The sequence below is a fragment of the Sorex fumeus genome, unplaced genomic scaffold (genome assembly GCF_029834395.1).
Source record: "Sorex fumeus unplaced genomic scaffold, SorFum_2.1 ptg000008l, whole genome shotgun sequence".
NCBI classification, from domain to species: domain Eukaryota; kingdom Metazoa; phylum Chordata; class Mammalia; order Eulipotyphla; family Soricidae; genus Sorex; species Sorex fumeus.
In genome coordinates this window covers 71,466,413-71,538,501 of record NW_026606065.1, presented here as the reverse complement: position 1 = coordinate 71,538,501, position 72,089 = coordinate 71,466,413, and the positions used below count along the sequence as shown (strand labels likewise).

The 72,089-nt window shown below is 37.2% G+C and overlaps 1 protein-coding gene across 1 annotated transcript; it reads right to left on the bottom strand.

Moving 5' to 3' along the window:
* Window positions 1-30,563: 30,563 nt before the first annotated feature.
* On the bottom strand, window positions 30,564-61,661 carry LOC130018210 (proteasome assembly chaperone 3-like). The gene is made up of 2 exons (XM_056108979.1): window positions 61,320-61,661; window positions 30,564-30,659 (listed from the first exon to the last, which is right to left on the bottom strand). Exons 1-2 carry the CDS (start codon window positions 61,659-61,661, stop codon window positions 30,564-30,566), a joined length of 438 nt encoding a protein of 145 aa, XP_055964954.1.
* Window positions 61,662-72,089: the final 10,428 nt, after the last annotated feature.

The window sequence follows — 72,089 nt, the reverse complement described above, 5'->3', positions numbered from 1 at the left end:
CATGTCATTTTAACATCTTTCAGCATCTAGTCCTGGTCCATAGTGACCACTTCCCTCTATCATTGAAATAGTCCCTTCCCTGACCTACCACCCACCTCCCCTCAGTGGCAAGCTTCCTAATAAGGACCAGAACTTCTCCTCTTCTATCAGCCTTTGGGATTTAGCTATCCCACTACTATGATTTTTCACAACCCACATATGAGTGAGATCCTTCTGTGTCTGTCCCTCTCCCTCTGACTCATTTTATTCAGCAGAATCCTCTCCAAATATATCCATGTGTTAGCAAATTGCATGAATTCATCAATTCTTATGGCCAAGTAGTATTCCACTGTGTAATGTACTATCTGTTCTTTATATCTGTTGTGTTCTTATGAGAAACATATAAAAAAATAAAGAAAGGACTCCACAAGATGTGAGCACATAAATTCACATTGCATGCTACTATATCATTCGGATTATTTTATACTAAGATGAAAGAGGTCCTCCAGCCTTGGAAGAGAGTATTTTCATGGAGCTGGAGAAATAGTACAAGTAAGTAGGTAATCTAGCTTGCAACCAAGGAAAGTCTATTCCCAGTATCACATATTGTGCCCACAGATCCACCTAGAGCTATCCCTGAGCACTGAGCCAGAAGTAAACCAAGAACAGTGCTGATATGGCCTAAATGTGCATGCATGTGTGCATGCAAGAGAGAGTGAGAGAGACAGAGACAGAGACAGAGAAAGGGAGAGAGAGACAGACAGACAGACAGACAGAGACAGAGACATAGAAAGAGATAGAGAGAGTTTTTCCACTTCCTTAACTATCTTGAATAATGGAAACTGGGAGCTCAACAGAATTAGTTATTTCCTAAAATAATATTTCTATCTGAATAACCTGTATGACAAAGTAATTATTGAGCTTATGCTCTTTATCTTGTGAAATCACTGTCCCCATACAAAATTCTCCATCTCTGACATGTGGATACCCCTCTTTCCCTTCAAGTACCAGATTCTGTTCCACTCCTTAGTTTAAAAGAAAGACCTATTTGCCACATTGTCTTTGGATTAGTCAGATCAAAGTAAATTATCTGTACAAATTTAATTAAATTTGTGAATGTTTTCTCCTAAGATCTGTTGAATGTTAATTTGATTCTTCAAGCAACCTGAGAAAAACCCAGATGAGTTGGGGGTAAATTCCCCACTTCTCTCACAAATATATGTAAAAATTAACAAGAAACATAATATTGTAATTAGAGTAGAATGAAGTGCTAATATATGTGTCAAATTCAGGGTGTTAGTTTCATTATAATTTTATCTCAATCTAAGGGCAGAAGTCATTTTAAAATACAACGTGATTAAGTTTCAATTTAGGATATGATTGATTAGGGTACATAAAGTGTTGATTTTTCTATTATTTATAAATTATACTCTAGCAATATAAAATAAAATAATTTAACTTTACAGCTCTTATTGAAAAGACATATAGAAATTAAAGAGTAACACTCAGCTATTACAAATAACGATGTGAATGATTTATGTAAAATTCTCCATCCTTTCAATTATTTCCTTGAATAAACTAAGAAATAAAGTTTTTGATGAAAGAATGATTGGTGCTGAGGTTCTTATTTTATATTGTTAAACAATTCTCCAAAAATAATGAATCCGTGTATAATCTGCCAACCATGTATCGATTCACTGACATTTAAAATTCAGTGGAGTCTAAATGCAATTCATTCTTGATGCTTACTAGAGGGTGATATTGTGAATAGTGGGGATGGGGGTGCACTTCATTATAATCAATTTTGCTGCTCTTCCAAACCCATTTTCTGTTAATAATCATCTTTGAATTAACACATATTGAAATCACTGAGACTTTGGAGATAGGATTGGACTGCATGCTTGGTGTAGATGAGGTCTTAAATTTCATCCTTGACACTACATACCTTACACCCGCCCTCCGCAAAAAACAAAACAAAACAAAACAAAACAAAAAACCTGATGTACGATGACATAGTGGGTGGGTAGGGCATTTGCCTTGCATGCGGCTGGCCCAGGTGTGATTTCTCGCTCCCTCTAGGAGAGCCCAGCAAGCTACCGAGAGTATCACGCTAGCATGGCAGAGCCTGGCAAGCTCCCCGTGACCTATTCGATATGCCCAAAACAGTAACAACAAGTTTCACAATGGAGTCGTTACTGGTGTCTGCTCAAGCGAAACAATGAACACAATGAACAACGGGAGGACAGTACTACAGTATTGTTAGTGACTCCACAAGGGCAACTCTGCTAATCCCAACAATGCTGGGTCTAAGAAACAATATGACCAAGCTTCAGATTTAGATAGTCTGTTCTATACAGCCAGGCCAAGTATTGCTGGAAGGTGATTGGGTGTGCTGAACAATGATTGGGTGTGTGTTTTAAAAAATGGGGGGAGACTTTCAGCTTACCCTCAAATTTTCCTTCAGAAAATTGATAGGTCCTTGGCAAATATATCACCTTTGTTCATTTTTTTCACATCTCGGCTTCCAGAATCTAAATCAGAACCAGTGCTATAACACTGAAATATTTCAAATGCCTTAGAATATTCTTATTCTTGATTTCTTGGTGACAAATGAGTCTCTTGAATATGTCTCACAACTTGAATTTTGTTATATCACTTGTGGTCCAATGAATCTTATTCCCTCTTGTTTTGATAATGATGATAGGCATGTGTTTGTCAAACATTTAAAAAGCTGTAGTTCTTAAAATTAGCTTTTGTAACATGCATTTTGAACTCCACTTACAGACAGTAACAATTGTCTTTCCATTTAGAATATCAAGTGTACAACTACTTACATATAGGTCATTTTCAAATAGTATACATACAATGCTCATTGCATTGTACCAATATAGTTCTCAAATATATTTACTATAAAATCCAGATCCCGGACGAGAAAAGTGCAGTCTCTGCCCCCGCGCCTGGGTGTTCCTTCCCGGAATCCCTTGGAGGGGAGCGGGTTGAGCTTTCCTCCCCGCCCCGACCAGGGCTATGGCAGCCGAAGACCTCCGGGACCAGCCACCACCATGCTGAGACCACTCTCCGCACACATGAAGGTACTGGCAGAGGGACAATGCCACGCGGGTTCCGGGGCCGAGACCTCCAAGCCTACTCGAATTGGAGTCGAGCATCTTCCACCCAGATCCTCCAAATTCCAGTAGGCGGGGGTCACACCCACCACCTGGCCCCCTGGCGCCGTGTAATCCCATCAGCGGCCAAGACTCAGAGACTATAAAATCCAGATCCCGGACGAGAAAAGTGCAGTCTCTGCCCCCGCGCCTGGGTGTTCCTTCCCGGAGTCCCTTGGAGGGGAGCGGGTTGAGCTTTCCTCCCCGCCCCGACCAGGGCTATGGCAGCCGAAGACCTCCGGGACCAGCCACCACCATGCTGAGACCACTCTCCGCACACATGAAGGTACTGGCAGAGGGACAATGCCACGCGGGTTCCGGGGCCGAGACCTCCAAGCCTACTCGAATTGGAGTCGAGCATCTTCCACCCAGATCCTCCAAATTCCAGTAGGCGGGGGTCACACCCACCACCTGGCCCCCTGGCGCCGTGTAATCCCATCAGCGGCCAAGACTCAGAGACTATAAAATCCAGATCCCGGACGAGAAAAGTGCAGTCTCTGCCCCCGCGCCTGGGTGTTCCTTCCCGGAGTCCCTTGGAGGGGAGCGGGTTGAGCTTTCCTCCCCGCCCCGACCAGGGCTACGGCAGCCGAAGACCTCCGGGACCAGCCACCACCATGCTGAGACCACTCTCCGCACACATGAAGGTACTGGCAGAGGGACAATGCCACGTGGGTTCCGGGGCCGAGACCTCCAAGCACCCTTTCACTCCCAGGGAGGCATGGCGCCATAGTTTAACACATGGACAATTCACTTTTCTGCCTCAAGCTGCCAGGCTCTGGATTAAGTCCTTTTGCCTGTGGAGCCATGGCTGTGCCAGAGAGCCGCTCTTGGGGGGGAGGGGGGCAACTCATGACCTCGGTAGGGCATGAGGGCAAAACTCTATTTCTGTGGGAATAAAACTTTAATATACAAACACCCAATTTACTATTTTTTCCTCACAAACTAATTTGAAAGTTCAACCTGTACTGCAAGAAACTCATAGTTATTATCTAGTTAAATATGACCCAGGAAACCAATTTTTGCAAATATTGATTTAGAAGTAAGAAGATATTGTGTGTATGGAGATCCATATTCCAGTCTAGTATTTTTTTCTGTCTTTGTAATCTTTGGAATACATCCTAACTACTTCAAGCTAGTCTTTTATTATTATTATTATTTATTGAATCACAGTGGGATACAGTTAAAAAGCTTTCATGATTGAATTTCAGTCTTAAAATGATCAAACACCCATCCTTCCATCAGTGTACATAGTCTACAACCAATGTCCACAGTATCCCTCCCACCACCCAAGTTAGTCATTTTTGGCTAATAAATAGATAAAAAAGATTTCTAAGGAAAAATTTTGTTAACATTATGAAATAGATAAAATACAGGAAGTTCTCTTTTCTTCTCTTCATCAATTATGCAATGAAAAACATTTTAAAATAGAAACTGTAGGAACATTGAAAACATTAAAACATTTAATATAGAAACAATAGAAACATTTGTTTGTTCCTTCTCTTCTGCTGCAAGGAGTTTAGGTTTATTGGTTTACATTCATCACACCCATCACAGTGCTACTGAGGCACTCCCATTCCTCAGTGTTTATCTTTATCCTCTCCTCTGTGCTCTGTTTGCCCTATCTGTTAATCACCTATATTCCCAAATCAGACTCTGTGACTTGTAAGGTTAGATTCTTTGAAGGACTGTGAATTTTGTACTTGTAAGTGAAATATTGCTTTTCTCCTTTCCTTATGTCCTTTGAATGGTTTGTTTTGAAGCAATGTCCTTTTTGTATAATCACAGGAAGAAAGTTAATGCTATGCTTTTGTAACCTGGGAATCAATTGACTCTGAATAATATTTACTTCTGTCATATTTACTTAACGTAAGCCTCAGTTCCTCTTAGTACCCCTAAAGTAGGGTTCCAGCTAAGGGACTGGATGGATGCAGGGCAAGCTGTAAGCTACCCTGGCATGAAAACAGAACAGCCCAGGGGCCATAATACTTAACTATAAGGTCAAAAATTCTGGTCGCGGACAAATTCTGGCACGACCCAAAGAAACATGACTGGACGAAGACCCTATTAGGGTTTGGAAGGACTAATCTGGCCTGAGAACTGTAGTCTTGGATCTATAGTGAGATGTCTCCAGGAGAGCCACCCTGTACGATTGATTTATCTCTTATGTGTCCATACAAAATGACTAGAAATATTATTAAGAAGTAAATAAATATAAGATGACTATAGGAGAAGTATGTCCTTAAATAAAATTTTACCCTTGATCAGATCTCCTAGCAGAAGATCTTTTTCTTATAAGAACTTCTGGAAGGAAGAGAAGGGCTCTACATATGTTGATTGTACTATCTGACCTAGGTGTAGTTGCTACCCCCAGTGTTGGGCACCAGAATAAGGTGCCAGGACTGGGTGCAGGGAGAGTAGCATGAGGGACAGGAGAAGGGAATGAGTGGAATGTGAGACTGGAATGGGGAGTTTAGTGAAACTGGAACAGGAGAGCCAGTAGATTGGAATAACTGTGGGACTGAGATTGGAATAAATGACATCTGATCACCAACCAGCCTTCATATGTCTGTTAGCAGTGGTTGCACGCCGAGTTGGGAAAGTGGTTCACTCATACCACTTATGTATTGAATACACAAGAAACAACCATTAACAAGTTGGATAAGTAAATCAACTTGATAACACTTTTTAATTTTTTTCTTGCACCACACCCAGTGGTGCTCAGGGCTTACTCTGGCTATGTTCTTAGGAATCAGTCTCAGTGAGCTCAGGGGTCCATATAAAGTTCCTAGTGTTGAACCTGTGTGGGTCTCATGTAAGGTAAATGCCCTACTTCACTGTACTGTCACTCTAGCCCCTAATTTGACACTTATATTTACTTTTTTTTTTTTGGTTCTGAGAAACACCCAAGGGTTGCTCCTGGCTCTGGACTCAAGAATTCCTCCTGGCAGAGTGGGGTTACCATATGGGATGCCGGAATCCAATCCAATCCAACATGGTCACACGCAAGGCAAACGTGCAATCCTCTACTAGCACCCCCACTTCTGCTATATGTTCACTTTTTCTGATACTTCATTTTTATCATTCTATATATCTCAGTCTTTCTCCTTTTTTTTTGTAGGAGTACTGCTATTTATTCAGCCACTTGATTGATTTCTACTTAACTCTTATCTACATTGATTACATCCATTATCTCGACAAAAGATGCACCATTATTGTTTAGAATTTCCCCCCAAACAATCAGAATTGCTGAAAAGGCATTGTGAAATATTTTGTTTTCTATAGTTGGTTATGAGAATCATATAATGTCACATGGCCACGATTTTGGGTTTCTGCAAAGAGCCAGATAATTACGAGATTGGGTTCTATGTGTCTGGTGTTATGGCCGTGCTGGAGAGCCGCTCGTGGGGGGTAACTCGTGACCTTGGTAGGGCGTGAAGGACGTGCTGATACCGCCCCCCTTCCCATGAGACTGCAGTTGCCCTGTCACCACCAGCTCATACCTGGCTTTCCAATAAGCTCTGAGGTGGAGGCCACCTTGCTGCCGGGGGGGGTGGGGGGGGGGTGCAGTAGGGAGCAACACCCTTTCCCTCCTGGGGAGGCATGGCGCCGTAGTCTAATACATGGTCCATTCACTTTTCTACTGCAAGCTTCCGGTCTCTAGATTAAGTCCTTTTGCCTCTGGAGCCATAGCTGTGCCACAGAGTCACTCATGGGGGGCAACTCGTGACCTCGGTAGGACGTAAAGGACTAGCCTGTACCACCCCCCTTCCCATGATTCTGCAGTTGCCTCATCTCCGCTGGCCAACAACTGGCTTTCTAATAAGCTCTGAGCCGGCAGCCACCTTGTATGTGGTCCAGACGCATTTCTGCCAAAAGCCGCTGGGTTGTGAGATTTGTTTCTGAGTGTCTGGGATCATGGCCCTTAAGCAGCTTGATCAGGAACCAGAAAGGCCATTTGTAGGTGGCTACTTGGGGTCTCGTTGGGATGGGGATGAAAGGGCCAGTTCCACCCCCATTCCCTAAGACCCTGTGCATCTCGTCACTGCAAACCCAAACCTGACTGTCCAGTGGCCTCTGGAAGATGGCAATCACTGGGCCGCCAGGGGGAACAGGCCAAGGCACAAAACCTATTCCCACCGGGAGTTGCCCAGCACCAGTAACCTACTGCATGAACAGGACGCATTTCTGCCAAAAGCCTTTGGGTCCCAAGATTCCTTTCTGATTCTCTGGAATCATGGCCATTAAGTAGTTCGATCAGGAACCAGAGAGGCCATGCCTCCCTCCATTCTATAGCTGAGCCGGAGGTGGTTTGCGGGTGTGTCCCCCACATACCTAACTTTTGGCTGTTTACTTTCTTGCTAAACTTTGCCCCAAGTTTTTGGGGTCTGGCTAAAGGCACAACAGCAATGTTGGGGTATCTGAAAGTCTGATTTTGCCATCAGGTGCTGATGCACTCACCTCACAGGTACAGATTGACCTGCTGGCGGCACCATATCCCCTAGTCTTTCTCCTTCTTTAAAATGAATGTCTTTCATTAAAAAATTGAACAATATGTAATAACTTTCATCGTGCTTTAATTTTAAGGATGATGAGCATAATTTTTAAAATTAAACTTTAATTTACAAAACCTTCACTGTCTTATATGGAGTCTATTGGACTCAATGTAAGGAAGAAAATAATAATGTAAGGACACAGTTCAGGGTGATAGCTTGAAGAGGTTAAGTGTGTGTTTTGCATGTAATAGACACAAACTTGATTCCAAGCACTACAGGGTTACCTGAGCACTTCTAGGTGAACCTATGAGCACCAAATTGTGCAAAGCCACTGAAACCCAATGGGTGGGGCTCCCAAACAAACAAAATTAGAAAAAAGTGAAGAATTACAAGGATTAAATTCATAATGTAAGATGTCAGGAATTATGGAGAAGGCTCAGTGAACTAGAAGACATTCTTTGTATACTGGGTCCCTGGTTTCAATCCCGGAATCTCGTGTTTTCCCAAGAACTACAGGAAGAGATCCTTGACCACTGAACTACGTTGATCCTAAGAAGCACTGGATATGACCTCAGAATTAAAAAAGAAAGCAAAATAAAAGTTCTCTTTAGGTTAAAAACCTGGGTTTTAAGGTTTGTTTGTTTTTTAGGGGGGGGTTGTTGTTTTGGTCAGAGGGAATAAAAAAGTTCTGTTTATTTATAGCAGTCTTTGGGATAGATTACAGAGCAAGGAGCTCTGGTAATAGTACAAGGTACAAGACTTATATGTGGCTAGCTCTCAGCTATGATACTACATGCTCCCCTGTTCATTACTGATTATATCCCTTGAAGTCCCTAAACACAACAAGTATAACCCAAATCTTATTGAGCATTGCAGGTGAGAGTCACACCACGTTCTCAGTTCAGTGCACTGAACTCCAAAGGAAAATCTTAGCTGCATGGGGAGCCACCCTCAACTCTCCACAAAAAGAAATTTTATGGAGCACGTTGAAGCAAAAAGGGGGAAAAAACTATTATTATTCTGACATGTATACAGTGTTGACTCTTCTCTCCATTAATAGGCAGTTAGTTTCACAGTTTTATTAAACTACATTTTTTTGAGTTTTGAGTCACAATCAGCAGTGCTCAGGAGTTACTCCTAGCTTTCTGCTCAGAGATAACTCTGGAGGGGATGAGTACTTATTGATCATAGAAAAGTGGAAGGTAAAGGGGAAGTGTGTACTTTGGGGAATGAAGATACATATTAATTCAGTCACTGTCACTGTCACTGTCATCCCATTGTTCATCGATTTTCTCAAATGAGTGTCAGTAACATTTCCATTTGTCCCAATCACGTGCTAGTGTAGCCTGATGGCATATTGGGGGCTGTTTCGGGTCGGGGTCAGGAGAATGAGGACCATTATTGTTACTGTTTTTGGTGTATCAAGTACGCCACGGGTAGCTTGCAAGGCTCTGCCATGTGGAGGCATACTCTCAGTAACCTGTGTGGTCTTTCGGACACCTGACCTTAACATATACAACCCAGTAATACTGCTCCTGGTAATACAGCCTAGGAGCCTGCAAACCCAATGCAGAAAAGTCATCTGCATTCCTATATTCATTGAGAACTAGTCATAATAGCCAGAATCTGAACATAGTCCAAGTGCCTGAGAACAATTTAATGGATAAAGAAATGATGGTACTTTAATGGGTAAAAAACTATGCAATGGAATACTATGCAGTCATGAGGAAAAATTAATTCATGAAATTTGCTTATACAAGGATGGACATGCAGAGTATCATGCTGAGTGAAGTGAGTCAGAGAGGAAGAGACAGACATTGAATAATCACATTCATCTGCACACAAACAGACAAAAAAAATAAAACACCATCATATGAGGATAGTACTCAAAGACAACAGTAGAAATGAGGGACTAAAGGACTGTCTCATAGCAGGAAGCTTGCCAGAAATGGGGGTGGAGTACAATTAGGACAAAGAAGAGACCACTATTATAAGGACAATGGGGAATGATCATTCCGAACAACTGGGTGCTTAGAGAAGATAAAGTGATCTCCATGATACCATTTCAGTAACAGTATTGCAAACCTCAGTGCCTAAAAAGAAAAAAGAAAGAGAAAGAGAAAGTGAGAGAAAAAAGTATTTGCCATAGAAGCAGGCTGAGGAGGAGGGCACATGGGAAAACGGGGATATTGGTGGTAGGAAATATGTACTGCTGAAGAGATGAGTGCTTGGGACACTGGATGATTGAAACTCAGTCATGAAAACTTGGGTAACTGTGTATCTCAAAGTGATTTAATAAAAATGTATCTATATTGTTGAATCATTTCTATCATATGGTCATATCACATTTTCTGTTACCCTGTTAATATATGTTGGGTTGCATTTAAATAAAACTTTTACCGAATAAACTGAACTTATTTATGACTTCATATTAAAGTTTCATATAAAAGGGGGGGTTGCATAACAAATAATAATGCATTTTTACTATCTTAACGTAATATTTATTTACTCTATTCAATTATTCCTATATTATGTATTTTTTATTTTTGTATTTTCACATTTTAAAGATAATGTTTACAACTGTGCTGTATTATATTTGTGTTTGCTAAACTTTGGACTTGTATATATTTGCATTCTATCACAATCAGCCTGTGATATTATGTCATGGAATAAATGGAATTAGAACTATATGTCAATATACTTCATTCCCCTTCAATCATGATGCTCTATGTGTTATAAATTTTATTTCACGTGCTTTCCTCACTTCCACAAAGTATAATTTTTCCCAAGAAAGAATTTTATTTAAAGACTGTAGTAAAGGGCACGTATGGTTTCAATTAGCAAAATAAAAACACTAAAGAAGTTAATCCATATTATTTCATGTATAAAGAAACATCATATAATTGGCATAGAGGAAATAAGATTACACTAATAGTTGATAATTAAGAATAGTTAAGCAACAAAATCAGAAATTTAACAGCAAAGACTTAATACAAAAGAAAATAATAAGGTATAATTAAACCACCTTATACAGTTACTGTATGAAAACCTAATTTTCTGTCTTATCTTTTTAAAGACAAAGATACAAAAACAGACTATTAAGGAAATACATGCATCATAATATATAGACTGAGAATGTAATATTGGTGTCAAACCTGTTGCAAGAGATATCAATATTCAATTTAAGATTCATATATCCAATATATGCAAGGTATTATACTAGGGAATTTAAAATACTAAAAAACAATACAGGAGCTGGAGATTGCCCCTACACAGAGCAGAGCCAGCCAGAGCAGTGCTTCATTGCTGAATCATAACATTGAACCATCTGGTCCAGCTGATAGGTATCACTGAGTAAAACTATCACCCTAGGCCCTATGAGCCCTGCTTGGGAAGAACCCTTCAAAATAGTCTCCCACTCAAAATGCCCAGGGGTATAATTCTTCTCTAATGAAATCTACCAAACTGTCAAAGAACAATTAATGCATTCCCAAGATCTTCTGTGAATTTTTAAAAAAGTAAAATTGTTCTAAGATATCACATGAAGTCAACATTACCTTAATTCTGAAACCAGATGTCACATAAAGAAAAAAATATACAACTATCTCTGATGCAAATATTCTCAACAGAAGACTATCACATTTAATTCAATATGGCATTCCAAAAAGTCATGAACCATTATCAGATTAGACTTATTTAAAAAATAGTGCTACATACTCATTTCATACCAATAAACATGGTAAGCACATTAACAAAAGGAAGGATAAAATCATATTGATATCTCAATACACATACATACAGAAAATACTTGATGAGATTTTCCTTTATTATCTGAATAAAAGGACCCTTAAAGCATGATATATATGGACATACAACATTATAAATGCTACATTCGGCAAACTCAGTCAGCATTATACTCACTGGTCAAAAATGAAAGTTTTTTTTCTAAGATGAGGTATAAGAAAAGGATGCATATTTCTCACCATTACTATTAAATAAAGTGTCTAAAGTTCTGGCAGGAGTAACTAGAATTAGTCAGATAAAAAGTTACCATTTATAAATTTTATAAAGTTATAAAGAAATAACACTTGCAGATAAAATTATACTACACACAGAAAGTTTTAAAGCCTAGTAAAATGGCACCTTCCTGTCTGTTCCCAACACTGCGCCGGGTTTTCTCCTGCTCCCAGGTCAATGAAAATTTGAACTTGGGACTGCACGTCCCCTACATACATGCCCCAAGTGTCCTCTGGGACTCTGGGCCATCCACTATCTCTGAGCCCCTTTCTGTCCGTCCCCAACACTGTGCCCAGTTTTCTCCCATTCCCAGCTCTGTACCCCACAGACAAACCAGGTACCTGTAGGGGACAGGGCCTCTGCAGAATTGGGAGTGGCCTCTGCAGAAGTGAGCGTGGACTATTTGAGGGTCTGCAGACAGTCAGGAAGCCCCAGGTAAATTACCCAAACCCAGCAATCTCATGTAACATCTCAGTCTCCATACCACCACCACAACATGAAGAAACAATGCAAATCCCCACCACAAGGAGAAGACGATGAAAAGAGTCAAGAAGCCTCAGTAGGTGTTACTCACATAAGGGAGCTCTCTGATAAAGAATTCAGATATGAAGTAATGAAGATCTTTAATGAACTCAAGGAAAACATGAGAGAGATATCCAGTAAATTAAATGAGTACATGAAAGAAACAATAGAGAAAATACAGGTAGAAATGAGAGCAGAAACTGGAAAGCTAAACACAGAAATGTCATGAATAAAGGATTAGGTAGATAAAATAAAAAACTCAATCTGTGCCCTCAACAGTAGAATGGCTACAGCTGAAGACAGAATGAGTGAGCTGGAAGATGAGCTGCTGGAAGCCTATACGCAACAACAAACAATGGCAAGAGACCTCAAAATAGCTCTAGAGAAAATCAGAGTTCTAAGAGATGATTCCAAGAGGAACAACATTACAGTCATTGGAGTACCAGAAGGTCAGGGAAACAATCCCAATGTAAAAGCCAAGGCCAAACAAATCATTGCTGAAAAATTCCCAGAGCTGGACAATGCAGCCATTCAGATTCAAGGAGCCCGAAGGGTACCAACTAAAAGAGACCCTAACAGAAACACTTTAAGACATATCATAGTTAGAATGATGGATGACACAATAATGCAAGCAGCAAGGTCAAAGAAGGAAATCACATACAAAGAGCATCCCTTAGATTTACAGCAGACCTATCAGAGGAAACCCACAAAGTCTGAAGGCAATGGTGGGATATAGTGAAAAAAATTCACTGAAATGAACACTTCACCAAGAATACTCTATCTAGCTAAACTCTCACTCAAACTCGAAGAAACAGTACACTATTTTCTGAATAAACAACAGCTCAGGAAGTTCATAGACTCAAAACCAAACCTAAAAGAATGTATACAGGGGCTACTATAAGACAAGACAAACCCTACAAGTAGAATAGACCCTTACAGAAAGATGACACAAAACCCCATAACAATAATCTCTCTTAATGTCAGTTGTATAAATTCACCAACTAAGAGACACAGAGTGGCAAAATGGTTTCAGGGACAGAATGCAACATTCTGCTGCCTACAAGAAACACATCTGAACAATCAGAACAAACACAGATTCAAAGTAAAGGATGGAAAACAACCCTGCGAGAAAGCAACCAACTCAAAAAAATGGAGTGGCCTTACTAGAATAGGACAACATAGATTTAAGGTTGAAAAAGATTAGAAGTGACAGTGAAAGCCATTTTTTGGTCAATCAAGGGATATGTAAAACAGGAAGAAGTCACACTCCTAAATGTATATGCACCCAATGAGGGACCAGGCAAATACCTACAACAACTGCTAACAAACCTTAAGAAGGACATTGCTAGCATCACAATAGTAGTTGTAGACTTCAACACCACCTTATCACCCCTGGATATATCAAGAAGATTAAAACTCAGCAAGGAAATAATGGCTCTGAAGTAAGAAATAGAAGAGAGAGTGCTAATAGATCTATACAGGACTTTATATCCCCCCTGAAAACAATACACATTCTTTTCTAGTGCACATGGAACATTGTACAGAATAGACGATGTGCTGGACCACAAAGCATACCTCCAAAAAATCAAGAAGTTAGACATTGTATCAACTCTCTTAACAGACAGCGATGCATGGAAGATAGAAGTTAATCATGTACAGATGCAGAAAACCAAATCAAACACCTGGATATTAAAGAACTCAATGTTGAACAATGAGTGGGTCAGAAAAAAATCAAGAAAGAATTCAAAAGATACCTGGACAGCTAAATATTTATAAGAACTACTAACAGATTTTAAGGAGGACATTGCTAGCAACACAACAGTAGTTGGAGATTTCAACATCACCTTATCACCTCTGACTAGATCAACTCAGCAAGAAATAATTGGCTTTAAAAGAAGAAATAGAAGAGAAAGGTCTTATAGACCTATACAGGACTTTACACCCCAAACAGAAAGAATACACGGAAGGAATATTTTCCAAAATAGACCATGTGCTAGGCCACAAAACATATCTCAATAGAATCAGGAAGATAGAAATAGTATCAACCATCTTTTCAGACCACAATGCAATTGAGGGTAGAAGTGAATCACACACAGACACGGAGAACCAAATTAAACATCTGGAAATTAAACAACTCAATGCTGAACAACAAGTGGGTGAGGAAGGAACTCAAGGACGAAATCAAAAGATACCTGAGACAAATGTGAATGAGGATACGAGCTACCAGAACTTATGGGATGCAGCGAAAGCCGTATTAAGGGCAAAATGTATAGCTCTGCAAGCATTTCTCAGGATGGAAGAAAGGATGCACATAAACAACTTGACTTCACAGCTCAAGACCTTAGAAAAGGATCAACAGAAAGAGCCCAGATAAGGCAGAAGGAAAGAGATCATAAATCTTAGAGCAGAAATCAATGACATGGAAACCAAAAAGAAACAATCCTAAAGATCAATGAAACCAAGAGCTGGTTCTTCGAGAAAATAAACAAGATAGATAAACCATTAGCAACACTCACAAAGAAACAGAGAGAGAGAACCCTAATAAACCGAATCATAAATGAGAAGGGGGATATCACAAAAGAAACCAAAGAAATTCAAAAGATCATCTCCCAAAGCTGAATCAAGAAGATCTAGAGTACATGAATACACTATTAAAATCAAGGAAATTGAAACTGTAATCAAAAGTCTTCCCCAAAACATAAGCCCAGGTCCAGATGGGTTCACTAGCGAATTTTTTCCAACATTTAAAGAGGACCCATTCCCAGTCCTTCTCAAGCTTTTCCAGGAAATTAAAAAAACAGAAACTCTCCCAAACAGTTTCTATGAAGCCCGTATCTCTCTAATACCAAAAGGAAACAAAGACACCACCAGAAAAGAAAACTACAGGCCGATATCCTTGATGAACGCAGATACGAAGATTCACAACAAAATAGTAGCAAATAGAGTTCAACAACTCATCAAAAAGATCATACACCACGACCAAGTGGGATTCATCCCGGGGAAGCAAGGATGGTTTAACACTCGAAATCAATCAACATAATCCATCATAACAACAAAAGAAAAGATAAAATTCATATGATCATAGCAATAGATGCAGAGAAAGCATTTGACAAGATCCAGCACCCGGTTATGATGAAAACCCTCGCCAAAATGGGGATAGAGAGGACTTTCCTCAATATAGTTAAGACCATCTACCAAAAGCCTACAGCAAGCATCATCCTCAATGGGGAAAAACAGAGAGCCTTACCCCTAAGACCAGGAATGAGACAAGGATTTCCACTCTCTCCACTGCTGTTCAATATAGTCCTGGAAGTACTTGCCATAGCGATTAGGCAAGAAAAAGATATTAAGGGCATCCATGTAGGGAAGGTAGAAATCAAGCTTTCAATATTCGCAGATGATATGAGATACTATACTTAGAGAAACCTAAAACCTCTATCACGAAACTCCTAGAAACAATAGACTTGTATAGTAAAGTTGCAGACTATAAAATTAATACCCAAAATTCTATGGCTTTCCTATATGCAAATAGTGAAAGAGAAGAAAGTGACATGAAGAAAACAATCCCGTTCATAATTTTGCTGCAGAAAATCAAGTACCTAGGAATCAGTTTAACTAAGGAAGTAAAGTACCTGTACAAAGAAAACTGCAAAATACTAAAAAGTAAAAAGGTAAAGGCTCTCCCATTGATCGTCGATTTGCTCGAGCGGGCCCAGTAACGTCTCCATTGGAGACTTTGTTGTTACTGTGTCTGGCATATCGAATACTCTCGGTAGCTTGCCAGGCTCTCCGAGAGGGGCGGAGGAATCGAACTCGGGTCGGCCATGTTGGCCGCTTGTAAGGCAAACGCCCTACCCGCTGTGCTATCGCTCCAGCCCTGCTATTTCAGAAAATAAAAGAGGACAAGAGGAAATGAAAAAATATCCCTTGTTCATGGATCGGGAGAATTAATATTGTCAAAATGCCAATACTTCCCAAAGCACTGTACAAATTCAACGTGATCCCTATTAGGATACCCATGACATTCTTCAAAGAAATGGAGCAAACACTTCTGATATTTATGTGGAACAATAAGCCCCCACAAATAGCTGAAGCAATTCTTGGGAAAAAGAAAATGGGAGAAATCATCGTCCCTAACTTCAAACTCTATTACAAAACAGTAATAATTAAAACAGAATGGTACTGGAACAAAAGCAGAGCTGTAGACCAATGGAACAGGGTTGAATATACTGACATCTCCGTCCAAGCTTATGATCATCTAATCTTCGATAAGGGGGCAAGAAAAGTGAAGTGGAGCAAAGAAAGCCTCTTTAACAAATTGTACTGGCAAAACTGGATGGCTACATGCAAAGAAAAGTGGGCTAAGACCTCTGCCTAATGCTATGTACAAAAGTAAGATCAAAGTGGATTAAAAACCTCAACATCAGACCGGAATTCATAAGGTACATTGAAGAAAAAGTTGGCAAAACACCCTATGTCATTGAAGATAATAGTATCTTCAAAATGTCATGCCACTGGCCAAGCAAGTGAAAACAGAGATAGACAAAAGGGACTATCTTAAACTAAGAAGCTTCTGTACCTCAAAAGAAACAGTGACTAAAATACAAAGACAGTCTATAGAATGGGAAAGGATATTCTCCAAATCTACATCCTACAAGGGGTTGATATCAAGGATATACAAAATACTGGTTGAGCTCCACAAGAAGAAAACATTCAAACACATCAAAAAATAGGGCAATGAAATGAACAGAAACTTTCTCAAAGAAATCCGAATGTCAAAAAAGCACATGAGAAAATGCTCTAGAAAACTAATTATCAGGGAGATGCAGATCAAAACAACAAGATAACATTTCACACCACAGTGACTGGCCCACATCTACAAGAACAAAAGCAACTGGTGCTGGCACGGATGTGGCGAGAAAGGGACCCTCCTTCACTGTTGGTGGGAATGCCTACTGGTTCAGCTCTTTTGGAAAACAGTATGAACGATTCTCAAAAAATTAGAAATTGAGGTTCCATTTGACCCAGAAACACGACTCCTGGGAATATATCCCATAAAGGTAAAAAAAAAAAGTATAGACAAAGTGACATTTCCGACTTGTCTGTTCATTGCAGCACTCTTTACAATAGCCAGAATCTGGAAAAAAACCTGAGTGCCCGAGAACAGATGACTGGTTAAAAAAATTTTGGTACATTTACACAATGGAGTACTATGTAGCGGTTAGAGAAGATGAAGTCATGAAATTTACATACAAGTGGTACTACATGGAAAATATCATGTTAAGCGAAGTAAGACAGAAAGAAAGGGATAGACATAGAAAGATTGCATTCATCTGGGGAACATAAAGTAACAAAATAGGAGACTAACACCCAAGAATGGCCAATATTAGTACCAGGAATTTTTTTCCATGGCTTGGAGGCCAGCTACACATGCTAGGGGGAAAGGGAGCTCAGATAGAGAAGGGAGCACCAAATAAAGGGTGTTGGGAGGATCCTCCCAGGATGGGAGAAACATGCTGAAAGTAGACTATAGACCAAACATGATTGCCACTCAATGCCTATTTTGCAAACCACAACACCCAAAAGGAGAGAGAGGACAAAAGGGTATGCCCTGCCACAGAGGCTGAGTGGGATGGGGGGCATGGGGGGTGGGAGGGATACTGGGATCCTTGGTGGTGGAAAATGGGCACTGGTGGAGGGATGGGTATTTGATCATTGTATAATTGACACCCAAGCATAAAAAATTGTAAGTCTACAACTGTACCTCATGGTGTCTCACTGAAAAAATTTTTTAAAAAGATACATGGAAACAAATGATAAGGAAGTCATGAGCTACCAGAACCTGTGGGATGCAGCTAAAGCCATGTTAAGGAAAAAATTTATAGCTCTGCAAGCATTTCTCAGGAAGGAAAAAGGACCCACATAAACAACTTGACTTCATAGCTCAAGATGTTAGAAAAGGACCAACAAAGGGAGCCCAAACAAGGCAGCAGTAAAGACATAATATGAGATCAATGAAACCAAGAGCTGGTTCTTTGAGAAAATAAACAAGATAGATAAACCACTAGCAAGACTCACCTAATAAAAGAATCAGAAATGAGAAGAGAGATATCACAACAGAAAATAAAGAAATTCAGAAGATCATTAGAGACTACTTTGAAAGTCTGTATGCCATGAATCACGTGAACCCAAAAGAAATGTATAAATTCCTGGATTCCTTTAACCTCCCAAGACTGAATCAAGAAGATTTAGAATACCTGAATAATACCACTAATATCAAGGAAATTGAAATTGTAATGAAAAGTATTCCCAAAAACAAAAGCACAGGTCCAGATGGATTCACTAGAAATTTTTTGCAAACATTTAAAGAAGACCTATTGCCTGTTCTTCTCAAGCTTTTCCAGGAAATTGAAGAAACAGAAAGTCTCCCAAACAGTTTCTATGAAGCACATGTCTCTCTAATACAAAAAAGGAAACAAAGACACAACAAAAAAAGATAACTACAGGCTGAAATCCCTGAGTAGCATGAATGCAAATATTTTCAACAAAATACTAGCAAATAGAATTCAACAACTCATTAAAAAGATCATACACCATGACCAAGTGGGATTCATCCCAGGGATGCAAGGATGATTTAACATTTGGAAATCAATCAACATAATCCATCATATCAACAAAATATAAGAACGATATGATCTTATTAATAGATGCAGAGAAAGCATTTGAGAAAATCCATCACACTTTTATGAGTAAAACCCACACCAAAAAGGGTATAGAAGGGACATTCCTCAATATAGTTAAAGCCATCTACCACATGCCTACGGCAAGCATCATCCTCAACAGGGAATAACTAACAGCCTTTACACTAAGATCAGGGTCGAGACAAGGATACCCACTCTCTCCACTGCTATTGAATATAGTACTGGAAATACTTGCAATAGTGGATAGGCATGAAAAAAATATTAAGGCATTCAGGGAAGAAAGGAAGAAATCAAGCTCTTCCTATTCGCAGATAATATGATACTATACTTATAGAACCCTAAAACCTCTACCAAGATACTCCTAGAAACAATAGTCTTGTAAAGTTACAGGCTACAAAATCAATACCCAAAAGTCCCTGGCTTTCTTATACGCAAATAATTAGAGAGAAGAAGGTGACATGAGAAAAAATTCCCCTTCAGAATCATGCCCCAGAAAAATCAAGTACTTAGGAATCAGCTTAACTAAGGAAGTAAACAACCTGTACAAAGAAAACTGCAAAATGCTATTTCAGAAAATAAAAGAGGACACGTGGAAATGGAAAGATATTGCCTGCTCATGGCTCGGGAGAATTAACATTGTCAAAATGGCAATACTTCCCAAAATATTGTACAAATTCAATGTGATACCTATAACGATACCCATGAAATTCTTCAAAGAAATGGAGCAAACACTCCTGAAATTCATATGGAACAATAACTCCCACTAATAACTAAAGCAATTCTTGGGAAAAAGAAAATGGTACGAAGCAAACTCCCTGACCTCAAAGCAGTAATAATTAAAACAACATGATATTAGTGCATTTGCCTTGCACGCAGCCAGCCTGGCCTAGCCGGGTTTGATTGCTCCCCCTCTCTTGGAGAGCCTGGCAAGCTACCAAGAGTATTCAATATGCCAAACACAGTAACAAGTAATCTCACAATGGAGACGTTACTGGGCCCGCTCGAGCAAATCTGTGAACAAGGGGACGACAGTGACTTTAGATACTGGAACAAAGGCAGAGCCAGAGTCCAAAGAACAGGGTTGAATATACTGACACCTCCCCCCAAATATATGATCATCTAATCTTTATAAGGGAGCAAGAAATGTGAAGTGGAACAAGGAAAGCCTCTTTAACAAATTGTTCTGGCAAAACAGGACAGCTACAAGCAAAATTGTGGTCTCAGAACTCTACCTAACACCATGTACAAAAGTAAGATCAAAATGGATTAAAGACTTAAACATCAGACCAGAATCCAAAAGGTACATTGAAGACAAGGTTGACAAAACCCTCCACAACATTGAAGCTAGCAATATCTTCAAAGATGACACTCCACTAGCCAAGAAAATGAAAACAGAATAGACAAATGGGACCATCTTAAACTAAGAAGCTTCTACAACTCAAAAGAAACAGTGACCAAAATACAAAGACAATCTACAGAATGGGAAAGGATATTGCCCAATACCCATCCAATAAGGGGTTGATATCAAGGATATACAAAGGACTTGTTGAACTCCACAAGAAGAAAACATCCAACCTCTTCAAAAAAATGGGGCAATGAAATGAATAGAAATTTTCTCAAAGAAGAAATCCGAATGACAAAAAGGCACATGAGAAAATGCTCTAGATAACTAATCATCAGGGATATGCAGATCAAAACAACAAAGAGATATCATCTCACACCACAGAGACTGAACCACATGCAAAAGAACAAAAGGAACTGGTGTTGGCGTGGATGTGGCGAGAAAGGGACCCTCCTTCACTGCTGGTAGGAATGCTGACTGGTTCAGCCCTTTTGGAAAACTGTGTGTTTGATTCTCAAAAAATTAGAAATTGGGCTTCCATTTGACCCAGTAATGCCACTCCTGGGAATATATCCCGGAGAGGCAAAAAAGTACAGTTGAAACAACATCTGCACTTCTATGTTCATTGCTGCACTGTTCACAATAGCCAAAATTTGGAAGAAACCTGAGTGCCCGAGAACAGATGACTGGTTAAAGAAACTTTGGTACATCTACACAATGGAATACTATGCAGCTGTTGGGGTTGGGGTATGGGCATTGGTGCTGGAGAATGGGCACTGGTGGAAGGATTATATACTCTATCATTGTATAACTGAAACCCAAGCACGAAAGTGTATAAATCTACAACTGTACCTCATGGTGTTTCACTAATAAAAAGTAAATAAAAAAATAAAGCCTACTAAAGTCACGATCACGATCACAATCATCCTGTTGTTCATCAATTGCCTCAAGCAGGCATCAGTAATGTCTCCTTCGTCCTAGTCCTGAAATTTTAAAGTGCCATATTCAAGGCCCTTTCAGGATTAGGAGAATGAGACCCATCATTGTTACTGGTATTTGGCATATTGGGTACGCCACAGCGAGTTTGCCAGACTCTACCGTGTGGGCAGGTTACATTTGGTAGCCTGCCAGGTTGTCCAAAGTAAGAAAGATATAAGATGCCGCGTGGCCGGGAATGTGGCAGCACACCTCTGGGAGCTGGGTTTTGTAGTCTCTGGGTCTTGGCCATTGATGGGATTACACAGTGCCGGGGGTGGGGGGGGGGAAAGTTGGTGGGTGTGACCCCTGCCTACTGGAAGATGGAGGATCTGGGTGAAGGATGCTCAGCCCCAATCTGAGCAGGCTTGGAGATCTCAGCCCCGGGACCCGCATGCCTTTGTTCCTCTGCCAGTACCTTCATGCGCATGGATAGTGGTCTCAGCATGGTTGTGGCTGGTTCTGGAGGTCTTCGGCCCAGAGACTATAAAACCCAGCTCCCGGAAGAGAACAGTGCTGAGTCTCCTGCCCCCACACCTATTAAAATAGTCTCAGAAACAAAAATTGAGCACACAAAGTGTGAGAGTACAAAATTAATGTAAAAGTTATTTCATATTTCTATATACATATAATGAACTAGCAACAAGAAAAAATAATAAAATAATCTGATTTCCAATTGCATTAAACAGAATTAAATACTTTAGAATAAATTTGAACAGCTAAGTCAAAAATTAATTAAATACTGAAAATTATAAAAAAAATTGCTGAAAGACAATAAAGATGAAAATTTAGTCCACTCCCATAGATGGAAATATCAATAATCTCAAAATAACTTATATTTTCTAAAAGTATATTCTCAGCATAATTACTATCAAGATCTCCATGACATTCTTCATAGGCATAGAACAAAAAAAAACTGACATTCTTCATAGGTATAGAACTAAAAAAAAAATCAATAAGTTCATTTAGAATTACAAAACACCTAGTATCACAAAAATATTTGTAATGAAAACAGAACAGAAATAGAGACATTATTTGGCTCAGCTTCAAATTGTATCACAAAGCAACAGTAATTAAAACAGTAGGGTATTGAAATAGAAGCAGACCTGCAGCTCAATGGAACCAAATTGAGAGACAAGAAACATAACATGTCTAACAACTAATTTTTGTCAAAAGAGTTAATATCTTGCAGCAGAAAAGCAAGGCTTTCTTAAATAAAAACAGTTAAAATATTATGCAATTACATGCAAATAAAAGACAATATTACTAACACCATATATTAAAAAATCTATTAGAAACATATTACTTAAATATAAGACTGAATTAATAAAATAAAAAGAAAAATTAGAATATAACAGAGAGAATACATAAATATCACTAATGTGTTTGAGAACTCTACAACAGCAAGGAAAACAAGTGCATTTTTAAAATTGCAGCTACCTGAAACTAAAAAACAAACAAAAAAATTTGACAGTTAAAGAAACATTAAAGTAAAAAGAAATCCTTTTCAGTAGGATATATGCACACAACTCATATGATAAGTGTGTCTTGTAATAGTTAATATATATAAATGAATAAAATATGAAATAAAAAAGAAAACAAGCCACCCAAGTTAAAAAAAAGCAGGTAGATTGTCTGAATAATCAACTTCTAAAGAAGATATAAACACAAGGTGGTAAGCACATGAAAAGATGTTCATCATAGAGTTATGACATTAAGGAAATGTAAATCAAAACAACAATGAAGTAGCATTTTATACCTGGGAGAATAACTGTTACTCATTGACTTAGAAACAGAAAGTGCAGACTGGATAGAATATGCAGTTACAGGTAATTTTAAATATATTCAAATTAACAGCATTAGCTTATCAGAGATTTAATGCTTAGGGCTGCCTCTGATTTTCTGAATCTCAAGAAGCATAAATTATATTTGCATTTTATTACTAGGGTGGCACAAAATTTTTAAAGTAAATCACTGTGGACATTATTATGTTCAGAAATTTTGAATCAGCTCTTGGGTAAACTGATTATCCAAGCTTCAATTCCCACATGCACATCTTCAATGTTCTGCAACATGTCAAAAATATTTAATGAAATCTTTTGGAAATAGCTAACTGCATATGTAAGGAGAACCTGAAAATACTTAGCACTTATAGCATGTGACTGTTTATGGGTATAAAAAGAAAATCTCTTAGGAAGTATGGTGCCTATATAAGGAGATTTAAACTTAAGCAGTTGGATTTTATAACCAGATGGGATAGCAGTCACTTCTGTTTTAGGACACCAAGTCATTCCAAAAGTGCCATCATGCTACAGAAGTCTTTTCCCATTAGACAAGTCACATCTGTCATTCACCTTCTGGTACATCAAGGTTTCATTAGCTCAGGACTGCCTGACCATGTGTCGGGTGCAAGTCAGCAGGTAGTTCATAGCCCTTTGCTGTCAGAATTAGCATTCATGATACTACTTAAACTATAGTACAAATGTAGAGTTCATTATTAAATGAGGCATATGTTATTACACTTATACCTGATTCAGTCTAGTTATTTTTAGTGTGACCTTTTCTGTATTCATTAAATCAGTTTGGAAATAGACGTTGAGGTACCCTTTACAGTTTGTTATAAAAATTTCTATGCTGATATTTTTATGAAGTTTTCTACATTCTCAGTAGTTCCATAATAAATGTTAGACTTCATTGTTAGTTTAAATAAAACTAAAGAATGCATGGATCTCTAGGATCATAAATAATCTTTTTCTCAACTCCTATAGTAAGTTTACCTATATATTTCTAACTCTTCCCAGTTTAAAATTAGTCATTATTACTAACATCATTGGTTTTAAACAATTATCACTTTAGCCATTCTCTCAATAAACAGTTTAAAAATTACTTCTTTAAACGCATGTTACCAGGTCCTTACCCTCCTGTTCATAATGATATATCCATTTTAATTCACATTTGTTATTTTTCAAAAGTGTCTGGCTACTACATTCATTGAGAATTTGAATAACATAGCATACATGCAATACAAAACCCTCAGCTTTCACTATTATTTGTGGCAGAAATCTGATAATATCATTGATTATTTGGAAGATTAGAATGAAATCCAGTAGGTATGTATTAAATATAATAAAAAGAGGATATACACGTAATTGAACCAACTCTGGATTCTGTTGTTGCTCAGATAGGCAATAAATATCCTGTAACTAATCAATATTTATTTTTAGAATGAATGAACCCTTTTTTATTTCATAAAATTAAATAAAAGAAGGAGTGGCTTATGGCAGAAAAGGATTCAACTTGCTCTACATAGTTAATAACTGATTTAGACATATTTTGGTAAAAAAATACAGACTAATAGGTATAAATGCATTTTTTCTTCATAATAAATTTACATATTTTAAATTTTGTTAGAGATTTAAAATATTTGAAACATTTGTGTGCTTTTTGAGCAAGGGCTATTTCAATGGATTGGGCAACAGATGGTTGAAACAGGATGAATCATTTGTATGCCAGGGGAGCTGGTTTGTAGAAAGATCAAGTTTCAAGTGAAAAAGAAAGAAGTGAATAAAATTCCGAAAGTAAACTTTAAGGAGATGGGAAATTTTCCTGATTTAAAGAACTATGGTCTAATATAACAAATCTTGAATGCTATTTTCACTATGTGAAATTGCTAAATTAAATATTTTACATAGCTGGAATATTTTGCACAGCTGGAAAATGGGCTGGAGAGATAGCACAGCAGGTAGGACGTTTGCCTTCCACGTGGCAGACCCAGTTTTGATTTGTCCATCCCTTTCGGAGATCTCAGCAAGGTACCAAGAGTATCCCGCCCACTTGGCAGAGCCTGGCAAGCTCCCCAAGTCGTATTCAATATGCCAAAATCAGTAACAACAATTCTCACAATGGAGATGTTACTGTTGCCCGCTCGAGCAAATGGATGAACAAAGGGAGGACAGTGCTACAGTGCTACATAGCTGATATTTGGGTATATTTTAGATTGTTCTAATGTAAAAATCTTATACAACTATTTAACTATCTATAGGTTACTGAGAAATTTTATATAATTCTATAAATCTCTTTTTTATTTCTTCGTCAGGTTAATCATGCAGAGCCTAGATGAGCTAAAAATATACCTAGAATTGTCTATGTTGAAATAAAGCACGATATTTGTTGAAATAAAACACAATATTTGCTAAAGTTGGTTTTGTTTCTATAGAAAGTGGAGTGGACATATAAATAAAACCCTGAGGTTTTTGTTTCATATAAGGGACACAATTTAAATCAATATTGATGGTTTGTGTACTGGCACAGAGTGCTTAAATTCTACTTTCTATAATCTGTCTTTGTAAGTCTAGTTTACTTTTAAGAAATGATTAGATCTAAGGCCTTTAGAGATAAAACTATATGTCTCCCTGAGGGGTGAACTAAGGTCTGCAGAAATCACAACTTCAACTCAAGGTATGATGCCTTTTGTGACAGGTTCTTTGAAGTCTTCCATCAATTTCCCTTTCAAGAGAAAAAAATACAGTTCAAAATAAAGGGTTTTTTTTTTCTTCCTATCCAAAGATGAAGTTTAAAGTTTCATGATCATTAGATAGGATGGGGAAGGAGAGGGATTTTTTTCCTAATGATATTGTTTTTTCTTTGAAGTCCAGTTTCTAGACAAGTCACATCAACATCAAAGAGTCCATAAGCAAATTCAGAAAAGCTCAGATCGGAAATACCAGGATAAATCATTTTCCTGTGTCTAGCCCTGAAAGATGTTACACAATTCTGAAAATGTTTTAATTGATAATAAATTGATGATATTTTGTTAGAACATTTTTATAAATAAAATATCTTGCAGAAAAATATCAATAAAAATTAAGGTATTTGATCCATGTTTTTCTTACTCTTACTAAAATAGGTTGATATGAGTAAAAAGTACTACCAGAAAATATGGGCACTAGATAGAGAAATCATCAAAGTATTTCTTGTGATTTTATGATTTTATACATATTCACTAACACAGTATTAATGACTTTGACTGTATTTGAAAAAGCCAAAACAAAATCGCAACTTGCTGGAATCCTAGTATTAATATTTAAGACTTGCAACAACCTTTTAGATGATATCAATAACTCCATTACATATGAAAAAAAAAGGATGGGCAAAAGTGAGTAAAAAGAAAAATTCAAAGTGTTAAAGTTAATGACTAGAATTGAGCCACACAAAGTAGAAATCAAATGATCATGCTGTTTCCACAACACAGTGACTTTCTCTAACACCTTAGATTTGTCCCTATGTTCAGTCTTTCGGTTTCTGCAACCTCTCTCACTAACATTTTCCTCATTAAGACTTTAGAATTAAATTTAAAACGTCCAAATCGAGCACACAGCACTTCGAGAATGGTGAAATAAACCTCAGTAAAAGCTATCACAATGCTGGGAAAAATGATCAAATTTAATTTTTAAGAAAGCAGTTTTTTAATGAAGACTTTGAGCAATTCTTTCAGAATCTTCATGACAAGCGGGGGGAAGTGGATAGCATACTAAGCACTGGTATTTTTGTTTGCCCAAAGCTCGTGCCCAAACCTCACCACACACAAATTCAGAGGCAGCCCCTGTAAAATCAGCTGGCTTGGAAACATGAGAGCAGTTAGTATCAGAACCACGCAGCTCTAGGGGAAGAGTGTTGTAGACATTCCATAAAGCATAGTCCCTAAAAGTCTGTGATTATGTCATCTGTTCTGTAGGAAATCACAGTAAATCTACCTGGAAAAGTTCCATTCACAAGGCTTGTTTTACTTTACTCTAACTTCTTGAATATCATCAAAATAGAAATGTCCTATCTCTGGGGCATTAGTTCACCAAAAAAATAAAATAAAAAAGTAAAAAGTCAGCAGAAGTTTGAAGTTAGAGTGTAGGAAGCAGCATACGCACTTGAACCAGAGAAAAGATAATCAAAATAACAAAAAAGTCTATGGAATGAGACTCTAAGAAGTTTTGACAAAATAAAGGTTATATAAGACTACATATATAGGTTTGTACAAAATCTGTGTACAATTGAAGAAAATATTTGGAAATGTCTGAACCTACTACCACAGATTGATCTTGATGATGATCTTGATACAAACAGAAGTAATTACTAAAGTACAGTTGAGCAGCATCAGCACTGAAGACATAAACCAATCAGACCCAACACCTCCTCTGAAAATACTAGTACTAATAATCTTCCTAACTTCAGAACTTAAATGTAGTCTAATCTTTGGTAAATGTGTAAGCATATTAAGCAGACTTTAGTGGGTGCTCTTAAACAAGAATAAATTTTACACGACTATTCAAGGAGTGAAAGTAATCAAACAAATATCTACAGCAAATAGAATGAACAAATATGTCCTTATAACATGTAATTTGCAGAATTTTCAGATTATATTGTTCAAAATATCCAGTTTTTGAAGTTGGAGAGATCATACAAGAGTTAAGGTAATTGCCTTGAATGCTGCTGACTCCGGTTGGATCCCATTGCATTATGGTCCCCATTGCATTATGGTCCCCCAAAAAAGGCCAGGATCTCTGGAACAGAACTGGAAGTAATATCTGAGAACCAACGGGTGTGACCCCAAAAATAAATAAACTAATTAAATGTCAAGTGTTTAACCAAATAAATATATGAGAAAGTCAATGAAAGAGCAAAGTAGAATCATGTATGAGCAAACTTTTAATAGAAATTGACACCGAGGAGAAACTCAAATTTGCTAGTCAAAAACTTTAAATCATTTTATATAATGTGCTGGGCTGGAGCGATAGCACAGCGGTAGGGCGTTTGCCTTGCACGCAGCCAACATGGCCAACCCGAGTTCGATTCTTCTGCCCCTCTCCGAGAGCCCCGCAAGCTACCAAGAGTATCTCGCCCACATGGCAGAGCCTGGCAAGCTCCCCGTGACGTATTCAATATGCCAAACACAGTAACAACAAAGTCTCCAATGGAGACGTTACTGGGCCCGCTCGAGCAAATCGATATTCAACAGGAGGGCCTTTATTTATTTATTTATTTATTTATTTATTTATATAATGTGCTAAAATGAATTCAAACAAATATCTAAATAATTGAATTATGTAGAAAACATTAATGCCAAATGGAGCCTATATAAAGATATAGAACTTACATAAAAGTGTACTTTGAAGCTGAATATTGAAATGACAGAAACAAAGCAGCATATTTGAAAACAGACAAGTTTTGTTAATCTGGAAAACTGCATAAACCAAGCATAAAATATGACTATTATAAATATGAATAAAAAGCAAAAAATTAACCAATTATCAAAAATAAAGCCATGATTTTATGTACAATCACAATGAGAGTCTTAAAAGAAAAAGAAAAAAATGAAATAATTTAAAGGAATAATGGCCCAAGACATTACATGAAAAACATTACTCTAAATGCCCAATATCAACAAACTACAAGTAGAAAAAGTTTGGAGATCAATAACTAGCCACAACAAACGAACTAAATTCTAAAACAAAAGTTCATCATAAAAATATGCAATAAAAAATAAGTAGACATCGTCAGAAACTCTGCATCAGGGTGAGAGATATAGTACAGGATGTAAAATCTTTTATGGGACTGGTCTAAATTTGATTTCTGAATATTGTTCCCTGAGCATCTTCAAGAGTGATTCTCGAAAACAGAGCCAACAGTAGAAATGCAGGACCCCTATATAAGAAACATTATATTACAATAATTGTCTTACGAGCAAGTGCAAAATGATAGGTAAATTGAAATTCATTAAAAATTAACCATTTTTTCGCTACAAAGGAAACAATAAAATAACTGCTAATAGAATTGAATGATTTGAGAAATTCTGAAGATAAATATATCCAGAATATCTTTAAATCTCTACATAATGAAATAACTCACACCTAAGTATAAAATTTTTATAGGTATAAAAAGGAATATATGCAATAAAATAGGTGGGGATATGAAGAAATCTTATGAATTTAGCACAAGTTTTTGCAATTTTTTTTATATATCTTTAATATTCAGGGAAGGGTAACTATATTATCCAGCAACTATAGGCTTACATGCAGATCAAATAAACATAAAAACATGTATCCACAACAAAATTTCTTGTTGCACCATCATTCATAATATGCTATAAACTCAAAGATCCATGTAAATCGATGAACAATGGGATGAGAGTACTACAGTACTATGTTTTAATACATATATTAAATATAGATAAAATGTATAATTCATATTTATATATAATTCATCTGTGGAGTAATTATTTCCTTAAAATTAATAGCATAATCATACTTTTGTTCTTTATCTAATTATTTTATTTTTTAAACATTTTGTTTTTAAATCATTTCAGGAATAAAGATAATTTTTTAAAAAAGTACGAAAACTGTCCATACTTCTTCACCTATTCTCCGAATGTCAAGATGTAACATATATCCTTTATGGAACATTCTTTTGATCTTTCTCTTTCTGTTTTAATTATTTTAATCAACTGCAATTGACAGATTGTTTTAAAATTCTGTTTGATTTTTTTTAATGATTTCTCATGCACACAATTCCAAACCACAGCCATCACCAATGCCCCCACCTGCTTTATGAAGAATTTCAACACTTCTCCCTTTCAACTCTGTCTGTCTGCACCAATTCAACAGTTTGGATCATTTTTTGTCTGATTTCTAAGCTTTTTTCAAAAGTCTTTTTGGAAATAATACAAATACGGATCTCATTTACTATTCTCAACTGGTCTCATAAATTCTCCCAACTAGATGACTGTACTTTTGCCATAACATAGATGTGACTTAATCTCTTTGTCCCACAGTGAATACTGAAGATTAAAAAATAAATGGGATGGGATATAGATGTTATTCTATTTTGATTGCAAGCACCCTTTGGTGCACTACGTGGAGCAGGAAAGAGTATTTTAAAGAATTTTCTGAGCTCTCTGTCAAACTTAATCTATGTCAATTATATTTTTGATGATATATATTTTAAAGGTAGAGAATCATACAGCACAATTTGGTTGTTCAGTACTTAAGTTTTCTTCAAGAAAAATGTTTTTTAACTGATTCTTTTTCTTAACTTCTGAAAATTGCCATGCCTTGATCCATACACCATTTGAATACAAATGCCAACTTTTAACCTATAATCATTTTCAGTATGTTTTTATTGCTTCCTCCGTTCCCTGATGTTGCTCAGTTTTTTTTCTTTTTTTCCACATAACATGACTAACTCTAAAACAAAACAGAGGCCCTGAGATAGAAGAGCTCTCATTCTCTATGAAAAACACTTTGTAAGAACCCCTCACAGGTGAGAATGGGAAAAGAAAAAGCTTTCTTTTGGGTCTGCACTATCACCCGTTCACAACTTGTCAAAAGAGACGACTGCCGTCTGCATTAGTCAAATTTTTGGAGCCATCTGTCCACACTGTGGGAGATGGTATAGCCAGAATGAGCCCTGCAGGTACCTGAGAAAATGCCAGAAGTGGTCTTAGTCAAGATAATTCATGGGACAGTAAAGAGAGAATTTATGGACTTTGTGTAGGTAGAGATGGAAAACTGATAAAACTTCTTACACTTTACATGCATTTAGTATGTATAAATGTTCTTGTACATGTGTTTGGCCCATGGGATTTATATTTTTCTCAATTGAGAGTGTCAGTTACATTGTTCTATTTTGCTGCATTCCTTTGATAGCAAACTTTTCTATCTGATTGGTAAACACACACACACACATACACACACACACACACACACACACATACACTATTACACTATTCTGCTTCTCTTGAGACCAGTAAGGGCAACACAGCAATTTGGGCATCAGAAGAGTTTTAGAGGTACCCAGAAACAACGTTTCTGAGAAGGAACTAATATGCAAGATTATTTTTTTATTTTTTATAATTTTATTTATTGAATCACCGTGGGAATAGTTACAAAGCTTTCAGGTTTAAGTCTTGGTCGTACAATGAAACACCTGTCCCTTCACCAGTGCTCATTCTCCACCCTCAAAAACCCCAGTATGCCCCCATGCCACACCCTCCCCCTACCTGTGGGACAGATGATTTCCACATTACTCTCTCTCTACTTTGATTACATTCAATATTTTGACCAGACCAACCATTATTATTTGGGATTTTACTCTAACACTCAGATCTGCTGAAAAGGCAACTATAGACAATTTTTTTTCTATTACTGGTTATGAATAACATATGATGTTATGTGGCTGCAGTAGTGGCCACACAATTTTGAAATTCCAAAATGTTAATGATTAAATCTGTAGGGATATCTACCAAAACTTACTGGGTTCCAAGATTTGTTCCTGAGTCTCTTGGATCATGGCCATTAAGCAGCTTGATCAGGAGCCAGAAAAAACTGTTCATGGACAGCGACTTGGGGTCTCGTTGGGGTGGAGGGAAATGGCCGGCTTCACCCCCATCCTGTGAGGCCCCACGTGTCTCATCACTATGGGCCCAAACCTGACTGTCCAATGGCCTCTGGTGGATGGCAGCTACCGAGCCACCAAAGGGGAGCAGGTGGAGGGAAAGCACCCTTTCCTCCCTGGGGTGGCCCGGCAATAGCATGGTCCGGAAGCATTTCTGCCTAATGCTGCTATGTTTCGAGATTTGTTTCTGAGTCTCGGGGATCACGACCGTTAAGCAGCTTGATCAGGAGCCATAGAGGCCATTTGTGGGCAGCGACTCGAGGTCTCGATGGCACAGGGAGGAAAGGGCTGGCTCCACCTCCATTCCATGAGGCTCCATGTGTCTCGTCACTGTGGGCCCAAATCTGACTGTCCAGTGGCCTCTGGAGGATTGCGGCCACCGGACTAACAGGGGAAAAAGGCCAAGACACAAAACCTATTCCCACCTGGGGTGGTCCAGCGCCTATAACCTACGTCAGGTACTTGACACGTTTCTCTAAAAAGTCACTGGGTTTTGAGATTTGTTTCTGAGACTCTGGAATCATGGTCATTAAGCAGTTCAATCAGGAACCAGAGAGGCCATGCCTCCAATTATATAGCTGAGCCGGAGGTGGTTTGTGGGTGTGTCTCCCACATATCTAATTTTTGGCCATTTACTTTCTTAGTAAACTTTTCCCCAGATTTTTGGGGTCTGGCCAAAGGCACAGCAGGAATTTTAGTCTGGCAGTCTGAAGGCGCCATCAGGCTGCTGTTGCACTCGCAGTCTCACAGGTATAGATTGACCTGCTGGCGGCACCAAACCCCCCAAGATTAATTTTTTATACAAGAATAACCTGTTTAATCAAGAAGCAACATCTTTACCTAAAGCACAATAATCAACCCATCAATAAAGAAGAAGAAAAAAATAGGTATCTTCCAAGCAAAGAATCAAGATAAATTTCCAGAAACTAATCATAATTAAACAGATATAAGGGTTAAAAAATTAAAACATTGGGGCTGGAACAATAGCACAGTGGGTAGGGCATTTGCCTTGCACGTGGCCAACCCAGGTTCGATTCTCAGAATCCCATATGGTCCCCCAAGCACCACCAGGAGTAATTTCTGAGTGTATGAGCCAGGAGTAACCCCTGTGCAATGCTGGGTGTGACCCACCAAAAAATTAAAATACTATGGACTATTTCTTAGAAGATATTGAGATTCTAAATGCATATCTAGAATATAAACACAACCTACTTAGATTCCAGTATTTTGGAAATAAACTCTCTCTGCCACCTGTCTCTCCTCTGACAGATTTGTTCAAACAATAATAGAATGACTTTTTTGCTATATTCATTAGTGAGTAACGTAAAATATGTCAAAGGGGTAGGAGATATAGTAAAGCATTTGCCTTGCATGCTGCTGAAGTGGGTTTGATTTGTGTCAATATGTAAGTGTCCTGAGCACTGCCAGGAGTTGTCCCTGAGAGCAGAGCCAGAAGTAAGGTCTGAGCTTTAAAGAATAAACCTACTAGTAAGAAAAATATAAAATTAAATTCTAAATATTCTACTATTGTAATGGTGGTATCCAAACCACTCACTCATAGCAGGTATACAAATTTTAATTAACAATTATAAGTAATATACTTTCCAGTAGATATAAAGTATAAAAGTGGTCAATTATAATGTCCAAAACATAAAATGGAGACATAATGACTCTGAAGAAACTTTATAGAAAACCAAAATTATTATCAACTTAAAAGTACTTAAAATGTTATGATAATCTATGTGGGACTGATAACTACAGAAATCTATACAATGCACAAACATATTAAGAGAAAGAAAATCTACTACCATAGAAAATATTAAATTACAGATGAATAGGATAATAGACAAAAAATGAAGGAACTTATGACCACCTAAATACTCAGAAAAAGGAACAATCATTTTTGAGTTTTTTTATTTTTGTATTTTCATTTTTATTAGAAATATATTTTTACTGTATTATTATTTTTTAATGTTTTGATTATTTTATTTTATTTTATAATGAATGACCATGAGATAGAGTTACAGACTTACAAACTTTTGTGATTACGTTTCAGTCAGACAATGGTCGTTAAACCATTCTTCCACCAGAGCCATTCTTCACCACCAACATTCCCAGTGTCCCTCCTGTCACACCCACCCATTCCCACCCCCTGCCTCTGTGGCAGGCATATTCCTTCTTACTCTCTCTCTTCCTTTGTGTGTTAAGATTTGAAATAGAGGTACTAAATGGCTATCGTGTTTGGTTCATAGTCTACTTTCAGCACACATCTCCCAACCAGAGCGAGCCCTTGAGCCATCATTTACTTAGTGGTCCCATCTCTATCCCAGTTGTCCTGTACCCCATTATGGGAAAGTGGCTTCCAGGCTGTGGAGCTGTCTTCCTGACCCTTATCTCTACTGTCCTTAGGTGTTAGTCTCCTATTCCGTTACTTTATATTCTACAAATGAGTACAGTCATTCTATGACTGTCCCTCTCTTTCTGAGGCATTCCACTTTGCATGATAATCTCCATGTCCATCCACTTATGTGTAAATTTCCCAGTATCATCATTTCTATTAGCTGCATAGTACTCCATGTGTAAATATACCAAAGTTTCTTCAACCAGTTGTCTGTCCTAGGGAACTCGGTATATTTTTTCCAGATTCTGGCTATTATAAATAGTGATGCAGTAAACATACAAGTGAAGATATCATTTCTATTATATTTTTTTGCATCTTAAGGATATCTTCACAGAAATGGTAATGCTTGGTCAAATGTGAATTTAATTTATAGTTTTTTGAGAAAAGTTCATATTGTTTTACAAAAAGGCTGGACCAGCTGGCATTCCCACCAGCAATGAATAAGAGTCCTTTTATTCCCATATCCATTCCAATACTTGCTGCTTTTGTTCTTTTGGATGTGTGTCTGTGGTTTGAGATGATATATCATTGTTTTGGGTTTTTTATGTTTCAATTTATTATTTTTATATATTTTTTATTCTTTTAAATTTTAAAATTTTAAAATTCTTTTATTCTTTTAAATTTTATTGAATCACTGTGAGATAGTTACATGCTCTCATGTTTGGGTTACAATCACACAATGATCAAACACCCATCCCTCCACCAGTGCACATTTTCCACCACCAATATCCCCAGTATACCCCCCCTTTCCCACCCTCCCCCTGCCTCCATGGCAGACAATATTCCCCATATTCTCTCTCTCTCTACTTTTGGGCATTATGTTTTGTAATACAGACACTGAGAGGTTATGATATTTGGTCCTTTATCTACTTTCTGCACACATCTCCCATCCCGACCGAGGGAACAATCATTTGGTGAAGGAAAACACTAGACTTATAAGGGTGAACATAATGTAATACATGCAGCATGTGTTTATTATTTATTGTCATTTGTATAATAATATATGATTATAATATCACTTATATAATCATAAATTATCTCATTATCTATGTTTCAAAATAAACTACTGAAAAGTAAAGCATATTGAAATATAGGTAATGATATAATGCATGTCATTTCAATTAAACAAATTGATTAAACTAATAAAACAAAATCAATTAAACAAATATAATATTTCAAAGGATATTTTTATATAAATAAAATTTTAATGTATATGTACTTATGTTTAAACTTACCTTTTGCTTTTTTACATATTTATTACACCTATAATTTTATCATCATCATAATGGTCCACTTAGTTAAAATTTCATAATTTGCATAATCATCCCCTAGTCAATGAGAACAGATTTAACAGATTTGCTATCCCTCAAAATAGCCTGACTATTTCTTAATAGAAGCTAAGTAGACAAAAGTAACCAGTGTTCTCTAATCATGATATTTTATATATTTATATCCACTGATATATTCCTCTGCCCCTCTCAGAGAGCTCAGCAAGCTACCGAGAGTATCTCGCCCACACAGCAAAGCATGGCAAGCTACTTGTGATGTATTCAATATGCCAAAGACAGTAACAAGTCTCACAATGTTACTGGGCCCTCTCAAGCAAATCGATGAACAACAGGAGGACAGTGACCGTGACAGTGATATATACTGAAAAAATTTGGCATTCATTGCTTTCACAACAATGAAGTACCATTTATGGAAACAAGTTGGTGGAATAGGTAGGGAATTAAGTAAAGACATCACTGAAACAAAAGCAGAAGAGGGATTTTTGATTAGGGAAGCCCATCACAAGTATAACCAGGCATAAAGGAAATAATATATGAAACAATAAATGATCTTTACTTTATTTCTAGAAAGCTGTGTAAACCTAGTCAAAGGTTTATTAAAATTCCAAGAGCCGCATATCCCACTGTATATACCCATAAATGAAGCAATGTGAACATCTCAGTGTAACTTTATTTTATTCAGGGCAGAAAATAATAATGAAGTTGAAGGAGAATAATTAAATTGGAGTTGTGTCTAAGCAAAAATATTAATGGGTGACATTGATATGACTTTAGCATGTATGACAAAAAATCTTTTAGTGGTTGGAATATTACTTTTTGAAAAAGCCAAGGACAGCAGACCCAAGAGCAAAACAATACTAAATAGCAGTAATGTAAGGAACACATGAGCCAGAGTAAGAGACTGTTACATCATGGGGAATGAATCAAGCTGTATTAATTGGCAAATATAATATGACAGCATTGGCCTCCATGAATATGAAATAGATGCTGGAAACATAAAGTATAAAAGTCAGGAGGAGTGAGAAGGGAATATGTGTGTTGAGTTCACACAGTTCTCTTGATGGGGATTATCAAGTTCGAAAGTCCAAATCCAAATATCACCTTGAGCCATAAGAGAGTGGAAGCCTAAGGACTTTATTTCCTTTTCTAATTACACACACACACACACACACACACACACACACACACACACATCAATACCATATATAAAGTCAGAGACCCATTCTATATACACACACATAGACATGCACACATATATACATATATACGGGAGTGATAGCACAGTGGTAGGGCATTTGCCTTGCACGCAGCCAGCCCGGCAGAGCAGGGTTTGATTCCGCCGCCCCTCTCGGCAACACCTCCGCCCCTCTTGGAGAGCCTGGCAAGCTATGGAGAGTATCTTGCCCACAGGGCAAGTTACAGCCTGGCAAGATACCGAGAATATCTTGCCCGCAAAGCTGGCAAGCTACCCGTGACGTATCCGATATGCCAAACACAGTAACAAGAAGTCTCAAAATGGAGATGTTACTGGGCCTGCTCGAGCAAAAATTGATTAACAATGGGAAGACAGTGACAGTGACAGTGATTAAGTCAGTGACCAATGTATGCTTTTTTTCTCTTTTATATTTACATTTATCATTTCTAGATGGAAATTATAATATTTTACTTAAAAACTAATGAGTATACATTCAAGTTTCTAGATATATTTTATTAAATTTAAATTTCATAGTTTAAATTTCATAGTTTAAAGGTAAGGCTGGTTAGCACAGTGGGTAGAGTGTTTGTTTGCCTTGCACGCGGCCGACCCGGGTTTGATTCCTCTGCCCCTCTCAGAGAGCCCAGCAAACTCTCTGAGAATATCCTGCCCACACGGCAGAGCCTGGCAAGGTCCCTGTGGTGTATTCGATATGTCAAAAACAGTAACAAGTCTCACAATGGAGACGTTACTGGTGTCCATTCGAGCAAATCTATGAACAATGAGAGGACAGTATTACAGTGACAGTTTAAATGTAGGTTCTTTTCACACATATATCTAAAAACTGTTCAAAGTCTATTCATGTGTATGTGTTGATTAACCAACTGAAAATCAGTGTTCTCTCATTTTCTTTAAATTTTGTTCCCTGTAGGATAACACTGTTCTGTCCTTCCTGCATAACCTCAGAAATAGTTGATAGTTTATTGGACTGAGGAAAAGAGAAAAACACCTTAAGAGATATTTTGCCTGGGGCAGTCAGGAAGGGCTTTCTTATGTTGATTTGGCTACCTGACTGGGTGGAGTGTCAGCTAGACTAGAAGGGAGCTGAAAGAGGAGAGAGGAAGGGCTGAAAGATGAACTACTGAGAGACTAGCAAGGGGAACATGTGCTTGAGAGAACCTAGGCCCTCCACAACATAAGTTCTTCTATGGGATAAACTTCCTTGTAATAAGCTGCCACTAAGATCAACCGGCCTGGCCCTCGTCTCTTCCTTCATCTGCCCTTGGTCAACAGCTGTCCCGATGCAGGCCACACGCAGCGGCTCTAGGGCACCGAACGCGGGTGGTGAGATAGAGTCGTCCAGAGAGCCCGCAAACACACAACCTTCTGCGTGCATAGTTTTTTACAGTTCCCTTATGGATTCTTGCTTTAGTTGTTACCTCTGTAGCTTTCGCCAAGAAGATAAATTAACTTCTATGTGTTGTCATCTAGGAACAAACTATAAACAAAGGGGGTTTTGCAGTTTGTTAAGCTTTTTTCCATACTTTATAACAACCTATGTCCTGCCTTACATTTTATTAAACTTTTCTCATCAGAAAAAGACGTTTCTTATTTTAATAACAACTGAAATTAGTGTGAATAAAAAGCAAGTTAAATTTCTCAAAGTGAAACCCTGTTTTGCAAAAACAGAAGATGGCTCATCTTTACAACTAAAATTGTTAGATTCATTGTCATTAATATTTTATTTAAAATATCATTATTAGGGTTAGACATATCAAAAAATCATAAAGATATTCCCTCATAATAAACCACTGTAGCAAATTTGCTTTTATGTCATCTAGAATTTCTTTTCTACTATGATTGAGATTTAAAATTGTGATTTATTCAGTCAACTTTCTGTGCCCCCCCCCAAAAAAAAACCTTGCATAAGGGAACAATAGTATTCATTTGGTGAGCACCATTTTAAATGATACATCTATTATTATACTAATGACTATAAACCATATGGTGTAACCAATAGGGCTGTCTTTAAATACACTAATTAGATCAAATGCAAGCAATAAAACAGGTGCTAAAACAATGTTCTCGCATAGTTTTACATTTACAGCTACATAGAAAACCTTTACTATGGAGAATGAAATTTAATCTATTCCCATAGACTTCCATTTGACTTTAAAGATCCTTTTAACTACTCAATCAGCACCAATTTAAGCAATAATTATGCTACTTGTTAGTAAACTTAGATTTTTAAAAACAGGTTTAAATAGATGAGAGAAAAATAACAAAGCTGATAATCCATTTTTTGTTAGACATTAGAAAACCAATTTTATCTATTGTAAGTTGAACTATCGTGCATTTTGGAACATAGAACTTCATATATATTGGTGTTTTTTGTAAATAATATAACAGGAGACATTAGTGGAGTCGTAGTAAAATATAGGATGATGTAATGGTCTTGCTTCTTCCATCAAACAAATGACTTTGCGAAAGCAAATGGACATAAATGTTCAGCGATTTCCTCTATAAAGAAGGTAGGTTAATTCAGATGATTTTTAATGAACTTACCACTGAAAATATTTGTTATTCTTGTAAATCGACAACATATTGTTTGTTTGTTTGTTTGTTTTTCTTTTGCACCATATAAAGTTGTGCTGAAGGATCATTTCTGGGAGATCTCAAGGGATCATGTGCAGTGCCAGGGATGGAACCCAGGTCTACCATATGGAAGGTAAGTGAATCTCTATCTCTTTATGGCCCCAAGATATGCTTCTAGAACACACTTTAATTAGTTTTCTTCATTAGGAATGAGCCTTGGTTCTTACCAGGTGTCTTTAGCTGGATTTATTTATGGATTTATTTAGTTTGGGTATGGGGACCCACCTTCTGATGCTCAAGACTTTGTTCTGGCTCAGCACTCAGGGATCATCCTGATAATCCCCAGGAACTGATGTGTGAGGAATATAGAGTGTGGGGATTTAAAACCAGATCAGCCTATGCAAAGTAATTGCCCTATGTACTGCACTATCTAACTACAGCTTATTCCATTTTTAACAATATTCATGTCTTCTAGAGAGAATCCTGAACATTTTATATCTGATTCTCATGCCTCTATGTATCTATTCAAATTTCTCATTCCACCATTATTATCTAATTACACTGGCCAGTTTGGCACAAATTTACCCCATTTTGTGTTTTCCTAGTAGGTCTCATGAAGTTTAACACAACTGCTTGATTCTTAGCTACAAAGCTCTACCTTTTGTGGTATAATCAGTGTTGAGTCTGATCTTGTCTTGATACTTCCCTCATGACCCCCGAATACTTTTTCTTACCATTTTAACGAGTCAAAATTTTTTAATAGAATTTGTAAAATCTTTAAACACATAGTCCTAAACTTCCCAAATCAATAAGTGAGTCTGGAGTCAAACTGCTTGATATCCAATTCTAGTCTTGGTTTATCTTTTTTTTTTGGTTTATCTTATTATATCTTATTTAATATTTCTGTACTTCAGTTTCTATGTATGATTTGAATGGCAAATAATGATATCCCACAGCTGCTTTGAGAATCATGTGAGAACTTCTAAACATGGATTAAACTCTTGCTTAAACATTAAAAGTTATAGTACAATGATAAAATAATTATACACAGAGCACAAATACCCTTAAATGTGTTGGCATATATAAAATTAGATAGAAAGCATTAAGATAAAAATGTTAACTTGATTAAAAGTTCTAGATGACATAATATCTTTCAAAGAATAGTGAAAATTTACTCCAAAACTTATCTAAATTTTATTTGTATTATCCATGTGTATATACATATAAATGTCAGTAATGGTTAAATATATCAAGGTATGTTATGTCGGCCACGCGACATCTTATTGTCTCATTTCTACTTTGGACAAACTGGCAGGCTACCGAATGTAACCTGCCCACATGGCAGAGTCTGGCAAACTCCCCTTGGCGTACCCAATATGCCAAATACCAGTAACAAATGAAGAGTCTCATTCTCCTAACTCTGAAAGAGCCTTGAATATGACACTTTTTTAAAAAAATCTCAGGGCTAGGACGAAGGAGACATTACTGGGACTTGCTCGAGGCAATCGACGAATAACAGGATGGTTGTGATTGTGATTGTGATATACATATATACAAATATGTCACTAGCAAAAAACATTTAATATACAAACTAGATCGCATGAAAAATAATATTTTATAGAATAATTAGACAATTAGCCTATTTGAAAATCAATAACTTATCTGTCAGTGGTCTAAAATAAAAAAACTGGCTCTCAGATCATTATTGTTTAAAGAGATAACAACTTTACTGAGATTTATTAAATAAAGCAATATATTTTTGCTTTACTTAGTAAAAAAAAAAAAACTTCATAAGGAGATCTTGAAAAACATGAACTGAATCCTTTATAATATGGTGATTTCCAGCCCAACTGTTTTCTGCTATCTTGAGTACAAGTGCCTTAGAGTATTTACATTTTGCATTATCTTCTTTCTTACCCATGATTTTGCAGACATTCCTTGAGGTTCCGCTCCTGGACATGATTATGCTTCGTACCGGGTCTTCTCTTACAAGCAGAGCTTCAGTGTCCCTCTTGTTAGCTCAGTACGACTTTAACCTCCACCCAATGAGAGATGAGGAAGTAATCACCATGTCAGAAAAATATTCTGGGAGAATTTATTTAGCGAAAGCACTGTTGCTAAATTGAAGCCCCGGAATCATATGAAGATATTAGAAGTGACTTCGAGGTTTAGAAATTTCTAGTTGGTCTAATGTCGGTTAACATGAAGTAGCAAGTTCAGTGAACTTACAGAATGGTATGAAATCATTTTATGTGAGAACAGCGGTAGGTGCCCCTTCACTATATTTCAGCCATCTTCTCAATCAGCAGGTAATATCAGTACTGCCAAGTTTCTCCCTTTTTTTATTTTCTTTCTCACTTTTCTCCTTTTACTCTCTCTCTCCTACACTTTCTTCCTATTTTCTTTCCTTACCGCCTGTGCAACTTCTTGTTTATACATTTTGTGTAATCTCTTAGCAAGTTTCCCTCTGCTTAATTCCACAATCACAACCACCCTGTTGTTCGTCGATTGCCTCGAGCAGGTGCCAGTTACGTCTTCTTCGTCCTAGCCCTGAGATTTTTTTTAAAAGTGCCATATTCAAGGCTTTTTCAGGGTTAGGAGAATGAGACCCATCATTGTTACTGGTATTTGGCATATTGGGTATACCACGGGGAGTTTACCAGACTCTGCCGTGTGGGCAGGTTACATTTGGTAGTCTGCCAGTTTGTCCAAAGTAGGAATGAGATGATAAGATGTCACGCGGCCGTGAATGCGGCCACGCGCTTCTGGGAGCTGAGTGTGATAATCTCCGGACCCTGGCCATTGTTGGAGTTACACGGCAGTTGGTGGGTGTAACTGTCTAGTTACTGGCAGGTCCAGTCCCAAACCGTGCAGGCTTGGAGATCTCAGCCCCGGGTCCCACACACCTGAGTTCCTCTGCCAGTTCTTTTATGCGTGAGGCTCATCCAAGTGTGTGGAGAGTGGTCCCAGCATGGCCTTGGCTGGGCCCCGAGGTCTTCAGCTGTTGGGCCCTGGTGGAGACAGTCAGGCACAGGGTAGGAGACTCTGCCTTGTTCTCTCCCGGGAGCTGAGTGTGATAATCTCTGGATCCTGGCCGTAGTTGGAGTTACACGGCAGTTGGTGGGTGTAACTGTCTAGTTACTAATTATATTCTGCAATATAAATGATAAATCATTCTTTATAGCCCTACTGTTTTGTGGTATCTTGAGTACAAGTCTCTTAAAGATTTGCATTTTGCATTATCTTCTTTGAATATTTGTGCAACAAAATTTTACTTTGGACTTAATTTAAAGTTTATTTTCTTACAGTGTTCCTACCCCACTACTTAATTAAAGCATAATTAATATAAAGAATTTATTTAACACTCTGAAGAGATACAAAATCTGAACATAAATTAGTTCAGGTATTTTCACTTATTTTTTACCATATAACTAGCACCACTCCTACGAGCTGCGTTAGTAGTTATCTTCTTCATATATCCTCTTCATATAACGTCATATACCTTCAGGTACATTATTCCTGACACAAAGGTCAATAATTTTTTTAAGGATAAAATTTTTGTGCCAAGTCTTGTATTAACGGAGTATATGTTAGGTAACCAAATTACAGGTAGATTTTATATTTTATAGAGCACAAATCTATACTTTTATGATTGTTCTCCATGTTGATATCTGTATATATGTATCTATCTAGATATAAAGAAATTACCTAGATTGTTTTTCTATCTTGACTAATGTGACTAATTCTGAAGCAAACCTGGAAATATATTTGTCATCTCTTTATTCTTTTTTAATGTCATTTATTTATTATTAATTTAGTAATAGTATTTAAATTGTTTATATATAAAATAGTTTAGGACTATAACTCAGTAACGTTGAAATTAAACAAGTATATTTGTTTTTTAAATTATCTAAATATAAATATCACATGGAATAATGTAATAATAGCATGATGATTATATCTGAAACTAGGACACAATTATGAATCTATAGTTGTAACTTGTGTACTTATTAGGGCATTTTAGGATACTTTATTTATTTAATTATGAGATATTTAGTAATACATGCATTACATTTTGTCAGCACCAGTAAATATGCTGTCACAACTTGTTTCTGTTTATTTAAATAAATAAAATATTATCTGTAGTCTTTTTAGACAGATTTCTCTACAACAAAGAGGTTACATACTATACTTTAGCTTATATGATTTAAACTGCATACTTTGGTATAAATACATGTGAAGCCATTCAAAAGGAAATTTATTAATTGTGATACATTGAGACAATATTGTAGAGATTCAAAGAATGTTAGCAATTCAAAATTGGATTTGCTATTGAAAAATGGTAAAAGAATGCATGAATTAACAGGTAATGAGTTTATAATTATGTTTATGTTATTGTGCACTAATATGAGAAAGCAATTAATGAGCAACAATAGCTGTAGTAGTAGATCCAGAAAGATATTAGAATGGTGATTTTAATTGAATAAAAAAGATTGGAGCTTTTTGTTTTTCTTACAAAGAAACACAGTGCCAAAGTGGACAAGCTTTTAATAGCCTCTAGAATCCTCGTGCTAGTGAGAAAAATTAGTGCTATGTTTACTGTCATTGCATTTCAGAGTATGCACTTTCAGCTGTTTTTACGTTGGATATAGCAAGTATCCACATACATAATAAGATTATTTCATATTACTAAAAAGTTTATGCTTATTATCTAAAAAAGCATAACAGAGGCAGTTATATCTAGATATGTAGATCACAATAACATATAAAAATTGTGTATGTATCTAGACTGCTTACATTAGTTGCGTTCATATTTCGTGGATAAATTATGACAAGTTCCCTACTTTCAAATTATTTTATTTTGCATGAATTTGATGCATACATAATAGGAATAGATAAGTAGGCTCCTTAAAAAAGCAATATTAGTAAAAATGGGTATGTGTAGAATAAGAAAATTTATTTACAAAGGCACAGATAATGGAAAATACATAAAAGAAAAAATAAATGATTCTTACCAATGTACTGTACAAAATTATATCTTAAATATAATTTTTAGTATTTTAAATGTTATTTGAATAAATAAAGCATATAAATGATCCTTCTCAATATCGCCAGCAAGAGGATAATTTGTTAACCCAATTAATAAATTCTATTTGGGAATAGTTATAGTGTTCTTTTATAATATAAATTTAGTTTTCTAAGATAGTTTGTAGAATCAAAAATTTTTATATAAAGGTAGAATTTTCCGAGGAGAATTATAACATATTTTTGAATATATTAATTCCTAATTACTTTCTTCTTGGGTATAAAGACAGTTTTTTTATGCTGTAATATAGTTATATTTTTCTTCTAGGTATTTCAATTATATATTTATATTTATATATGTTTTGCTACAAATATAGACATCCATAAGCAAATTTATAGTCAAAAATGTTCTGGTTTTTATGTAAATTAGCTGATTTCTATTAGCACTTGCAGTACTGTTGGTATGACAGTTAATATCTTGCCTTAAAACATCAACAGTTCATATGCCACATGGATAACATCAGTTGTTGAGGCAACAATTTTATGATAGTATACTAAGTTTAAATTGATGCTGAATCTGAGACACATTTATACCACAATGAAGGCATAAAGGTAAAGGTAAAGGTAAAGGTAAAGGCCCTCCCATTGATCATCGATTTGCTCGAGCGGGCCCAGTAACGTCTCCATTGGAGACTTTGTTGTTACTGTGTCTGGCATATTGAACACTCTCGGTAGCTTGCCGGGCTCTCCGAGAGGGGCAGAAGAATCGAACTCGGGTCACCATGTTGGCCACGTGCAAGGCAAACGCCCTACCGCTGTGCTATCGCTCCAGCCCTAAAGGTAAAGGCCCTCCTGTTGATCGTCGATTTGCTCGAGCAGGCCCAGTAACATCTCCATTGGAGTCTTTGTTGTTACTGTGTTTGGCATATCGAATACTCTCGGTAGCTTGCCGGGCTCTCCGAGAGGGGCGAGGAATCGAACTCGGGTCGGCCATGTTGGCCGCTTGTAAGGCAAATGCCCTACCGCTGTGCTATTGTTTATTAATCATTTCATTTCTAGTTTATTGTAATATATTTTCCCTGTGGAACACCAGTGAATTCCTTACATTGTTCACATATTTAAATTCAATATGTTCATTCCTAAGTATCTATTCTGAAGATAAATTCAGATGCAGTAATTTTTGTAGATGTTTAATATGATATCTAAAATATTGTTGAGTGTATTCTTCTATTTTAGACAGAAAGAAAATAGAAATGATTCAGTTTTTCAAAGGAAACTGACTGCAGTTATGGTGCAATACTATATGATAGGTTATCACTCTTGCAACACTTTATTTTATTTTTTAGAGGAAATTTTTTTTTACATCTAGTGGTTCTTACTCTTAATGGAAAAATAATTAGAGGTTCTAGTCAGACTATAAAAGTTGGTTTACTTTCTCAAAACCAAAGGGACATAAACATCCCAGTGAAGAAGCCCAGACAGTTAGCCCAGATAGCATGGTGCATTTCTCAATAATGGCCTTCTACAGTGGTCTTTATCATTCACTCACATAGGGCAAGTCCCAGCAGTGAAGAGGACTTCAGCGTGATGCCTGGTTCTATGGGGTGATCTGGAGACATGACAGGAACTGTCTAAATTTCCAAACTCTTAATTCCGCTTTCCACTGGAAATGGAGAAGTTGAAGAGAAAAAGTCCAAATTGGCAGTGATTCTTTACTGTTGTTGCCTGGTAACTGAAGCATGTCCAAGAGGCTGTGACAGCACTGCCATACCAAAAGGGCTCCTGACACTATAAACTCTAGGTAAATGACCACAGACAAAAAAAAATACTAGAAATTATAAACTACATAATAAGTCATATACATCATTTAAGCTACATAGAAACTACATAATAATGATTACAAAATTATATATTTTGAACATAAGAAACATTTGAAATAAATTGAAAATCATTCTTTAAAATTAATAGTACTTATTGGCATGTCTGGTGCCATATTTATATAAACAAATGTTAGAAACAAGTACATAAAATAGAATAAAACTATCAAAATATCAACTTAATAGTAGATTTAACAGCCTAATCAGTGGCTGAATAAATAGCAGTACTCGTACATTTAAAAAAATTGTAGATTTAAATTGACTATTAATTACATAAATACTAATTGTCCTTTTTTTAAAAAAAATTTCAAGTGTTTCACAACAGAATTAACACTATAGTAAATAGAAAAAAAGATACATATTTGTCCCGAAAGATATTAAAAGGCTTAATATATATGCAGCCACCCCAGATTCAATGTTCAATAGAGCAAATGGTCTCCTTTGCAACTCCAAGAGAGAACCCAGAATACAGGAAGGAAGGAAGGAAGGAAGGAAGGAAGGAAGGAAGGAAGGAAAGAAGGGAAGGAGGGAGGGGGGGAGGGAGGGAAAGAGGGAGGGAGGGAGGGAGGGAGGGAGGGAGGGAGGGAGGAGGGAGGGAGGAGGAAGGGAGGAGGAAGGGAGGAGGAAGGGAGGAGGAAGGGAGGAGGAAGGGAGGGAAAGACGGGAGGGGAGGGAGGGAGGAAGCAAGGGAGGGAGGGAGAAAAATATGAAGGGATGGTGGGAGGAAGGGAGGGTGGGCAGAGAGGAATGGAGAAGAGAGGAAGGAAGAACAAAGCAAAGGGAAGGAGAGGAAGGAAAGGACAGAAAGAAAGAAAGCAAATGCACACATGTCAGGTAATGGATCACTACAAAAAATTAAAGCTCGTTCAAGTATAAGCCACATAATTTGATTTTAATTTCTGGAACTCATCAGTGGATATATGTGGATTGGTTATACTTGATAGGATCTTAAACTAAAATTCCTTTTCTTTTTATAATTTTGAAAATTAAATGTTTTTATTTACTTTTATTTTTGCTAATAATTTAAATGTCTTATAATCATTAACCTATTCATTATTTTATTTTCTTCACAAACTTTTCTCTAGATTTAAATTTTCTATACTTTATATGGCCATTTATCACACTAATATCTTTCAAATTCTAACAATTAATGACATCATTAAACAAAAAAGTTAATGGCATGCCCTCATGCCATTTCTGAAGAAAATAGGTAAAGGTAAAGGTAAAGGTAAAGGCCCTCCCGTTGATCATCGATTTGCTCGAGCGGGTCCAGTAATGTCTCCATTGGAGACTTTGTTGTTACTGTGTCTGGCATATCCAATACTCTCGGTAGCTTGCCGGGCTCTCCTAGAGGGGCGGAGGAATCGAACTCGGGTCGGACATGTTGGCCGCTTGTAAGGCGAACGCCCTACCCGCTGTGCTATCGCTCCAGCCAGAAAAAAATAGAAGATAAGTAAAAGTTTTCTATAACATCAGTGACCAGTGTCCAGGAAGTCTAAAGTAAGTTGTACAGTTACACTAACAGCAACTGTCAACCTCCATTCAGTGAGGGTCATTTGCAGAGAATGAGACAAACACACAAAGAGACAGACACATAAGGACTGTCCAACCTTTAGCCTTGCCTGGGCAGACCCAGTAAGCTCATAGGCTTACCTGGGCAGACCCAGTAAGCCCCTTCACTCAGTACAATGCTCACCCATGGTTTCCAGAACATGAGTTATTATTCAAGCTGACCACACATGAATAACAGTAATCACAACAAAATCAAACATGTACATTAAGAACAGACACTGGATATTTCACATTGCCAATCAATAGACACTCAAATGTATATAGTCATGACAATTTACTAGTCTGTTTTTGCCTCTGCTTCCCTCTGCATCTATAAGCTTATACACTTTAATTATATATATTTTAATATCTAAATTGTTTGGCTAGAGGATATCCCTAACTTGGGGATTTGCTAAGGCAATAGACTGAATGGATTTCTAAGTTTTCTTGACTTTTCCCCTCCATTTTTGTTGAATAATTCACATTACTTCTTCCAGTTGCTGTTTAAATATCTCTTTTTCAACACTTTTTAAATATACATCCTCTTTTATCAAAAGACTTTAGACCAGTTACCTCTATTATATTTCTACTTTCTTGCTTAACATTTGTAATATTTGTTCATTATAAAGCTATGCATGTCATTATTATAATCATTATTTGTTTAGTTTTTTTTTATGGGCCACACCTGGCAGTTCACAAGGCTCTGAACTCAGGGATCTCTCCTGGCTGTGCTCAGGATACCATATAGGGTGCCTAGGAATAAACCTGGATCAGTTGCATGCAAGGAAAGTACCCTACCTACTGTAGTATGACTTTGCCACCAAATTATCATTTAATATCTGTCCACTACTAGTATTTTACTTAATGTTTTTGTTTACTCAGCCATTCAATCAGTCAACAACAAAAAGATCTCTCAAATTCTAACAATGACATTCACTGTGTGTATCACTGCCCTCCGGTTGTTCATCGATTTGCTTGAGTGAGCACCAGTTATGTTGCCATTGTGAGACTTGTTGTTACTGTTTTTGGCATATGGAATACACCATGGGGAGCTTGCCAGGCTCTGCCATGCAGATGGAATACTCTCGATAGCTTGCTGGGCTCTCTGAGAGGGACAGAGGAATCGAACCCAGGTTGGCCCCATGCAAGGCAAACGCCCTACCTGCTGTGCTGTTACTCCAGCTGATATTATTTTGTTTAGTAATGTCATTTTAACAAAAATATTAATGGTATGCTCTCATGGAGAATAAGTTATGGAAAAAATAGAAAGTAAGTAAAAGGATTTTTATAACATCAATGTCCAGTGTCCAGGAAATCTAAAGCAAATTATACAGAAGATTGTATTATTTTAGAAACTAGGTAAGGGAATACCATTAATCTGGTGACACTAAAGGAAAACTCGGAATAAAGTGATGGAGTGAACTATTCAAAGATATGTCACAACTTTCAGGGAAAAGGAAGAGCATTTATAGGCTGGAATGATCTTTAATTGGTTTGGGGGAAAAATAAAACTTCTAATAATTGCATAACATATAACAAAAGAGCAGAGTGATTTGATAAGCGGGCTGGAGTGATAGCACAGCAGTAGGGTGTTTGCCTGGTGTGCAGCCAGCCTGGCCGAGCCAGGTTCGATTCCTCTGCCCCTCTCGGAGAGCCGGGCAAGCTACTGAGAGTATCTTGCCCACACGGCAAAGCCTGGCAAGCTACCCATGAAGTATTCAATATGCCAAACACAGTAACAAGAAGTTTCAAAATAGAGATGTTACTGGGCCCGCTCAAGCAAATCGATGAACAACAGGAGGACAGTGTTTGCTTGTTTGTTTTGTTTGTCTGAGATAAAGACAGAGATTAGAATTTAGCTAGATGGCTGTTTTTGTCAACCTACTATATTATTCTACACTGAAAAATTACTGATTCTATAAAAATGTATAGACAAAGCTGAGATTCAACTCTAATAATTTCACTCACTGATAAAATGCACGAACAAATTAAATTAATGTAAACATAATCTAAGTTGTTTTTTCTCAATAATTTTCAAGAACTTCTCACACCAGCATTCGAATGATAGATTACATAGAATTTTGCCACAGTTGCCAGCTATTGATTAATTTTTATTCTCTGTGTCACCTAGTAGAGAAATCTATTAAGAATAGCATAAGCCCATTGACAGTTATTATTGATTTTTCATGCCCTGTGACTCAGTGTACAAGAATCATCAATAGGCTTAACTCCAAGAATCTAAGAACTTAATATAAATGTTGACAATCCTACAAAACTTCACCTAAAATCTTCCAGCATAGTCAGAATCAAGATGAAAAAACTCAAGATGAATAAAGTAATAGTTTCCCAAATATAAAACAGGGTTTTCCAACCCCACTTCTCCCAAAGCTTAGAGTTTCCTTCTTCTACCCACATTTTGCTTGTGGTAAAGTCTTTACTTTTACATATGTAATTATGACAATCAGCAAATACATGAACAGCAGTTTTTTATTTGTTTGTAATAATTAAAATAAAAATAAGCACTGTGAAAAAATCTGTTCCTTTACCCATTATGTGCCAATTTGGAAAGGGTGAACTAAAAAGAGCAAATTTTGCTGGAAATCAGAGTAGATAACTAGAAGCTTTCGAAAGTCCATAGGGATGGTGTGATAAGAGGCCTCAAGCGTCTACAAAATGAGTCCAGAACCATTATTTAGATCCTTACAGTAAATATTGAGTAAAATAATCTTATACTTTTAATAGAGAAGAAAATTAACCAAATTGAAATTTACAATGGTAATCTCTTCTGTTTTTAAAGAGGAACTACTTAACTAGAATCTAAACCTGTAAGAAGTTATCAGAATCTGAGCACTCTAAATGGTAGGAGACAGTCAAGTATAAAACAGTGTAATCAATCAGCTTCAAAAGGTATGGTTTGTGAAAAATTCATCCTAATCATACTCTAAATGAATAGGATCATATAAAAGACCTGATCCTCGAACAATAGACCCCTCTCTACATTTTGACAGTATAGTATTAGGCCTAATTAAAGTTGTTCCCTTTATTAAATATAACATGTCTGGCTATCAAGGAACAAATTACAAGGCATATTGAAAGGAAACACCACAAATTGAAAGAGAGAAGCACTAGCAAAAGACATGACACACACCTTAGAATTTTTAGACAGAAATTTCAAATTATAGTTTATATTTAAGGGTATTAATGAATAAAATAGACAAGATGCAAAAAAACAGATGAAAAATTTCAACAGATAGAAGAAAACATTAAGAAAAAATTAAGTAGCAATAAAAATGTTGTAAGAATAATGATGAATGCCTGTGTTGGGATTGCTAGTATACTGGCAAGAAAATCTCTGAATGAGATATCAATAAAATTTTGGGGAACTGAGTGGGAAACAAAACACAAATAAGATTTAAAAAAAAACAACTAAAGACTGTGTCACTACAAAAGATGTAATGTGCATGGTATAGAAATAGCAAAAGAAGAACAGGGAAAAAGGCATTTGAAACATAATAATTGAACGTTTTCAAAAATTATATCTCATAAAAAGCCATAGATTCTAATGCTGACATAATATTCTTCAGCAAATATTTTAAAGCTATCAAACAATAACAAAACAAATAATTGCACTGAACATACTATATTCAAAACAAAAGAGTCCAAAGAGAAATAAAATTATGAATAAAATGAGTAATAAAAACAATTTTAAAAAAAGGAATAAAGTCTTATCGCGCTGTTTTTGTGTAAAACCCTATCTGCAAGGTTGTGTAAGGCCCTCGTGAGAGGGGATTACACATGAAAGGATATTCTCGGGCTCTCTCTCTGCCTGCATTCAGTGCTCTCAAGCCGCTTCTCCATCCAGGAAGTCTGTTGCCTTGGGCAGATGAAGGAAGAATGAGGTTGGTTGATGATAATTAAGTGTCATTTATTTAATCTCTTCTCTCTCCCAGCTCTCTCCAACCCTCTCTTTAACTCGCTCTGCAACTCTCTCCATGACTTGTGACTCCTCTCCAATCTCCCCAGCCACTCTTACTTCCAGTTCTCAGCCTTCTCTCTAACTCGGTGTCACTCACAATCTCCTGTCCTCTTCTGTCTCTGTGTCTGTATCTCTTTCAATCTTCTCTCCTTCTCCTTTAATCCCTCCTTTCTTCCTGCAGCCGTTCTTATTTATCCTCTTACCACGCCTCTCCAACCACACATCTCCAAAGGAAGCGTGATCAAAAATGTTTTTCCAGTCTTCCCGACCATCTGCAGCCCACAAGGGCAAAACAGCTCTTAAGATGTGTTTCTCCCCTCCTTAGACCAGCAACTTAATTAACATCTTTAATTCTACTTCCTAATATTTACCATTCTTTATCGACACAGTTATAGATACTTTTTGGCTTATAGGGTGACTCTCCTGGGGACTTCTTACCACAGACTCAGACTATAATGCTCAGGCCAGATCAATCATTCCTAATCCCAGCAAGGTCCAAATCTAGTTATTACTTTTGGATCATGACAGAATTTGTTCATGACCAAGCTGTTATAGTTAAGCATTAGGGCACTTTGGCCAAGCTCAGTTTGATGCTAGGGTATCTCATAGTTCACCCCTTGCCCTGGGTCCATTCAGTCCCTTGTCGAGTCTCTGCTTTTGGGAATCTAGGAAGTAAGGGCAACTGAGGCTTAAGTTGAGAGAGAAAATGTCCAGGAGGTAATCTTATCTGGAGTCAATCAACTCCAAAGCCACAGGCTTGTTATTTTAACTATCTTCCTGTATACATACAAAAAGCAATTGCTCTGAAATAGCTAACCATGCAAAGTACATTAAAGAGAAGAGAAAGACAATATTTACAAGTCATAAAGTCAGGGTCTGATCAGGAGACAAAGGTAATTGGCAGGTGGGCATGCAATCAACTAACACAGCTCCCAGCAGCCAGGGAGGACAGGCAAACCAATGTTATCCTACAGTCTTCCTCAAAAATAATGCATACAGGACTGGGGGTAGCTAGTCACTCTGACATAACCCTGCCCAATTGCAGGACATGAAAGCTAAAAAGATAGGAAGCCTGGCATTGGGGGCCAGTTTTGGACCAAGGTAAATAAATTTCTTACACAGACACTAGTGAACCCCTACCATGAAGAGTCTTTTGCTTCATGCTCAGCTGCACATTTATTCACCACTCTACAACTCATTGTAAACATACAAAGACATCCTAATATAGGCTCCTAACCACGATCACAATCACAATCACGACCATCCTGTTGTTCGTCGATTGCCTCGAGCAGGCCCCAGTAACGTCTCCGTCTCCGTCCTAGCCCTGAGATTTTTTTTTAAAAGTGCCATATTCAAGGCTCTTTCAAGGTTAGGAGAATGAGACCCATCATTGTTACTGGTATTTGGCATATTGGGTATACCACGGGTAGTTTGCCAGACTCTGCCGTGTGGGCCGGTTATATTCAGTAGCCTGCCAGTTTGTCCAAAGTAGGAATGAGATGGTAAGAGGTCGAGCGGCTGCAAATGCGGCCGCGCTCTTCCCGGAGCTGAGTGTGATAATCTCTGGATTCTGGCTGTTGTTGGGGTTGCACGGAAGTTGGTGGGTGTAACTGTCTAGCTACTGGCAGGTCCAGTCCCAAACCGTGCAGGCTTGGAGATCTCAGCCCCAGGTCCCACACACCTGGGTTCCTCTGTCAGTTCTTTTATGCGTGAGGCTCATCCAAGTGTGTGGAGAGTGGTCCCAGCATGGCCTTGGCTGGGGCCTGGAGGTCTTCAGCTGTTGGGCCCTGATGAAGACAGTCAGGCATAGGGTAGGAGACTCTGCCTTGTTCTCTCCTGGGAGCTGAGTGTGATAATCTCTGGATCCTGGCCGTTGTTGGGGTTACACGGCAGTTGGTGGGTGTAACTGTCTAGCTACTGGCAGGTCCAGTCCCAAACCGTGCAGGCTTGGAGATCTCAGCCCCGGGTCCCACACACCTGGGTTCCTCTGGCAGTTCTTTTATGCATGAGGCTCATCCAAGTGTGTGGAGAGTGGTCCCAGCATGGCCTTGGCTGGGGCCCGGAGGTCTTCAGCTGTTGGGCCCTGGTGGAGACAGTCAGGCACAGGGTAGGAGACTCTGCCTTGTTCTCTCCCGGGAACTGAGTGCTCCTAACCACACACCAAAAAAATTAAAAAACAACTCCGAACTGCAAAGGTCACAGCGATTAAAACAATGTAGAATTCCACAAGCTTAGTGAATGAAGAAGCTAGCCCAGTTGTCCAACAAATAATAATGGGCTATATAATCTCTTTGATAAGGAATTTAGAATGTAACTATTAAGGCTACATAAGGAGCTCAAAGACAGAGTAATGCATATATAGAATGAAATATTTAATGTGTGAAAGAAAATGAACACCTATTCTGAATTCTGTACCCCATTTCATTATCCTTCATAAAGAAGAATGAAAACTTTATCTGACAAAGGATAAAATATTATTGTTGCACCTATTTATATTGTCACAAAGTAGCTAACATGATCTCCCAAAAGACATATTAAGGTTGAGAAAGCTAAGGAATATGTGACTTGAGATTTATATCTCAGAAATTCTTTCAAATATTATGCTGACGGGAGGACAGTGGACAGTGGACAGTGGATATGAATTTAAAGGGAAAAATGGACACAATTCTAGTGATTTTTAAAAAATATATATTGCAAAAGGAGCCACAAAACTTAAAAATTCTTCAGTTATTTAGATCTATTTTTATTTTCCGCATTTGATCAAATGGTAATAGACTAGACCTCTGGGAGAGGGCATTTTGCTTCCTAAGGATGATGGAGTTTGAAATGGATTCTAGAAAAAGGATATATAAAGGCACTGAAAATCAGAAGAATGTAAAGAATGTATCAAATCTTACATAAATGATTCCACTAAAGATTAGGTGTTCCTTCAGAGTATACAATTTTTCTAGTATGAAAAAATATTTTCCATTCAATAACGTTTTATATGAGGTCATGTGACATTGACAGCTCCCTCAATGCTCAGTCTTTAGTCCTGGTTTTGTGCTCAGGAATCACCACTTTGCAAGGCTCCATCTATGTGCCAGGAAATTTATCCATTCTGTTTATTCAAGGAAAGCACCCTGCCCATTGTACTATTGCTCAAGCCTCATTTGACCATTTTTATATCAATGGAATATGGATCACATTGATTTATTCTATTTCCTAGTTAACCCATCTTCTTTGATAGTTACCATGGTAACTTTAATGTTCACAATTAAAGATCTTATAACACATACTTACCTGGAAAAAGTTTGTTCCTCATTATGAACTAAGTAGAACGTGTTTGTCTTTAAGTGTTTTATTCTTAGAACTTCGGTGTCTAGGAAAAACAGATATCACAGTTTAAAAATACAAAAATTACTGTGAAACAGAAAGGACTTTGTGGATAAAGTTCTCCTAAGGTCAAGACTCGGTTTCATATCTGGTGACAAAGCTGACATGAAATAAAGTGATCTTAATAAAAGCATGCACTTTCAGGTACTGGACAGAAAAACAATATGTCTGACAAAACTGACTAAAGTTATTTTCCATATTTTCACCAAGTTCTCCATTCTTAGAAACCACTAAAGTCAAAGCCAATATAGCAGAGGCTGTTTTAAAATGCCCCATTTCTTTTTCTTTTCTTTTTTTCAGTCTGCTATCGGTAGATGACTCATTAACAAATAGTTACAAGCATCAACAACAGACAAAAAGTTCATGGATTTTTCCCTTGGAGGGGTGAGAGATGAGGCTTCAAGGCAGATCCTAGGAATATCTGAGCCTCTGAAACTACTAGGTTGTATTTGGGAATTGAGGCCTAACTTTTCACTAGTAAATAGCAACAACCTATGTAAAACATGGTAATTATATAAAGGAACTATTGTACATCTACACAGTGGAATACTATACAGCTGTTAGGAAAAATTAGGTCATGAAAGTTGCCTATAAATGGGTGGACTTGGAGAGGATCATGCTGCATGAAATGAGTCAGGAAAAGGACAGATATAGAATGACTGAATTCATTTGTGGAATATAAAAATATAAAAAATTATGAAGCTAATATCCAAGGCCAGGGAAAACAGACCAGGAGGATTGGTCAGTGGTTGGAAATTACCACAAGGGTGTGTGTGGGGGGGGGGCGGGGTGGAGAGTAGTTGAGACATAGCAGGTCCATTATGATAGCTTTAATTGGAAGTGATCACTCTCAACAAGAATTGAGTGTTGAACCTAGGTAAAGGGATGTACAAGATAACCTTTCAGCATCTGTATTGATAACCATAAAGCCTAAAATGAGCAAGAGAAAGAGAGCAGAGAGGTGCCTGCCAGAGGGCAGGCAGGGGTGGGGAAAGGTTCAGAGGTCAGAGGGAAACTGGGAACCACTGGTACTGAGAAATTGTACACCTGTGGAGGAATGGTTGTTGGAACATTGCATGACAGAAACTCAATCATGAACAGCATTGTAATGCCCTATCACGTGGTGATTGATAAAATATTTTTTTAAAAGAAAAAGCTAAAACAAAGGTCTTTGAGATACTCTTTCTCAGTCTCTTTAACATCTCCTGTAAGATTTTTAACCCTTCCTGATTCACATCTCTGTTGTAGCATTACTTTATCCATCATAACTTATGCAGTGAGAAAACTTTATTCCCTTAAAATATGCAGTAGGGGACTTGCTATCCTATGCCCTGCAAGAAAACCCTAGAAGTTGCTGGAGGGCAAGCCATGCCCTGAAAAAAGTCCCTAAAAGTTGCCAGAGGGTCCTAGTATTGAATATCTCCATCAATGACCACCATGCTCTACATAAAGCATCCCTGAGTCTGGCCTGGCCTTGGACACAACCATAGTTGCATGCTGAGCCTAACCTAAAGCACTGTGGCTTTGAAAAATTTTGCTTATATATAAGAAGGGAAAAAGTTCTTACTTGCTAACTTGCAGCATTTGTGAATGCAAGAATTCACTATTTCTTTGACATAGTCTTTGTGTTTGCTTAGACCTGAGTCTGCTGGCTGGCCTCATTAACATCTCAATTCGCTCCTGGTGATTTCTATCCAATTCCTTTTCCTTAGAGCAGAGGTAGGGGAAGGATTCCTGCCTCCGTATTGATTTTATGCCATAGTCCCCCAGGATCTTAAAGTTTTTAAACATTAGTGGGTTTCTCTTGTGTCCCTCCCGCTGTGGTTGTGGTGCAGGAGATTTATGTATATATAAGGAAGAAAATGTCTCCTTCTGCATGTAAGCAATACAGTCCTCCCACCAGAAAGTGTTTGCAAAGAGCGTATTTTCCTCTTTCCTCTTGAAGTTCTTCACTGCTTCATCTCTTCGTGTTTTCCACTTATTGATCTCCACTTCAGTCCAGGATAACATGTAAAGTGGGGAGGAGAAAGGAAGCAGCCTCAAGAAAGGAGCTGCATTCTCTTGGTCTTCTATGCCACCCAGGAATGACTGGAGAAATCTAGGATTGATAAAAGTTCACTGTGGGCCCTGCTACTTGCAGAAAAGGAAAGTCAGTTTTAAACCATAGCCCGGCCTTTCGGGTCCTCTGCCTTCCCCTCACAGAAAAGAATTTCAAGAGGAGACAAGCAATGAAGTATAACAGATTTGGGAAGAGAGGGAGGATGTTTAAGGAAAGAGAGAGTATGAGAGAGAGAGAGAAAGAACAAGATCTCCACATTGGAAAGGGAGCCCCAATCCGCATTGCAACATTACATATGAAAGTACAGATCTCATCAGTGGAAATGAGGGCGATACATATGGTCAGGCACTACATGGGCACAAGCAACACATAGCTCCTCCATGGAAACTCTTTAAAGCCACATATTGAAGATTGTAGAAAATCTATTGCTCCCGGTTACAAATAATATTCTGGAGATTTATACTTTGAAAGTGAGAGGTTCACCCACTGTAGCAGCTATCATTATCTTCTATGTCCCCTCAACCATAAGTATATTACCAGGTGGTGTGGTACAATGAGAGTCAATCATAGGCTGAATTCGGCAAAATGTGCACAATTTGTTAGCATGAACGTACTTAGGCAGTTACACCATTTGATTTTATATACTATTCTCACACATTTTGACAAATACTTTGAGAAAAGAATTGACTAGAAAGGGGTATGCAATATTCTTGTGGCAGAATAAGTCATTCTTCTATTTGAAGCTCCTTGAATCTTCAATTTCAGCACTCAACTATGCTGGTTTCTTTATCCCCAAGCCAATTTAATTCCCTTGCAACCTATATTCTTATATTTTTAGCCTTTGTGTAGTCATGCAAACCAGACATTTACCCCATAAAATTTATTGTACATTAATTTCTTATCTTCCCAGTAGTCACCTGTAGTGGATGTTTTTATTCTAGTTTTAGCTGTTTACTAAGTTCACTCTTACCACCAAATGAACTTTCACATGGGGGGGGCTTTGTTATTATTTTTGTAAAAATAAGTTATGTTGCAGTTTGTTTTATATGTATCTCAAACCTCTATCTTTGGAAATGTTTTTCTTATGAGACCCAATGATCTCATTACTAACGTTTTTGTACACATGAAAAAATAAAATAGATTAGTTTTTTCACAATTTTAATTGAATGCATGATAATCTATAAATATAACATGACATATTTTACGGATTTAAAATTGTAGTATAGGTATGAAAATATATGTGTGTGTGTTTTTAAATCTGTTCTCCTCCTCTAACTCTTAAATACCTGTGTGTGTGTGTGTGTGTGTGTGTGTGTATGCGTTTGTGTGTGTGTGACATGTGGCTAACCCTGGATTTGATCCCTGACATTCTGTATGATCCCCTTATCACTACCAGGAGTAAGCCTGAGACACAGCTCGGTGTGGTCCCCAAACTATACATATGTTTATATGTATTATATATTTTTTCTTAATGATTGTCCAATATATAGCATTTGAATCCCCCCTTCCTTACTATAAAATATATGGATAAGGTTGTGTATTAGTGCTAGCGCTCTGCATCTAGGAATAATTTGTTCTAGATTCCAGATCTATGGGTCTCAATAATTTAGAGGATGTCTCTCCTATAATGTTCTGAAGCTCAGGGACCAATCCAGCCATACTCAGCCAACTCTGATTCCTTGTTTACTACTCCAGCAAGCTATAAGGGGCTGCTGAGACTTAGGCAAGCCTAGGGATGACTGGCCCCTGACCTCTATCCTTACTCACAGTGATGTTCAAGGGACCATGCAGTGTCTAGGGCTAAAAGATGTAAGACAGCACTGCATTACTTTAAGCTATCTTTTTGGCCCTTAAATTTATGTATTTAATGACATTAGGGAAGTTTAGTGATATTAAGAAAATTTCTTAACCCATAAACTGTGAGTTTTCCTATCACTAAAATGTGAATATAAAATATTTGGAATGTAGAGAATTACCAGTAAACACACTTAGCGGAATTTTTCCTAACCTGGATTCCACAGGATGTAAATAAGTGGAGCAACTTTCATAGAACTCTGATTAAAGTTTAGTCAAAGAATGTCTATCACACCATATGAATGCGTTTTTCTTTGTTTTGTCAGATTTTCATAATTCATATTCACCCGTTAAAAAATTGAAGAATCTTTTCTACTAATAAAATACAAAATGTGTGATACAGCCCAAGAGAAGGACCACATGGAGGACGGGAACCACAGATCCCGGAGAAAAAAGAAAAAAAAAAAACAGGTTCCAAAAAGAGCCGAGATCACCGGCAAGTCCCAGATGGGGTAGGTACCGCATCCCGCCTCCCCCAGATGGAACCCCGGTGACCAGAAGCCTCTACAAGCACAGCTCGAGTATGCGGGAACTAGGACTTTTTCTCTCTATATACAAAGTGATCAATGGGAAGTAAACCACCCAACCTTTCTCCCTGAAAATAAGAGTTAAGTTTGGAGCACGGCCACAGCCCCAGAAACACAAGGACTTAATGCAGAACCCAGCAGCTTGGAGCAGAAAAGTGAACAGACTATGTGTTAATCCAGGCCATCATGTCTGCCCGGAGGGGAAAGGGTGTTGCTCCATTCGCCCTCTCTTCTCTGAAAGAAGGATGGCGGCCCCATGGGAGCCTTGTGGACAGCAGGTATGAGCCGGGGGTGTGGGGGCGACTAAAACCTCATGGGAAGGGGGGCGTTCCGGTCCGTCCTTCACGCCCTACCGAGGTCACCAGTTGCCCCCACGAGTGGCTCTCCAGCACGGCCACAGCCCCAGAAGCACAAGGACTTAATGCAGAACCCAGCAGCTTGGAGCAGAAAAGTGAATGGACTAGGTGTTAATCCAGGCCATCATTTCTGCCCAGAGGGGAAAGGGTGTTGTCCCATTCTCCCTCTCTTCTCTGGAAAGAATGATGGCGGCCCCATGGGAGCCTTGTGGACAGCAGGTATGAGCTGGGGGTGTGGGGGCGACTAAAACCTCATGGGAAGGGGGGCGTTCCGGTCCGTCCTTCACGCCCTACCGAGGTTACCAGTTGCCCCCTACGAGCGGCTCTCCAGCACGGCCACAGCCCCCGAAGTACAAGGACTTAATGCAGAACCCGGCAGCTTGGAGCAGAAAAGTGAAAGGACTATGCATTAATCCAGGCCATCATGTCTGTCCGGAGGGGAAAGGGTGTTGCTCCATTCGCCCTCTCCTCTCTGGAAAGAAAGATGGTGGCCGCATGGGAGCCTTGTGGACAGCAAGTATGAGCCGGGAGTGTGGGGGCGACTAAAACCTCATGGAAAGGGGGGCGTTTCGGTCCGCCCTTCACGCCCTACCGAGGCCACCAGTTTCCCCCCACGAGTGGCTCTCCAGCACGGCCACGATTCCAGAACACAGAAACCAATTTCTTAACTATCTGACTTTCAGTAGAAATACTTCCAGGGTCAATAGGTAAAATAGCAGAAATCCAAAACCAACATTTAATTCTTGAACCCAGCTGTAGAAAGCAAATCACTTCACAATACTTTTTCAGCATGTCTGATTTGGGGGGGTGAACTCTAAATAATAGTGGTGAATCTTTTATTGAAACAGTGAATCTAATCAAAGCAGATAGAGTGTCAACTAGAATTCATCTGCCTCACAGGGACTGGGAGGGGTGGGGGTTGGGGTTTTATTGGGGTTCTTCATGGTAAATAATAAGTATTGGTAAAGGGAAATGTGTTTGATATTTGCATGACTGAGACCTAAACCTGAAAGCTTTGTATCCTTTCCCACAGTGATTCAATAAATAAAAATAAATAAATAAAAAAAATTAAAAAATAAAAAAATGAGTCATACACAAAAAAACAAAAAAAATACAAAATGTGAAAATACTCTGATTATTAAAATTCTTATGATTAATAATGAAATTGCCATATTTTCTGTGTGTAAATATGTGGTTAGTTTTTATATCTTTTAGAATTGTCCATGTTATGGCAAAATAAAAACTAAAGTTTCATTGTCTTAATAAAAGTTTTATTTTTTGCCCATGACACATTTTTCACAGTAGTTAGATTGTTATACTTTCCATCACCTTCACTGTGGTACCCAGATGATGGACCATATTTATCTGGCATTTTATCAATATTATGGGAGACCAATAAAAATCATATGAGATGCTGAAGATTGAACCAGGGTCTGTAAGTCCAACACCTTACTTGCTGTACTATTACTGCAAAAGACTCAGCCAAAAACCCAAGCACAAAATTTGTAAGTCTACAACTGTACCTCATGGTGTCTCACTAATAAAAATTAAAAAAAAAAAAAAGCTTCTCAGTGAGCCAGCGCATTGTGTTGGTCCACATTACCACCGCTGATACATCTGAATGACATTCAGCAATGCCCTGCAGCCCCTCCAGGTTTCTGTTCTTCAAGGCAAAGGCCAGCAGAGACCTCTGTTCTAGGCTTTTTGAGACACAAACATCACCAAGTTCTTGGTGACACAAGTGAAGGAGGGCCTGGCTCGGCCCCAATAGGACTCTAGTGGTGATCACGTGCTTCCTGATGCAGCTGGTCACCGCGCCAGGCTCCAGGGCAACCAGCATGCCCATCTTCTCCAACTGCATCACAACTACGAGGGTGTAGCTGACGAAGTCCCTGCACATCACCTGGCTCTTCTGTTTGGACACTTCTGGCGCCCTGTTCTCCATGGTGAGAGGCTCCCCTGGCCCAGTTCACACTCACCATGCCACTCCTAGACGATGTTCTATTTTAAAATTATTTTAATTAATTTCTTTTTGTAATTTAGATAATATGGTTACAGTAGTATCAGTTGATGGTATCAAAAGCCTCTATTTTAAATTATAATTGTCAGGTTTTGCAAAGTCATTACAAGGTTTTTACAAGTACTCTTTAATAACAAAAAATGACCTAAGTGATGATGAAATTGGTAATTTCTTTGATGATGATGATAATGAGAATATATAATAATTTTTTTCTTCTCTAAAGATTGGGAATAATGACATTGTTACTTTAAAATGTGTTCTGTACTTGGCTTCTAATTTAAATGTTTTTTTTAAACAAAACTCTTATAATAATTCCATTTAAAAGTTCTGATTTTGTTCTATTATTTTCTTAGGTAAGGAGGAATAGTCACACAAAGAATTAGAATAAGGAGAGAAGGACAAACATAGCACTTTTATCACACAGAAATTGGGAGTTTAACAGCTGATTAGCTATTCGAGTGCCTTAGTGAGTCCCTTGTGCTTTACATTCCTTTCAGCTTAATTAATGACTCACTCTGCCTTTTAATCTGCCTTCCTTAGATTATTAACACTGTGGAATTGTTTACTCAAGGAAAGTTGCAGAAAGTAAAGTATTGGCAAGTATATCACCCCTATTTGAAAGCATATTATCTTGCTAATTCACATGTAGATCTCATTTGTTATTTATTTAGTTCCATGATTGTAATATAATATAAATTTTAAAAGTTATTACTCAGTAGGATTTTTTAGGATTTTGAAATTAAACACATCGACAAATATAATAATCAAATATATTTTATACTGCTATTACCAGGTCCTCCACATAGGGGGATATGATCACTGCTATAGGTCAAGTTTTCTGTTAGCCTCCCTCAAACATTCAGTTAAAATGGCCGAGAGTTATAAGGGGGAAAAAAATCATAGTTTAAATTGTTTGCTAGTATTTTATATTGAATATATTATTTTTATTTTTCCATACTTTTACCATGATTAATACAAAACATACTGTAAATTCTTTCTCTCTTAGCTTTAGGAGTACTGGTTTACCTGTTTATTTTTCTTAAATTTATATAGGCATGACTCTACAATCTCTTATTCAGAGGTTTTACATTAGATTTAGTTTGTCCTTCAAAACTGGATTAAAGAGAGTTGCCAACACATATGGTAGCTCCTGGAACAGTTTATAGTTTGAACAACCTACAGGAAACCATGAAAGCCATATTTTCTGTCAGTATTACTAAGCCAAAATCTGTGTTTGGGAATGAACTTGAGAACGTACCTAAAATCCATGCAAATATCCACTTAATGTTCTTATATAGTTTTAGAGGTGACATATTCTAATTAACATTCCAATTAAATCTCCAATATTAGTTATTGCTTTTTAATGAGTCAACGTAATTTTGAACCTTTTCTGTTTTCTTAAAGTGTAATATTTTTATGACTAAAAAATTCCTTTTAAATCAATATTTAGCTCTATATCTTTTCCTTAATAGCCTTGCTTGTGTTTTGTTTTATATTTTTTGCTTTTTTCAAAAGATAAATGCTTAAAGTATTCCTCAATATGTTTTTTCAGTTTTTCAAGCACACTTTGTGTATATATTTTAAATAATTTTATAGACTGTCTTGTTGTAAGACATTAGTTGTGGAATAATCAGTAACATCAAATACATTTTTTAAACATGTATAATATATGAGCTCTCCAGGTGAATAGTTCCTTTGATCTTTCAGTAGAAACTCATTTTATGAGAAATACTATAGCAAATTTCTCAACTCTAAAAGCTTCTGGCTCTTAACAATTGGCACTTCAAAGACTTTTACAACAAAGATGGTGACAGCTAAGAGTGTATCATAAGGAAAGTTTATAGTAAACAAAAGACTTCTTTGATGAAGAATTTGATTTTCTAAGGATAGCTAATACTGTGTGGATTTTCAAAGACTGTACTACAAAGCATACTTGAGGGATTGCTCTGCGACCATATTCATGTCTGTTTTTTTATATCTGAAAATAATGAAAAGATATCACTTTCAAATGAATGATTATAGGTAAACATAATTTCCATTTTAATAACAGAGAGGGAAAATAATATTTTAACTTAATCCAGAGTATAACTATCTTGATAATATTGAACTGATAATTTTAGTCATTAAGAGAAGATAAACCAATTTGTTTACTTTGTTTGGTTTTATTTTTCCATAACTCAACATTCAACTAAAACCTTTAGCATCCTTGCCCTCAGCTTTCACTCTCAATCAGCAGCTTAACTGCAGAACCCTAAGATTTTGTTTTCTCTAATATTCTTGCTTTATATATTTCCTTTTCTCCAGTATGGAGTTAGTGACCTCACATTTTTTCTCTTTATACAGAAGTTTTGAAATTTATTGAAATTGTCACTTCAAAGTGTCTCCCCATCCCCTTTAGTACACAAAGCAAACACTAATTATGTGGTATAAAATTAAATATATTAATATGTGTTACAATTAGTGCTAAATATAAAGATTGCGTTTACAGATACAGACCTAGTATGGTTTTAAACTGAATAATGTCAGACTTAAAACCACTAATATCCCGTGAATTCAAGAATCTTCCTCAGTTATGAAAATAAAGGCTTTTTAAATATACCAAAATATTTATATATTTGACAAATGTTTAAATCTAAATAACATAATTAAAAAAACAGCTGTATGCTTAAAAGTCAAGGTAGTTGTCAACCCTTCATGTGTTACTAGTATGATACTGATTTATCTTACTTAATGCCTAAATTAGAAAGTCAAAAACAATCATAGATGATTAAGCCACACAATCAGTGCTACATCCATTATTGTAGATAATATTAAAAAATTTAAATACTATGGTCAACTGTGATGGAAAACTTTTAAAAGGTTCATGAAAGAGATGTGACTCATTCAAAAGTCAACACTTTAGTTGAGGATAATTTTTTTCTTCTAAACATTATATAGACATTTAAGATATACATTATCCTTCACTTTGACCCAGAGAAAAAGACAGTTGTAGATGAAAATAGAGAGCAATTTGATTCTCCCATTTTGAAATATTACGTTCTTTTTCTATTTTTTCTTTTCTTTTTTCTTGCTTGTTTCCCAATAGTATGTTTATGAAAATTTCAAACGTTTTATTGTTTTCTTTTATTATTATTGTTGTTGTTATTATTATTATTATTGTTGATGGGGAATAACATAAGACTGAACTCATTGTTACTCAGGGCTCTTCTCGCAGAGTTCACTGTACTTTTGAGGATCCAACTCAGGTCAGTCACATTCAAGCCAAACACTCTACTTGCTATAATTGATCTTTTGCAACAAACTATTTTTTTTTTAATTTGGGCAATATGATCTGGTGGAGGAAAGCATAGGATTGGTGTTAGAACAATGCATAAAAATTTAAACATTTTTTATAGCCTGTATAAAAGTATTACCAATGTTTAAACATTCATATGTGTATATTATTTATTTGATATAAAGATATCAGCATACTCCCATATTTGTAGAGATGTATATTTACACAAAGATTAACTGGAAATTATCTCAAACATTATTAAGGTTTACGTTCAAATTTAAAACAATAAGGCCCTCCCGTTGTTCATTGATTTGCTCGAGTGGGCCCAATAATGTCTCCATTGGAGACTTTGTTGTTACTGTGTCTGGCATATAGAATACATCACGGGGAGCTTGCCAGGCTCTGCCGTGCGGGCGAGATACTCTCGGTAGCTTGCCGGGCTCTCTGAGAGGGGCGGAGGAATCGAACTCGGGTCAGCTATGTTGGCTGCGTGCAAGGCAAACGCCCTACCGTTGTGCTATTCCATAGTGTAGTGGTTAAAACAATAAACAAAATCATATATGTGAGAGGTAAAATGCAAAAATTTTTATTACAAATATTTAAGATAATGGGTTAATATATACAGATATATTACTAAATGTATGTATGAATAGGTAAAGTACAGCAGGTAGGGCATTTATCTTTAATGCAGTTGACCAAGATTCTATCCCTGACACCTGTTATGGTACCCTATGACCTCCAGGAGTGATCTCTGTGGGCAGAAACAACAGTTAGAGAATATTGCAGTATGGCACTCAAACATACATGCAAACAACAAACTAAAAAGCTCACCTAGACGAGCATCATAATTAATATTTTGGCATACAAAAATATATCATACTTGTTTTGGGTTTGTCATTTTTTCTGTGGAGATATGAAGTAAAAATGGCATCAATTGTGCTTTGAGTTATTATGACCATTATCATATAAATGTGTTCTTGTTAGATAACCAAAAACTTTTATGATTTAAGAAAAAAAAGTAGCATACATACATGAATAATTGGGGTCAGCAAAGTTACAGAACCAAATTTTAGGTAAATAGACATAAACCAAGAAGATTTGTACCATACAAAAATCATCACTAAGTAGATTCCAGGAGAATGCAGGTGATTGATTGAAAATGAGAAATAGGTGAGGTCAAGTAAAAAAAAAAGCTCTTGGAACCATAAATAAGAAATGATGTCAAAACTAAGCTTATTTTCTACTACAGTTAAAATGAACTTTAAATGCCTTGAAAGGGAAAAACAAATAGTCTAATGCTTAAGAAAGTGACTGAACATAATATGCGTTAGAAATAGAATTTAAGTGGTATACTTTTTGACCCTCTAGCTTATGAATGCCTATTAGAGAGTCCTTAGTAACTTTATACAGCTATATTCAAATCAAAGTAAATGATAGTTGCAGAATTATATTGAGTAAAGGTTGGAGAAAAATTTAATTAATTTATGCACAGAAATCAGATATTTAAGTGAGAAAATACCTAAGCGAATGGGCCATGGCTTCCTGTAAATTATACTTTTGATACTACACATGGTGAGCAGTATTGCATGCATTTTAAAAACATGTACCTCTTCTTTTTTTTTTAATAATTTATTTATTGGATCACTGTGGGAAAAGTTACAAAGCTTTCAGGTTTAGGTCTCAGTCATGCAAATATCAAACACATTTCCCTTTACCAATACTTATTTTTTACCCCGAAGAACCCCAATAAAACCCCACCCCCCACTCCTCCCAGTGCCTGTGAGGCAGATGAATTCTAGTTAACACTCTGCTTTGATTAGATTCATTGTTTCAATAAAAGATGCACCACTATTATTTAGAGTTTACCCCCACCCCCCCCACCCCGCCAAATCAGACATGCTGAAAAAGCATTGTGAAGTGATTTGCTTTCTACAGCTGGGTTCAAGAATTAAATGTTGGTTTTGGATTTCCGCTATTTTACTTATTAAACCTGGAAGTATTTCTACTGAAAGTCAGATAATTAAGAGATTGTTTTCTGTGCTCTGGAGTCATGGCCGTGCTGGAGAGCCTCTTGTGGGGGGCAACTGGTGACCTCGGTAGGCCGTGAAGGATGGACCGGGACACCCCCCTTCCCATGAGGTTTTAGTCGCCCCCACACCCCGGCTCATACCTGCTGTCCACAAGGCTCCCATGCGGCCGCCATCTTTCTTTCCAGAGAGGAGAGGGCAAATGGGGCAACACCCTTTCCCCTCTGGGCAGACATGATGGCCTGGATTAACACATAGTCCTTTCACTTTTCTGCTCCAAGCTGCTGGGTTCTGCATTAAGTCCTTGTGCTTCTGGGGCTGTGGCTGTGCTCCAAACTTAACTCTGATGTTCAGGGAGAAACGTTGGGTAATTTACGTCCCCTTGATCACTTTGTATATACAGAGATGTCGCGCAGCCGCATAAGCGGCCGTGGGGTTTGGAGGAAAAGTCCTAGTTCCCGCATACTCTAGCTATGCTTGTAGAAGCTCTGGTCACCGGGGTTCCATCTGGTGGAGGCAGGATGCGGCACCTACCCCATCTGGGACTTCCCGGTGATCTCAGCTCGTTTTGGAACCTGGTGTCTTCTCCAGGAGCTGTGGAGCCAGCCCTCCATGTGGTCCTTCTCTGCAGCTGTATGCTGTCCATGTACCTCTTCTTTAGTATACATGTGAGCTTTTTGCATTAGTATATCATATAAGTATATTCTTTACATTCACAGCTCTAGACTATGCTGATACCACCTAATGTATTTAAATTAATCTGATTTTTGTTTCCCCTTTTGGAAAGTCACTCCTTTCCTTTTAGTCCCATGCTTTTTAGTTTGAGCTTATTATGTGCTTGACTCAAAAAATGAGTCAAGTAAGTAAAAATGAGTGAAGTAAGCTCATACCTCTGCTCCAAGACATAGCAGTATGATTATTCCAAGAATGATTTCATGACACAAAGTTAGACTCATTTGGGGGAAAAAATACTTGAGGGGCCAGAGCAATAGTACAATATAAGGGTGCTTGCCTTACATGTGGCTGACATCAGTTCAATCCCTGGCACGCCATATAATATAAGCTAAATTTATACAACATTAACCTTTCCCCCTGAGAATGGCATGCACATAAAGTAAAATGTAAAGATGGAAAGGGAAATTTGATGATAACATTGAACTACTACCTGAAAATTGCCAATCCATTCTTAGTTTTGTAAACCAATATATTCCTTTTTCTATAAGTTTGAATTATGTTTCTGTCATAATGAGAAAATATTTGAAATTTACTCAGAAATCAAAGCACTAATTTAATCTCCCAAGTCAGAGATCCAGCATTCAACCAGTGCCACTTAACAACATTGAGAAGAGAGAGGGCTCAAGATGACTGAAAAGTGAAAAATCCAAGCACATTCCTGCAGCATCAAAGAATATATAAAATTAGAGACAGAATACCACCTAAGGCCTCTCTGAGAAAATCTCTCTAGAACCACCTTTGGTTCTATAGAACGTTCTATAAACAATCTTTTGGAGATTCACCATAGTGAAACAAACAGAGCTGTGATCACCTTCAGAGCCAAACTGACCTCATAGAGAGATGAGGAATAAAGCCAGTGTGTGGAAACTCAAAACTTTGCAAGTAAAGGGTAAAGTGTGAATGGGTGCTTAACTTAAATCTTCATTACAACAAAATGAGCTGGAGGCAAGATTTCAAACTTCCAAGTTATTCATTGCCCTCATTTAGTCCCTGCAAACTGCTTCTGAATACTTTAGTAAAAGAAGCAACCCGTGGTGAAATTTTGGTTTTTATAATTGAGAGCAATGCAAGAGTGGAAGGTTTTCACAGGTCAAACTTTTATTATACAAAACAAAACAAACAAAACCCTTACCCCAATTTATATCTGATTAGTTGTCCACAATAGATTGAAAAAGGTCACTTGGGGAGATTTTTAAAAAGGCTGGCAGCAGCCCGACTCTGCCTGCTATGTCAATTATTTAATAGGACCCCAAATCTGGTCCTACTTAGAATCTCCTGACACCCCTAAAACAGTTTAAGCTTGATATTACAGACTGCCAGCAAGTGATGACAAATGCAAATACCAAAACTGCCTAGAGTTACAGGTGCTGTAACATTATCCTCTTAATTCTAGGAATACTACTGATGCAGTAGTTTAGGAACTAGAAAATCCCATAGCTTTTTGACTGCTGTAGGTCACGTACAACCACAGATATCAGTGGTTACCCAAGTCCACCAAATCATAGGCACAAATTCTATTTGCTAAGTAAGTAAGCAATGAACATTGCTCAGGCCAGCTCATGGTTAGATATCTATCTCTAGCCCTGACATAGTACCAAGCATAATGAAGAACCGGAGAAATTTACCCTCACTGATGGATCAGAACAATGGCTAAAGAAATCCCTGAGAATGTCAGAAATTTCAATTAAACAAGGAGACTTCCAAGCTTCAATCCCATTAATGTTCAATAGATCACACTCATCACGGCCCTCCCGTTGTTCATCGATTTGCTCGAGCGGGCCCAGTAACATCTCCTTCCTGAGACTTGTTGTTACTGTGTTCGGCATATTGAATACCTCACAGGTAGCTTGCCAGGGGCTGCCGTGCGGGCCAGATACTCTTGGTAGCTTGCCGGGCTCTCTGAGAGGGGTGGAGGAATAGAACTCGACTCGGCCATGTTGGCTGCGTGCAAGGCATACGCCCTACAGCTGTGCTATCACTCCAGGAATGAAAGAAAAATGGAAAAAACCATTAATAAACGCAGAAAAGTTTGGAAGTATGAAAAATAAATCATACAAACAAAAATTAATGAGCTAAGAGATAGTAGCTGAGCTAAAATATTCATTAGTGGAACTCAGCATATAAATGGAAGAAGCTGAAGTACAAATAGCGACATCAGAAATAAGGCATAGGACATCAACAATATAGAAGAGCAAATAGAAAAACAAATGAAAAAACAAAACAAAGAGAACAAAAGAGATTTACGGGGCAGCATAAAGAAAATGATCATTTATGTCATATGAATTCCAGGAAGAGGATTAAATAATATTGAAATAAATAAGACATGTACTTTTAGTTAGGAAGTCCCCAAAGTAATCAAAATGGCAAGAACAAAAGATATAAAGAAATGAAAGATTTCTATAAGAAGGAAGAGAGAAGCAAAGATTAACACATAACGGACATCACATTTATTTGAAAAAAAATCATGTTAGACTTTTTCAAATAAAACTCTATGGACAATAAGAAAATAGTATGATGTATTCAAATTCTTTACTGGATAGAAGCTGCAATCAAGAAACCTCTATATTGCTAAGTTATTCAGGTAACTGAGTGATTGGGGAAAAAATGTTAAAATTTCGGACAAACAACTATATTTAAGTACTAGACACTAAAATCAGCAGAGGGAGAATAAAAAAATATATTATGGAAAACTTATGCTTAAGATATTGAATTATATGTCTCACGTTTTCTCAAATGAAAGACTGATTTGAGTAAGAAAGAGCGATATAATAGCTATAAAATACTTTCTAATGTTTTATCAATTAGAGAGTTGTAGTTAAATTAGAGTTATGAGAAAGAAAGAATAGCATCTGATCTTTCACTACATAGTTGAGTCTAATCAAATTCTTTATATTTTTTAGCCTCTACATATTTTAACATTTTATTTTTAAAAGCATATATTGTTTGTACACTGTAATGATGCACTGGGTAAGTAGGACAGTTAGAGAAAATCAGGAAATATCTTTATTCTGTTGCTTTAAAGATATATATTCTATGATAAAAGTTTTTCTAGGCATAGCTGACAATTCAGGAAGTACTATGCTTATTTAAACCATGACTTTTTCCTATACTGAAATGTATAATCACGACATTAGGAAACATATTTTCAATTATTACATTAAGTAATTTAATATCTCATGATAATCAAAACTCACACTTTATTAAAAATATCATTTGAAACATGACATTTTCTAGCCTCTTGCAGGACATAAGAATTGGGTTGATCTCTCCTATACATCTTCATTCATTTATCTAGTCTGTAGTAAGAATATGGTGGAAGCAGTATTAGGAATAGTTAAGGAGAAAAGAATAAATTGTAACCTAAAGCAAGCTTTTTACTTTCAAACTCTGACAGATGTCAAAGACATAGCACGATTCATGAGTACTCTTTACACTCTTTATTTTAATTTGATATACAATATGAGTATGTGTCATTTCTAAGAGCATTTCCTATCCATTCACCTATCAAATCATCCATTTCATTTCTCTTGTTACTTGTCACTCTAGATTCCCCAGATGGTAGACAGACTTAAGTCTGTTGTGTCTTTTAAATGGCACAGTTATATCAAATGTTTTTCTTTTCCTGGTTGAAATTCTACTTACTCTACTTCGAACAGTTAGAGGACACTACTCCAAAAGATAACAATAAGTAGCCTCTCCATTTGTCAACTTTTTATTTTTATACTAGCATAAGGACATAGGATTCCCTTTTGTACTATATATTGATAAAGGGACATTATTTTATTTTATAGTTTATGGTTTCATTATTTGAAATTTTTCAAAAGAGAATACCATAGTCAACTATCGTCATTATTAGCTAGTCACTTTCTCTTACAGTTAGAAACTGCCATGCTAAATAAAGACATGACACTTAATATATTATTAAAATAAAATAAAAGAATAAGACTATTTATGTAATCTAGTAGGGGGTCAATAAAAGTAATATTTTTTTTGGTTTTGCTCAGGGGTTACTCCTGGCTCTGCTCTCAAAAATTACTCCTGGTGGTCCTCAGAGTACCCTATGGGATGCCAAGTATTGAACCCAGGTTGGCAGCATGCAAGGCACTCTTTACCTGCTGTACCATTGCTCCAGCCCTGAAGTAATGGTTTTTATTGGTTTGAACATATCAGAAATATTAATATACTGGAGCTGAAGAGGTAGTACAGCAGGTAAAATCCTTGCTTTGCATGTGATAAAGCAAAGCCTTATGGTCCTCAAGCACCATCAGGAGTGACTCCTGAGTGCTGTGCTAGGAGTCTGTCCTGAACTCAGGAAGG

What these genes read in the sequence shown, in the direction of transcription:
- LOC130018210 (XM_056108979.1), bottom strand. Translation starts at nt 61,661, where the DNA reads ATGGAGAACAGGGCGCCAGAAGTGTCCAAACAGAAGAGCCAGGTGATG. An exon ending in ATTCAGATGTATCAGCGGTG is followed by an intron (nt 30,660 to 61,319) that starts GTAATGTGGACC and finishes GCATTTTCTCAG; the next exon opens with GTACCTGCAGGGCTCATTCT.